The sequence below is a fragment of the Centroberyx affinis genome, unplaced genomic scaffold (genome assembly GCF_046629955.1).
Source record: "Centroberyx affinis isolate AG114_WGS23_722 - 3 ecotype Tasmania unplaced genomic scaffold, CSIRO-AGI_Caff_v1 ptg000178l_1, whole genome shotgun sequence".
NCBI lineage: Eukaryota > Metazoa > Chordata > Actinopteri > Beryciformes > Berycidae > Centroberyx > Centroberyx affinis.
Window position 1 is genome coordinate 162,566 of NW_027278875.1, and position 72,089 is coordinate 234,654.

The 72,089-nt window shown below is 40.3% G+C and overlaps 1 protein-coding gene across 1 annotated transcript; it reads right to left on the minus strand.

Annotated features, from left to right (window-relative positions):
* Nucleotides 1–23,320: 23,320 nt before the first annotated feature.
* Nucleotides 23,321–55,409, minus strand: LOC139657699 (uncharacterized). The gene is made up of 8 exons (XM_071535626.1): nt 55,375–55,409; nt 53,760–53,833; nt 47,108–47,134; nt 42,589–42,691; nt 39,463–39,589; nt 35,270–35,379; nt 30,068–30,238; nt 23,321–24,074 (listed from the first exon to the last, which is right to left on the minus strand). The coding sequence occupies exons 1-8, from the start codon at nt 55,407–55,409 to the stop codon at nt 23,321–23,323; spliced, it is 1,401 nt and encodes a 466-aa protein (XP_071391727.1).
* Nucleotides 55,410–72,089: the final 16,680 nt, after the last annotated feature.

The following is a 72,089-nucleotide window of genomic DNA, read 5'->3' on the forward strand; positions in this document are numbered from 1 at the left end:
GCCTCCTTACCCTACAGCTCCCTCCAGCCACGTTTCTTCCTCTCTACGCTTTCCTAATTCATCATTGACCCTGTTTTGCCTCAGACAGCCTTACCACACCTTGCTGCTTCCTCCTGCTGATGTACTTGCTCCACAACCATCTCTCTTTGCCCTGACAGAGCTGCCTTACTCTGTAAAGGCTAGCCGTAACCCCGTGCATGCTTGTCACTCTAATTACCTCCTGTCTTATCTCCTGAATTTGCTCCTTGTCATTTAGGGTCACATCATACCACCTTCCTAAGCTTTTGACAGGCTTCTCTAAAACTAGTCTAATTTGTTCCTCCTCTACATCCCACATGTAGAAACTTTTGTTTGCCAGTTTACCATTAACAATGGAGAGCCCAATTTATATTATTATTCCTAAACCTTCTCTGCATTATTATTCCAGCCTTCTCTGCATGCTTTCCCCACCTACCACTCACTTTGATGCCCTAATGATTAACTCCACTGCCAAAGTGAAAGCCAGAAGGGAAACGCTGCACCCTGCCATGCCTCCATGCTGCCATGCTGTAGTAAACCGTTGTTGTGAAGTATATCTGAATATCTTGAAATTCGCCTGACAGGATTTTTTATGATGATTGGAACAAAAATCGAAAATCCCACAATAGGCTGATTGAATTTTGTGCCAAATCATACTTGTGTGCTCCAAGCAACCTGAAAAGTCTTTTTGCACTGCTGTGTGAATTAACATATTCCTTTCTAAGTGACTTGACAACCCCTGCATCACAACACTAAAGAAAACCTTTCTTCTACATTCAGGAGCCAAAGAGGTCAGAACTGAATAACCTCTCCTGATTTATATGTGGTTGTTGGGAATGAAAATCCTTCCTGGTCTATGCCATGACGTAGGAATAAACTGTGTCTTTAATGCTAACTTCATAAGCTTCCACAAAAATCTCAATGTCAGGTGAGTCTAGTTAGAATTCCTTGTGCAAACGTATAAATTAAACCAATCAATAAAGCTAATTAATATTCTGATCTATTTGAACCTTGGGAGATCTATGCTTTTTACTTTTCCACATTTTTTTTCCACTTTTGGGAAATTATTTTTTTTCATTGCTAATCAGAGTGTCAGCATCTTTAGGTGAATTCACTGTAGCAGGTGCTACAATATGAAAAACATTAATCAGTGCACACTAGAAGACTGACTAGATAGGCTTCCTTTATATTATTCAATCAATTAGTTGTTTTTGAGGATTGTTTGTATAATGCTTATACTTAGGTATATTCCACTAAAATATTTTATTGAAGTCAGTACCTATTTGTGCACTACTCTACTCTGACATACAATACTTTATACCAGGACTTCCATTCAATTAAAATGTATAATGTATATTAATATATTTTTAAATAATCTGATTTTATAATAGGAATATGATGTTTCATTTAAAAGCCCAAGAGTAAGGAAAAGTAAGGTTTCTAACTTCTAAGTTTTTGATGAACGCAGATTCCAGCAGTGCGCCGTGTTTGTGCTCCAACTAAGTGCAACCTTTGACACAAATGCTTTCCTAATTGACAGATTCAGGAACTGGGTTGATATCTTTGTAAATGCCCTGGGTTGTTTCTTACCCGTCAATAAGATTTTCCGTTTTTCTTGGTGATGATGTCTCTTCTGCTTCATTGATTATGTGTGTTGAGCCTCAAGGCGCAATTCTTGGTCCAGTACTGTCTTCTCTATATTAGTTATCCCTTGGCCATTTTACCTGTTGGTGCAGCATCTCTTTTTGTTGCTCTGTCAGCCATGCTTAACTGTGTCTTTCAGTTAAACAAACAATCCCAGTATGTATTACATGACTTTCTAGCTGATGTCAAGGACTGGATGTCCCAGAATTTCTTTCAGCTCAGACAAAACTGATGTCCTTGTTGTTGGCTGTGAACACATCTTTAGACAAAATCAGTTTTCTTTTGGTTATTTAATTCCATACATCAAGATTAATCTATAAATGTAGGAGTTATCTTCATGATTCATGTTTAAACCTTCAGCAACATAAGATTAGATTGGTTTTGTCTTTCAATGACACGGAGAGACTCAGACACACTTTTATATAATTTCCCTTTAACTTCTGTAATGCCCTGTCCGGTCATCTCAATTAACAAGCTCTACCATGGCTCCACTTTGCACGTAACTGTGCTGCCAGGATATCTATGAATATGAAGCATACATCACGTCATCACCCCTTTTCTTGACAACTTTATTTCAGAATACAGTTCTACCATTTTACCACCAAGAGGCACTATCCCAATGCAGCCTTTAATCCTCAGTACCCACATGTGGTCACCAGTGGCCACGTTAAAATCCATACGCTCACCAGCAGCCAAGTCCAAATAGAGGCAGACGTGTCAGCTCCTTTAAATAAGGGATTCACACCACCACCTCTCCTCTCATCGTCTCATCACTCCTGCCCAGATTGCTGCCCTACCTTGGCTGGCACTCTCCAAGCCTGAAGAAAATTCTCTGGTGAATAATGACCAGAAAGAGGAAATAAAAGAGAAAAAGAAATGACAGAAAGAGGTGAGACAAGTGCCTGAGGGGAGCAGATTCATTTGAATTGAAGATTAGGCTGACCAAAGAGTGAGCGAGCAAGACAGACCTGCAATAGCGAGTTAGATGCGCAAGCATGTACGCACGCACACGCACATGACCCGCGCGCACACACATACACACACACACACACATACACACACACAAACACACACACCACACCACCACCCTCTCAGTCTTTGCTGCCAATCTTCTCCTAAAGTACATTCCCATCTGAACATTCCCTCCCTTTATATCGAAGATGAAAAGATCTCCACATTCCTTAAGGCCCTTTGAACATCCTCATAAACCATTCAATCATGCAATGGAATAATTCCTGTGAGCCCTGTTAAAGGAACATTGAGTGAACATTACAAAAAAACACATTGGATTCCTGAAAGGAAAAGTGCTACATCTCTAAATTTTTATGATGAGCGTCTATGAAGTTGCAAAGCAGTGTGCTTTACCCCGATTCCTCTCTGCTCTCCTGACACTTGGAGCCCAGCAGAGTTCCTGTGTTGCCCTTCAAGACGTATTCTCTCATCTGTCCCTTCCACAGGTGACTTTCTCATATGAGCCCCCAACCGACTTGACAGGAAGCAGACACTGTCATTAAAAACACACATCTGCCGAGGGGGCTGGGAGGAATGTTAAGCGTCCTGAGCTCTGCCATTTGATGTGACAAGGGCATTTCAACACCTGACATCCTGTAGAAAAGGGACTTTAGCTTAAACAGAGATGCCGTGAGCTTTACTTCTAAATGTTCTTCAATCATATTTTAATGTATTTACTTTTAAGTTAAGTTAATAGCACAAGGCAAGGCATGAGGCAAAATGTCAATGTAGGAATAGAGGTGATACAAAGTAAACCGCAACATCACAACCTTATTTATCAAGTCTCACTTGTGTTCTATAATTGGAGCAATCACTCTTTTGCAGCGTCTTCAATAATATCCATTTGATATAATGTAATACAACACAAGCAGAGATGTTAACCATATGACATTCATCTCTTTTTTGTTTTTCAACAGCTTTGTCACTAGCGTACAACATTACATCTTAGAAGGATCCATATCCTTCAACTTCCTGCGATGACAATCTGTTACATCTAAAGGCATTTATATATAACACTTACAAGTATGCATTTTAGAGAGAACAAGTAGAGCCAGTGTGTGCACTGTGATGTATAGCCTAGTATGCAGCTGCAGGCTATTTTGAAGTCAAGTTGTTATGTTTTGTAAAAATCTTAGAACACATGCTTTTCTGGTTCTAAAAAACAAATAACGTGAAAATACAAAAATGAAAAACAAATCTGTTTCATATAAAAAGCATTATGCATGCATTAGCTGTTCTTACCAGGCTACCTAGTAGTTTTGAACATCTGATTTTTGCAATATTACATGATTATTATCATTATAAGGACTAAAACAGACTGACTATTTATCCATTACAACCTTTTACTGTTCCATTTGAATATCATTTGGGAAAGATACACTAGAGCAGATGAAAATAGCATATAGGCAATTGAGATTAAATGTTTGGAATCTTACTTTGTATTGTGTCATACAACTTACAACCTACAGCAAAGTAACCACACAGCATTGCATGTCCATACACATTACAAAAATAAGCAGGGGATTTGCAGTAATACAAACAATATTACATTTTGGACTTGAAAATTGGTCTTGGTCATATTTCTATTGATTAGTATCCACCTATTGTTTCATATGGGACTCATTACTCATCAGTGAAATACACATCAAATTTACCACCAAAATGCCAATGTTTTTGAGACTATATCCAGAGGTGAAACTTAGCTGGTACTGTCTTGTTGCACTAAAAGAATTAGTGCCAGCATAATGGGAGAGGTTCTTCAAGTTGACTAAATAGGCTTTAAGTTGCAATCCCGGCTCTTATAAACCGGGAATTGATTCTATGGGAATATCTTTAAAAGGTTTTTGTTTCCCAGTGTTCTCCATTCATTTATTTCAAAGTTTGAGCCAGTAGTCAGAATACTTCAAAGGCAGCAGTAGGTCTCTTGTGCATTCACTGTAGCCAGAACATAAAATGTGATTCTTACTAGGGCGCATTTACTGCTGCATCATCGGTTTAGCTAGAATAAAATAAAAAACCCTGTTTCTAATTATTGATTGCTATGAATAATCTACATTTTGTAAAGTATTACTGTTAGTGGAAAAGCCAGTGTGTGAGTGGCTGCGAGAGAAAAAGAAGCTTTCTTGCTTTCCTGCTTGTACCAGTTTAGTGCAGTTTCATGCTTGTCAGCTGTGAGTGTCTTGCAAGTAAATGCAAGCATGTAATAACTGCAGTGTAAGAGTACAGACAACACCTCTAATCTTTTAGCAACATGTTTTATTGAGATGACAAAGGGTTGTTGTCTCAAGGTGTGACATTTCAAAATCCTTAGAAAAAACTAAGCTGAAATATGAAAACACACAAGAGTACGTTTTAAAGTCTACAGATTCTTGCCAATCTTTATAAAACTCTATCATGCAGATCTAATTTGTGAAAATTATAATTGATGTGCTGGCACAGTGGTGACATTTTGTACATGCCAACAGTTTTTATGGCAGTAAACTTGAAAAGCTGGCCTTAACCTGATTTTGTGTTTTTGCATGCACAATGTGCCAAAACGTAGTGGGAAATGTGTTTTCACAATAATAATGACAACTAAATTTGTGTAGTTCTATTCTTACACTTGCAGTGCGGACTTCCTTAAGACCCTCTCATCAGACCACAAATTGCACCAGTGAACGACCAGTCGTGGAGCAGCAGATAGACTGGGCAGAGAACCGGCTATGGCAGAAGAGACCAGGAGCAACCAGAGGAGCAGGAGAATGGGGCAGAGAGAAAGGGGAGGTGGCTGGCTTTCACTGGGCCTTGCTGCAGTACCATGTGTACCTCCAAACTGTGTTGTTTTTTTTTAACTCCAGGAAAAGGAAAGCTGAACGATGGCAAAAAAAGCACATGGTATAATAATACATTGGAAGTCTGACTTAATGTCCTAAGGATAAAAAGCAGCAGAAACAGATATTCAGTCAAATATTCATCATTGCCGAATTCATTGCAGGTCGCAGAGATCTGCACCGGCTCAAGTATTAGAGAGGAAGAGAGGTTGAGGGGTCATGACCCGAGGCGGTGAGGTTGCAGCTGCAGACGTGGGCCTCTAAAGACACACAGATAAAAACATGGAATTAAACAGTAGTGTACATATTCAGAATTTCACAAAATGCAGTGTGAAGTTAAGAATATCTTCTGAGGGCGGAACCCACAGCTACAGGTCTGTGGCTACACAAGCTGGGAGGTCTGACCTCTGACCTGAACCGGGCGTTTCTCAATCTGTAACGTTTCAAGAATAACAATCACTTTAATTGTGAAGTGCAATAAATGTACAGGAAATTTTCTTCACTACATTGATGCAGAGACACCTTAACAAATTGCAGTACCTTGATGAAGTTCTATACAATGGTAATACATAGTGACCATAGTAATGTTAGGTTTGGTTTGGTTAGGTTAGGTTAAGTTAGTAAAGAAAGATGGCTCAATAGTTCCTTGGTTACCACAAGAGTTATCATAGCAACAATTCCAACTCTCTAGTCGTGCTTTATGGCCGTGTTTTATGAACATGTCAATAACAAAATGCTAAAACAATTTGATCGCCAATTAATCTAATATAATCACATGTATTAATCAAATTAATTGCCCTGCTTCATACACAATTACACTTAAGAGTTTACCTTGACACAGGAAGTTTCCTGACTACTACTGCAGCAAATAACAGTAATGCTGTTGTAGTTTACTTCTCCCTGAATAACCCTGATCGGAATGTTGACTAGAGAGAACGATTTTGAAAGGAAAGGTTTGTTAAAACCTTTAACAACAAGCTCAAGATGAAGCCTGAGCAAAATCAGATATGAACATTGTTAAAGGATTGCAATTAAACTGCAATAACTTGCAGGCAACAATTAGCCAGCAAATTGCACCATTTCAAATCAGAATTGGAATAGTTTCAGGAACAAATGGTTGCAGGGGTTGGCTGGGTTGGTGGCAATTCTTCATTCTCTTTTCTTCGCTTTGGTGTCAAGCAGTTCCTTGATGGAGTGCAGCTCACAGCCAATAACCCACTGAGTAGTGCAGACAACCTTCTGGAGAATGTCCTTGAAACAGGAGGAGACAGATATGCTACACTGTAATGGAGGGTGTAATTATGCTTACAGTTATTGATTTGTAAAAATGGACCAGGATTGGTTGTGAGATGTTCTTGTCCCATTTAAGGGTGTTGGATGTTGAGGGTGCATAGTCCCTAGGAACTTGAATGACTCAGCTGGATTGACAGCTGAGCCAATCCAAGTGGTAGATGAGATGACTTTTACAGGTAAAGATTGACTTCCTTTGGAATTTAATCCTCATCTCAATAATTTTGACTGTTCGACCTTAGGACACATCATAATGTGAGGCAGGCTACGTTTGTCCTGGATTTGTTGGTGATGAGGCAAACCACAGTGTTGTCATCTATGAACTTAATCAGTTTGATGGATAGGTGGCTGCAGGCACAATTATTGGTATAAAGGGAGCAGAGGAGAGGGGAGAGCACACATCACTGTGGTGCACCTATGCTTACACAGCAGGGGTCTGATAAGCAGAGTCCCAGCCATGCACATTGCCTTCAATCTGTCAGGATGTCGGATATCCACCAGCAGATTGACGGGGTGATGTTACACTGACAGGTTGCCACAGTTCTGAGATGATGGTGTTGAACATGCAGTTGAAGTCAACAAAGTGGATGCTGGTGTAGGAGTCAGGAGTAGACACTAGACATTCAATACAACAGAAGAAGGAGCTGAAGCCATTGTTCAATGACCGGGAGGATCTTTTCCTCCAGCTTCTGAGTATATTGAGTTTCTGCCACGCTGAGCTATTGTTGGTAAACTGATTCACTGATCTGTTTTTTTTTACACACTAGTGTGGTCTTGGCAATCCTAATGGCCTTGCTGAGTTGATACAGAACATGGGTCCCAGTGTTTGTGTGGGTGTCAAAACTGTCATTTGCACCTCTGAAGGATTACCAGAATATATGTGGGAACTGTCTGCACCATTGCATGATCTGAATTGCCAAGAGGGGCTTAGGAGAGTTGAGTGCACCTTTTAAAAGTGGAGTGAAAGTGATGAGTTTGTATTTAGGGAGTTGATTCTTCAGATTCTGGTTGTCAAAATTGGCCCGAAAAAAAGATTGCAGAATTTGGATGTCCTTCTACTAGAAGGTTCAGTAACTACATTGTGCCTGCTTGGCAATTCAGGAACCATGTTGTATCCCACCCTATGGTCTTTCCCATAAACAAATAAGGGAAAGGCTCCAACTTGTCTGTTGAGTCACTGGGACAGTAATTCAGGCAGTTTGGTTCATCAGGCAGGTGATCATTAGGTGAACAGATGTCCCCGTTTTCTGGGGACGGTCCCCAGATTTGGTGCTTTGTCCCTGGCTGGCACTGTCCCCAGAAATGTCCCCAAATTTCCCCATATCTGGACAGAATTAGTATTACCAGGGGAGGCCTGGTGATTGTTCATTTTTACCTCAGGACCACAGGAATTCTATCCTGTCGGGAACAAACATGTAATTGATTTTCTCCGGCAACCCCAGTAAAAAGGCTGAATGGCTGAATTTACCTACTGTGAACTCTGCCATCCTGGGGTAATTTTAATCTCATCCAGATTGACATCTGGTGTTTCACACAATTTCTGACTTGCAAGAGTCATATAACCAGTGGTGGGGTAGAGCAGCTTCTCTTTAGATTAGATAAAATGAAATTTTAATGATCCCCTTGGGGAAATTAGGTTGTTGCAACAGCAAAAGTAAAATGATTCAGAGACAAATGGAATATAAGTACACAAATATAAAATAAGTGAGGATATAGCATATTTAAGCACAGTTTGATGGCAAGAAAATTAGATAAATAGTGGAAAAGAGTGTAGGCAGCTGCATCTGGCGTTATGAAGATATGAAGCCAGTAGAAGAGATTTTTGCTTGTTATGCTGTGTGTCGTGACCACAAATGTCCATGGATTTGCTCCAAAAGATCTGGTCAACTTAGTTTATGAGTCTATATTGAAATTGTTAAGAAATATAGATGCATTCAAAATGTGAATGTAACGATTCTATAGTCAAGATCCTCTCTCCCTTATTTTGTAATTTGAACTGCATGAGGTACAAGCACATGGGCATGGAGACCTGACCTGAGCGCAACTGCTCACAGGAAAAATAAAAGAAAAGGAACTACATAAAGCAAATCCATTCCAACCTGCCTCACAATTCAGCCCACTTGGTAGAGTCCAATGAGGTTAATCAGCAGCAGCATGCTCACATTAGGCTCGTTTGAGATGAGCAAGTCCTGTGCAGTTTTGACCAGCAACTTGCTTGGTCCATTGCATGATGTTTAGAAAAGTTGTCCGACTTGGTCCGCCGCCACGACTGCGTGAGCCACAGGAATCTCGCGGGACCGAGGCGGGCGCAATTTTTGGAGCGAGGCGCTGCAGCTGCTCTCCACCGACTGCACAGCTCCGAGGATGATGGGAAACGCCTCGAGCTGAGCGCTCATTGGTTCATCACAGTTGTATCACACACCCACAGTGAAATGAAGATAGATCTATTCCAAGATGTCACTCCATGAGCAGTCAGTATACCAGTTTATTAGAACGCTACAGACATGTAATATTTTCCGTAAATGCCACCTTACGCCTACATCAAAATAAAAATAAATTACGTGAAGGTCTGGGTCGTTTGAGTAGTGAGTGTGGGTGGTGGTAATGCACATTTTAAATTGTTTATCAACCGCCGTTAAACAAAACTAAAAAAAGAAGAAAAAGAGCAGTGAGTGTGCTGTCGGGAGTGTTCGGCTTGTTGATTCCTTGCCTGACTGCACTCGGCTACTCTCGTCTATTTTCCAGACATGCAGGATGTCATCTCAAATGAGCCTATTGTCCTCTAGGGTGATTACACTGCCACTCAGCTTGGCCTCAACCAGGAAGTGGAATTCAAAGGAAAACAAGATTAGAAACAAACCAAAACCATATACACTACTACTACTACTACTAAAATAAGTGAATTGTTCAACTGAAATGGGCCCCTGTCCAGTAGAGAAACACTTAAATGAGAATGTCAAATGATTATTAAACTATACACTGTAAGAAAATAAAGTAGGGCCGTTCACCTGACAGTTGAGGGAGCAGATTCTTCTCCCTCACAATGCTCCAGGAGGAAGACATTGCATCACATCCCATTCTTGACCAGCCACTTTTTGCATGGTAGGCCTATGTAGTCAAGATTTCCTCCTAGGATTTGTATGGGTCACATTTGGACTCAAGATGCAAGTATATTCATGGCAGCAACATCTAGATGGATACTTACCATGAAAGTGCAATTCTAAATTTCTTCAACCTCCCAAATACCTCAAAACTCCCAGTGGTGCTTGGAGAGGAGGAGCAAACATCAGTTGAATTGAAGTGAATTGAAGTGGAATGGCCAAAGTCAACATTGGGTAAGTGGTAGATAAAATGACTGTTTGAGATGGGATGAATACAGACCATTATGCTGTTCAACTAACACAGCCTAGCCAGCCATTACATGCTACCCACCATCATTTATGGTGTTAGCAAAGAGCTAACACCTTATGACTCTGCTGTTTCTGCAAATGATAGTCATGGCTCGTGCCTTGCTCATGAATCTCACATCTATAAGTGATAGAGCAAAGCCATCCTACACCTATACTTTAATGTAAGGCCTATTATTAATACATTTACAAATTAAAATTAAATTAAACAGGCAGTTACATTACAGGAGCAAATGCTCTAGGCCAAAGCATTTTCATTAAGAAATCAACCTGTCCTCCTCCCATCATTGTAACACTCAAACACTTGCTTAATATGTTATAGAACTTGTAGTGGTGTTGTATTACACATACTAAATAAAAGAAGTTAGCAGTTTGCACCTCATATATTTTTAAGTGAAATACTCACACAGAGAGCTGCATGCCATACTTATTTGACTTCTTTGTGGTGTGCGGATTTCGCATGTCAGAGCCATAAATCAATTTTCCCCACCGTAATCTACAGTGTGACCCAAGTTTGTGTGTTCAAGTTAAGGTAAATCATAGTTAGTGCGGTTGCTGGTAACGCTGTCACCCCAGCTTTGGGCGTTGTCGCTATGGCAACAGTGCAGAGTTCCGAGTTCAGGCTGAGGCAGTGACAAGCCCTAGGATTTTACAGATAACGGACTGAGAAGCACTGAAATTTCTATGACACCTTCATTAAATTTTGGTGTATATCTATGCATGGGCTGCCCAAACTTCCTCACCAACTTGGCCTTGGGAAAGCAGGTGAGCCAAATTGTATGCCCTGCTCTTGAGTGAAGTTTAAATGTAGCACTTCCCCTGCAAAACAATGCTAACTTGAGCCAAGGCACACTGCAATGGCACAATTCAAAATCCTTTCCACAACAACACTTTTTTTTTTTTTTTTAACTCAGCAAGCTTGATCAATGGGATTACCCAGAGAAGAACTGAGAGGAGCAGGGAGCATGGAGGTAAAGAGAAGGAAAACATGAAATTGAAATGACAAAATAGGTTATCAGGACACACTTATGGACAACAAATCAACACAATTCTTTGGAAATGTATTCGCATAAGCATATTCTCATAATTTAGCTTACATATAAAAAAAGAAAAACAATATGGACTACTTCCGTCACCCCTCTATATTCACAGTTTTGGCTGTAATGTGTAGGTTTTAGTTAAAAGCATTTAAAGTAGTTTCAATGGAGAAGAGTGGGTGGATGTGGTTGCACTAGAAGACTTTTTATTCAGCTTCAGCAGACACCATGTTTACATGACATTGCCTTGCCAAACAAACAGACTGTCAGTTACATGAAAACTGCAAAGCCTGAGATGTAACAATCCCTTTTACTGTTAAATTAGGGTGAGTGTCTGTGTATAAACCAGGCTTGAATGATAGAGGACAGGCTCTACTTCACTTGAGAAACTGCTATGGCGCATTTTGCTCCTCCTAGTGACGTACACGGCCTCCAGAGCCGTGTTATACTAGCCCCAACATATTCCAGTGCAAATAGTCAAAATTTCCATACAGTTACTGGGGTAGGTTACTGGATATTATCTAGAATGGAAGGTGGAATACTTTCTATGTAAGATTGTCCTCTGAGTGAAGATACTATCTCTCCAGTGCAACACTGATTGGAGATACAGTCCAATTACGTTTGTCCTTGTATGGGTTATCATAAATATGGGGTGCGGATCAATACAGGGCTTGAGTTTTTTGAATTATTCACATCTTAACCACCTTGGGTCCAAGTTCCCATACGTACATGTGGAAGACAGGTACATAACTCCCAGAATAAAAGAAACACCAGCATAATGTTTTAGTGTCTGGAACCTATTGGAGGGGTGCTATCGCAAGAAATTTCCAGGATAGAAATGCTTCACCACAGGTGAATATGATGACTCAGAATGGCTTTGTATTTATTTGCATTTACCTTGCCCTCTAAGGGATTCAGAAGACCTAAACCACGCTAGGAAAAGGCACCCGACATCATAGCAAATCCACCAGAAATATACCCCATGGGAAACAAGCATTTGGACTTGTCGACTTCATTTGACATGCACCACACATGCACACGTCTGCTTGTTGCGAACAGGGAGAAGGATTTCAGTGTTCATTTTTTCACTGTTCAGTAGAGCACCGCCTGTGTTCTCTCCACCACTTCACTCACAATGCATTTTTCGGTGTGAACAGGGGTTTATGCACAGTAACTCAACCATAGTTTCCCTCTCGATGGGCTGTTCTTGATGAAACTGCCTGCTCAAAACTTAGATTGACATTTGCAGTCAACTGATTCAGACTTGCTTATAGGTATTGCGCCTCGAACGAATGCGTGGACATCACGGTTCGAGGGGTATGCGCTTCCTTCCACTGTTGCCTCTAGTTGATGGTTCCTCAGACTTCAGTGCCAACATCACCTTAGCAGCTACACTGCATAAATGTGTAATCCAAAAGAAAATATGTACAGCAATATGTACAGCATACAAGATTTAGTGTGCTTTAGTGACAACCCAGTCACAGCACAGCAAGGCAGACCCACTTAGGTGTCCAGAGGTGTGGTCTGCATGCAGAAAAGAAAATATAAATGCACACATTAACAAGGCAATATGATGAACTCTAAAAGAGTAGCCTAATAATAAAGGAATGGCCTATTCATGCAGCAAATGGGCAGGTAATACAACAGAGTGAGAACATTTCTTAGAGTGCTTGGTCTACTTACCAATTCGCTCAGTTAAGTTAAAATGACATATCTAATACTGCCATATATAAGCAAGTTTAAGGCAATGGATAATCGGAAAATCAGATGTAGGCAGGTGCCATTGTAGTGTGAATGTTATTGTGTTGAAAAGATGTGTTCGCTTTTTGGGTTCACAATGACACAGTCAATCGTCATGATGGCAAAAACTAGGAAAATAAGGCCTTGGTTGAAAATAACCAGAATTATAACAGAGAGACATTGTCAGTATAAGCTGTAAATCAATTAACAAGTGAACTGCATAATAGGCAATAACAGAGCTGTCTCACAAAGGGCAGTTGTAGCCCAAGTAAACAACACATATCAATATAATAAATGTAGCTGTATGGATGGACTTAACAGTGGCACGGCCAAATAATGAGGGCAGCAAACAAGCATGCCACAGTCACAGCGCCAAACATTCCCAGAAATGTGCTACCAATTAACACATATAAATGTCCATACTCCAAAGTCAGTGAAAACTCCATTGGCAGTCTATTTCTTGTAATAAGAATGTACACAACTTACTGTGTAATCCTGAAAGCTTACAGGAAAGCAACACACAGTAGGATTGTGATTATGCTCAACGTCGGGGTTTTCTGACCGCTGCAATCTCCGAGCATTGCTGTCAGTTCCTGATTAAATATTTGTTCTTCTTTTGCACAATGCTGTTACACATTTTCTTCCACCTTTATTAATTTACCGTCAGAACAAATCATCTGATTAAACATTTATCAGCTACTAACCCACCACCACTACAGATAAATCCTCCTACGCTTTAACATTGCTGCTTATTACTTACCATGCTGTGGTCACAGCAAATCCAGCACAAAGATGAATCCGCACGTCAGCGATGGCCACTGCTCCAGATATGTATAAATTTTTAATTTGGCTCATTCCATTAATGATTACTGCATAATTAAGTAGCCAGCCAAGTGGCTAGCTGACTCTCAGCATGTTATTCAATGCGGTCAGTCGGTAGTGCTGTTGTAAATCTGTCATCAGGAATTATTCCTTTCAGTGAGACTCTCTTGTCTAGTAGCACTATTCAGCAAAGATCGATAGATATATAGATAGATAGATAGATAGATAGATAGATAGATAGATAGATAGATAGAGTCTTGCTAATGTAATATACATGCGGGCATTTTTCGCATTCACAAAATCAACATAGTATGTAGTGGAAACACTACATTCTCATTTTACATCACACACAGCGCTGTTCTTCGTGAGCGAGCAGTGCTCCTGACATGTGTAGGTGTAGCATCAATAAGGTGACTGATTCAGACTGATCCTTTATAACACAACACAATCTAATTCTCCTGGGATTATTAAGGTATTGGTGTCGACAGACAATGATATTGGTGGAGTGATCCCTTGTTTCAACATATTGCTACTTAAAAAAAATATTTAAGTGAAACTGAATTGAAATGCAATGAAATAACTGTGTGTATTCCTGGAAAACGGTTTCTAAATAATGTGCATAAATCTCCCTTTTGTATTTTTAGCTTGTAGCATAGCATGACCATAAGGTAAAAAGACGCGGCAGGCAGGTAAACAATTCATCACAGAAAGAAAAGTGCTGCACAAGACATTACAATTATCTCATATCAAATTAAAGCTATAAAAAGGAGAAAATGTTCATTAATAAAAGATTGCGAAAAATATGTATACAACGTTCATTTAGAGTGGTGCTTGAGCATGTATACAACTCATTTGGTCCTACACTTACAGTATTCCTGTTCTATGTGTGTGGACTGACACATTTGCTGTCTATATTTTTTCATTTTCACTCCCTGTTCATACCTACATTAAATATTTGGAGTGTGAAGTCTACCTCCTGACTCATATGTGAAGGGATTTTGGCTGGCTGTCTAATTGTGGTTACAACAACATCTCAAGGTGGGCAGCAGCTGTAAACACTGCATCTTGACTATATAATAATACTGTAGATCTAAACTACTAGAGAATATCTGGTTGTGTTTTCATGCCTCAAGAAGGGTTTCTTTGTATGAAGTGGATAATATATCAACTGTGCAAGTTAAATTTCACCTTACTCATAAAAGGAGGTTGCATTTAGATTAGATGGCTTCTTGTCTTGTGTATTCTTTTAATCTTTTAATGTCAGTCATGTCTTATCATCCACTAACCTTTATTCATGGACTCGGGATTCAGGATCAGGCCAACCATGAAGCTTCTGATGCAGATGAGGAAAATTTGTCTCTAGCTGAAGAGAAAGGACACTAGTTTGCACCCAATGTATGGAAATCCATCTCACAGCTAAAATTGGACTTTATGTATTATATGATGGCATGGCTGTGGGAGCAGAAGTGGGTAATTGGAGCAGCGCTATGACAGCAGGGTGACTTTATGATTAGAGAGGCAATCTTTCAACTGGAGGACCTGGTTTCAAGCTCACTCGTTGACAAGCATCTGCCCCGCTGTTTCACACCAGCGGGGTCTGCCATCCCATATTGTTATTAAGAGCGAGGTTGGAATTATCGGGTGAGATGTTGTTAGCAAACTATAAGGCTAGGTGTAAGTGCAATCTATGTCAGGGTGCTGCAGGTAAGTATAGTGCTGACCAGTTGTGCAGGATTGTCGTTCTGGGATGCCAGAATTGGTTGTTAAGTCTTCTGGAGGTGTCATGGGCCTAATTCAATGAAATATCAGTGATTGGAGGTGTCCACTTGATTACCCCAATGAGACTCTCGCCCACCTCCCTTTCCTCCAGCATCCGTAGCAGGCTTCATACAGAGGTGCTTACCCTTAACAGCACATGGGATAATTAAATCTGATCTGTATTGGTTAATGTCAGATATCAGTCACATACATAAAAATGTTTGAGTTGTGCAGATACAGTTAAATATAATGGTATAGTTTTTATTATGTATTGCACTGTCCTAGACTATAATAATAAATAATATTTGAATTCTTTAATTAAGTGGCATTGCCCTTAAATTGATTGCTAAAAACATCTAGGATTCTGAAGAAGCTGTTCTTCTCTTTTCTCCCTTTAGGTATGTGAACTCAGGCCTGGATCTCATTAAAACAGAACAGAGTGTGCGAGTGTTTTCTTTGACAGACTGTGCATAGGGAATGTCCTTATTGTAAGCGTAAGCAGAGACCAAAAGAGAGTCTGAGGTCAAGACCACAATCTGTCTTGCAGGCTGACTTGGGAATTCCAGGAGATCAGGAGGGCCGTGGCCTGTGGATGCCCCAACAATCATAACCATCCTTAGGGAGTATATGCATTGCGGGAGATCCTTGTAAAAACAGGCAGCATGCCTGTCATTCTTGCCTGTCAGTAGAGAGTCTTGTAGGATTTGAGGAGACAGTTTTATGCTTCAGCATTTGGGAGCTCTAGTGGTGCAGATAATACAGACAATGTCAGTTTTTATGTGTGTTGATTGATTCCACTGCTAACAATAAAATATAAAACCTACTACAGTAAGCTAAGACTAAGAGCCCCAGCAACAACAGGAAAACCATGTATGTAGAACAGCAGAACCTCTTAGACCAAGCTGAGAGTAAACATGTTGTCCCCTGTGAATGATGCAGTACTCTCTTTGGGCCAATTACGCTACCTAATTATAATAAATAATAACCTTTTGCTATGGTATGACAAACTAGGCAGAATGTATATTTACACATTAAATAAAACAGCTAACTAGGCTACATGTAAAACTAAACTCGCCCTAGCCACAGCAGAGGAACAGGAAAATTGATTGCCTCTTCTACAGAAAGAGGCATTGCCAAAATGGAAAATCTTTGCTAACACAATGTTATTGATCAAACAAGATATGAATCAGATTTTGGTCAATGAAATAAAAATAAAATGCCTCCTTGCAGGTGGATCTCAAATGCAAAATGTCCAGATGAATGGCCTAATAGCCTGATAGCTATACAAGCACAACAAGATACCATGTCCATACAAAAACAAATACCAATACCACGCACACCACATATAGCAGGACTACAGCTGAATCAGGTTTAGTCAAACCACCTTCTATATCTTGGAATGTAAAAATGTAATCATTTGATGCAGAATAAAGGCTCTGTTAATTTGGTGAGCCAGTGCTAAATAGAAACTCATGATAAAATGAATTTAGCAGTGTAAATTTCCTAAGCTGCTTTATGGTTGGGATCAGATCAGTGAATAACTTATTCAAAAAGACAAGTCTGCATCTTTCTCACAACTGTCCCAAACCTTGCCTAAGAATGATTTTTGTTACCTAAAGGATAAGGCACTACATGCAAAAGGGATTTCAATCTTTCCCAGATACACCTGAGATTGCTTGTTCACAATATCCTTAAAATGAATAGTTAGTACTTAAAATATCCCAACTATGTTGTTAAAAACATCAGACTCCAACCTACTAAAAACAAAAAAGTATTCAGATCCTGTTAGATGCATATATGATATTTGAAACACATTTTCTCATGAGGTAAACTCAAACTCATGCAACTCAAAGTAGTACACTGGTCTAACTGATGCTAAGCAGGCAAAGATTTATCTGAGTATTGATTCATCCTGTCCTCGATGTCAGGGTCGACCTGCAGATCGAATGTACACGTTCTGGCATTGCCCAAGTCTTTCTACTTTCTGTCTTCTGTCTTTCTGCCTTGCTACTTTCTACATCATCATTGCTTTTTGTGACACGGTTGCAGTTTAGACAGCCCCTGACCCAATCTATACCCTCTTTGGTCTACCAGCTGAGGATACCAGCATTGTTACACCAGGCAGAGCACATGTGACTACACTCCTTTGCAAGGTGCCTTATCCTCATTATGTTGCAAACAGTAATCTCCTCCATCTTTTTCCCATTGGGTCAAAGATGTTATGTAACTCATGCATGTCATTAAAGCTAGAAAAAACAACATTAAGATGATCCTCTTGAGCCTTTATTAAAACATAGATGCTCCTTGATTTTTACAAACCCTTACAGGTACCTCTTCACAATGATGGGTAGAGAGGAGCCTATCAATAAGATTACTCAGATACTGCAGTGAGCATGTTTTCCCTTTCCCCTTTTTGTTTTATTGTATTTTTCTGACTGATACCTGTAACCCTTTGGGAGTCGGGGGAGGGAGATGTGGGGGTCTTGTAATATATGACTGAAAAAAAAAAAAAGCATTATAATACAGACATACCTATCTAGACAATTATAAAGTCGAGAATATCGGCCTCTAAAAAATTGCATTACCTTTTTCTTTTTGCACTGCGGCTCCACAAACCTCATGAAAAACAGCCACGCTGGTTCAAAAATGAAACCATGTTGGGAGCAGACGGTTCAAGGCAGTTTGATGCACCGCTGGACACCTGAGCAAGTGTTTGGCTATCGAAAACAATTGGTGCGTTTGAAAAAGTGCACGGCTGACACTTCCGGTGCAGAAAATAGCACAAATAGTCTAGGGCCAAGGAAATTATCCAGCACTTTACCAATGCTGTACAAAAGATCAATTAATTACATTTAGACCAAAAAATTCATATTGTAGACTGTGTGAATGTTACCAATGATGCCAGCACCAGTTCACCATGGGAAATTAAACAACTAACCCTTATTGCTTATTAATAAAGATTTTTTTCTGAACAGGTGAACATCCAAGGATGTTACGGAGGTAAGTTGTAGGCTAAGTGTGTAGTTTTAACCTTTTGTTTTTGAAGATGATGGTGTTGTACAGTTGCAGCAGCATTGTACTGTTGTCATAGAAGTTGAACTAGTTCTGATCTAATTAGTTTAGATGTTGTTGTTCTTTCAGCTCACACCATCCATGAACTCTAAGGACCCTTGTTTTCATTTGCATGATTGGAGCCAACGACACTGTTCTGTTAATCACTCTAAATAAAAAGCTACAAGAGGTGATACATTTCAAGTATTAAGGTGCACTCACATTATTCCACTTTTGTAGAAAAAGCGCTTCCTCAACTGCATTTTGTGCTGATTTGAAAACGCAGGTCACAAAATGTGCACTTTGCAATCTGTAGCGACCAGCTACAGTAGTTGCTAGTTTTGGCAAAAAGCACTTAAGTCCAACTCTGAAACATTTACTAGAAACTCAACATAGCCGGTACTTTATCCACTTTTGTTCTGGTTGTTATTGTTGTCATAAAATGTCAGCTTCATTGCGATTAGTCAGCTCACAAAAACACAATCGATGTCTTGTACACTCTCAAAGTTGAGATTTACTTAACTTTATAAATTGCTCCACTGTGCCTAAAAAGTGCAGTTTTCAATTCCTTAATGTGATGTATTTCCTGTTGAAATAGGATGTTGGGGCGGGACATAACAGGGGAAGGGATCATTCAAAAGTGTAAACCAATGGGATATCAGTTAGAGAGAGAATGGCAGTTTTATTTGATGGGCGCGGTGGAGGGGCGGGACTGTTAAAAAAATCTGTGATGGTTTTATTGGCTGGAATTTTTATGAATCACCACTCAAGATTTTACTACGGAGCCCCTTCGCACAGTTTACAAATCCGTTCGCACTGATTTACACATCGAGTTTTCTTTTTCTACCATGTGACCCCAGAGGGGCTCCGTATTTTCCATTTCCTAGGAAGTAACAGCAATGACATTTTGATTAAAACTTTTGTCATTTTTTTGGCATAAATTGTCAAACTACACTTCTCTGCTCACAGGCAGTGAGAAATTGAAACTTAAGAGTGAAATACAAACTCCACAAACAGCAGCGAACATTCCATCCAGAGAAAGCTGTAACCACCAATGTTAGATCTTCTCCTCTGTCATTCTTTTGGTATATATAGAACTCACAGAGCAGCCAGGTTGGTAAACATGAGCATGCTGTGCGCAGTTTGCTGACATCATGTACATGATTTCTGAGTATTGAAGTTCAAGTTCTTCTTGCTGCCATGTGGAGCTGCCAATGTGCAAACTTGCCTTGTGCAGCTTTAAGTGTGCTCATCACACTCAAGCCCCATCACAAGTGTGTAATCGGTACACAATAGACCTACTGGGATTGTATGAAAGAGCTACGACAAATGTTTATGTTCATGGAAGTTCCTCTCTCCTCCCACACTGGGCAACACATCTGGTAGAGAAGACACACTCTTCCATTTTGAGGAAATATTTTTTTTGTTTGAGATGAGACGTATTGAGCACAAGGCAGATGGTAAGTAAAACAAAATAACAAACTTAATTACTTTCACTGCATAAAACATTTACCAGCGCTACACAGAAGCTTCACACCAAGCAGCAGCAGCAGCACCATGTGTACAGGCCGGGGTGCTGTTTGATTTTGCTGTGTTAGCTGGATTAGTTGACAGCCATGCAGTGATGAGATCCTGCTTGAATTACTGCACACCTCTATTAGTATTGCATAATGTGCAGTACTAACATGCCATTTTATAAGAGTAGGTGCTACTTTTTTAAACCTGCAATAAGCGATATCCGACCTACTAGCAAACGAATGTGTGCTATTTGGAGATTTCAGTGAGACATAACGATATAAACCAATACACACGGGGGCCAGCTGTGTTGCTGTTTTCCCCTCTTTTCTAAAGCTTGTTGTGAAATTCTGCTGTGCATGGTGCTGGTGAGAGATGCTAGCAGATATCCACAGTGGTTGTGCTATATTACACTGATACTGGCCTGGCGTCCTCATAACCTCATAGCATCTGCCACTAAGCCAGTTGGAGGGGAACCTTGTTATCCCCGCAACTCTGTCATATTAGTATTCCACTCACACTGAGCAGTGGAGACCAATGTGTGTGAGACAACAGGCACATCCTCAGAAACATAAAGGGGTCATCCCACTGAACATTAATTTAACTTGTAGGGCCACAGGGCCCGCCTCCGACAAAGCTGGCTCATTTCAGGTAATTGGGAACATGTCACTTTTGTAATCTTCCTCAGTGTTGTCCTTGATTGTCTGCAGTGCAGCCGCCTACTGAAGTCAACATCCTCTCATATTATTCACCAATGAACCCAGCATTTATGAATAATCTCATGTCTTCAGTAAGTGGAGGCTAAGATGTGCTATTCCTTTGTAAGCACTGACATACAAGCATCATTTCTTTGATGTTTTTGGAAATATTTTATCTTTTGGAAAATGTCTAATAAAATTCATAATATGAGCCCTAAACTATGTGAAAGTATGTGATGGTGCAATCATGCACTTCAAGATTTGCCCTGTGTGTGATGTCATCAGTGTAACTTAGATGTGTGAATTCTTGGATATTTGAGTCTGAGTTTGAGTTACACTGTTAAATTGGACCACTTCACAGAAAACAGGCAGTGAGCTTGACACTAACACTAGGCTAAGTTTCACTTCTTCACGTGTTTCCTCTCCGTTCATATTTAATTTTCAGCTGATGCAGATGTTGCATGTGACACCATACATTTAATCATCACAAAATTACAAACTACAGCACTTTCATGGCAATATCTGGTGATTTCTGTGCCTCACTGTCCCCCACCCTGACCAACTTATGTACAAATTTCTGGACATATAGTATATTATTTACATCTGTAAATCTGGAATAGCTAATGATGCACATTTGCACACCCTCCATTGCTGCTCTTATACTGAACTGCAAATTTGTAAATCCTTAAACTGCAAGCATCTGAAAGTCTTTAAATCTGTCAATGGTCAACACAGGGTGAATTCTATCCATCAGGAACTCTGTATTAGCAAGCAAGCGTACTTTGAATATTTTTTTATTTATGGTAATTTTATCTATTCTTTGTTGCTGCCTTGGCCCAATTTCTCCTCAGGGATGAATTAAGTTCATTTTAATCTTAAAAACCTTCCTATAGACTCAAGATATTTGTATTCTGCAGGATGACGAGAGTGATGAAGAAATCACACTAATACCCATCTGTGAGTCCTGTAGAACTTACCTGATATTGCCTGCTGAGATAGGAATTGGTAATGGAAGAAGACTCCAAAATATATTGAATTTGATGTGAATAAGTTGGTAAGAAAATATCTTACTAGACTTGTATGCTATGCTTCATTTCCATCCATGAAATATCACAACCATTGCTGTATTATTTGGTTAAAGGGGATTTTCTCTTGTGTTTTTTTGGTCTATGCATTTGAAATGAATGATGAAATATAGAGCGTGTTGCTGCACACAGTGACAAAACATGCAAATACAGAAACACTCTCTAATCACTCCGAATGTGTGAAACCCCCTTGTGTGAAACCTCCTGTTTGAAACCCTGCAAACACATACCTTAGGCTATATCATTGAACTTGCAACTATTGTCCTTCGCTCATTTTGTACCATAATTTTGCTCTGCTTGTAGAACTGAATAAGAAAACTCAGTAACTCCCTTCTCATTTGCTCCTTCCCTCAGCAACTTTAATCTTTACCCTGATTAATTCCAGTGAACCCCTCGTCTCTCCCCCCAACACATACACACACACAAGACCCACACCTGAAGATCAGCTACCTAAAAACCTTTCTTTCAGCAGCCTGTAAATAGCTGAGGCAAAAATAATGAGCTGGACTTAATTAGTGTGGCTGTTTTTAGAAAGGTGGGGGTGGGGTGGGGTGGAGGGTAGATAAACAAGTGAATGATTAAATCCACCCGGGACTATATCACATGGACCTCATATGCGAAAAAGGAACAAATACATGCCACAGGTCTCTGTTGCTATGGAGACACAGACCGTAACTCATGACAATGTTTGTCCTCGCCTCAGCAAATTTTGAAGATACAGCAACATGACATATTGACAAATCCAAGAGGAGAGCATGTATGGAGAGCCTTGTGTGTGATTTGTGATGTGATCCTCTTCTCAGGATTTTCTCGTATATTTGTATTGATTATCTTGTTTATTTCCGCCGTTGAAAGACAAAAATATTTCAAGCATTGTAATCTGCTGCATTCTTAATACTGGGATCATGTTCATGCAGTGACGCTAGAAGTTGGATTGAAATGAACAAAACCCCTAAACACTGTAATCTTACTCTTTATTTTGTCACAATTGTATGTCAAATATATATACGTCTATATGACATATATTATATGACATATATAATTTCATTTCTTTACAATAGAGAAACAACATAGAGATGACACACTATTTTGGTTTCTAAGTAGAAGCTCTGTTTAAATAGTGGCATTTATTTTTTTCAATACACTTTTTAAATCAAGCTCCCACTCAAATCACTTCATTTTGTTTTCCTTGTTGAGTCACATTTATTCACAATGTGTGTTTGTCTCTTTTCGTTATAATTTGATGTCTTTAGTTGTATCAATATTTTTTTTCCGCTGCAGTTCAATCTGTTCATGTTCCTTCCAAAAACTGGCCATCTGTGATTGGTCCGTATGATCACTCAGATGGTCCCACCTGCTAACCATCCTGTGCCACTAACAAAGGTATGCAGTTATTGGAAACAGTGTCTTTGAAGCTCTGCGGATATAATCCAATCAGCTTGCAGGAGGTTTGGCACAAGCATTTCCAGTTCCTCTGCTGCTGGGTCCCTTGGCGGTCAAGGAGCAGTTTGCGCCTCCGTACACTAGGGACGTCTGACCTTGGTATTGTCCCTGGGTTTCTTTTTGGCCTGCTGCCTTCAAACCCCTGGCCCCATTAGCTGTGTGGAGAAGTCTGGGTGAATATTGGATACTTTTCCCTTCTGACTCCAGCATAGTCACAGCCACAAGAGTGTTTGTACCCCCGCAGAGGAGCTCGGTGTGTGAACCGGACACTGTCATTGGGCTGGAAAGGCTTTTGTGTTTCAACCCCTGCGCCAGTTCCACTGTAATTTCAACAGAGCGGGGTGTTTGTGTGGAACCGGGACTCTTCTCTGACCCCAGTGTAGCGGTGTTTGTGGCAGGAGGGCTAACACTACTGGGCATAACGCCAGTCGCCAGCACAACAGTCTCGCAGGGGGCGTTGGGAGGACTGCTAATGGGCACCATGGTCTTTCTAGCCAGCATGGGGTGCCACTTGAGGAGTCCCTCTTGGTTCTGATCACTCATGTCCGCATGCCCCGCCTCTAGGTCACACGCTTGGAGAGAAGGGATGATGGGCACGGAACGAGTGCGTAGAGAGGGCGGAAGGAAGGCTGTTCCCTTGTCCAGGCGGGTGCAGGGGACTTCGGTCCATCCTTTCCTGGCTGCGAAGTGAGAGAGTGATGTCCTGCTGAGTAGGGCGCCGACTCTTCCACTGGCAGACTCACACCTAAAGGAATAGAAGGAATAGAAATGGCAGGGTGAGAATGGAGAGAGCACGTCATAGCAATTGTGACCTTTTGTCCTAAGAACTTATTGCATGTTTCTCGTTTTCTAAGAGGAATGAGAGTGAGAGAGTCAGAGAGAGACGGAGAGAGAGAGAGAGAGAGAGAGACAGACAGAGAGAGCAATATGGGATGTGGAGGTAAGGCTCTCATTCTCTTGAAATTTTTTTTTTTACCAGTCCATCTCCCTCTCCACTCATATACCCATTCCACAAAAGATCATCTGGCAACAGCAAAATTATTATTATTTTTTAGGTACTGTACATTCATAATCTTTGTGTAATTATTCATAATCCTCAGCATGAGCACCCTGTATTCTAGCTGCATAAATGTTTAACTGAAAAATCCCTTCTCTCATGGCTGCCTTATCAGAGATTTAAGGCTTTAGCATCAAAGCTGCTGGATTCCTGACCCTGGCCTGTGTGGGTATGTGAAAAGCTACTGACTAAATGCTTCATTGGATTGGTTTATATGTGCATCTGTATGTGAATTTTGGCCTTTGAAATGAAACTCCTTATTAGTTAAACAGAACACACTTTGTTTGATGAAAGCGTGAAACCCCTATGATGTGAAAGATGAAGAGAGAGAGATAGGGAGAGAGAGAGAGAGAGAGAGAGAGAGATAGAGAGAGAGAGAGTCTGTGTGGATGCGAGCGTGTGTGAATGATAATGTTCATCATGCAAATCAAAACAGTGTTAACAAGCTTAAAACTTGTCACATAATCTATGAAAATAATCAAGCAGAATAGAGCAGGAAAACTTATCCAAGGTGAAGTGGTTACTACATTTATTTAATGCATAGAATGTACACAAGATTTAAAGGATAATTACAGTTATTTTCAACCATGGGCCTTCTATCCCTAGTTTTTCCCATCATGATTTGACTGATTGTGCTTTGATTTCATCACTTACTTCACTATAGAGCTTGACGCAGCTTCAGTTAGCCAGGAGCGCTGCTGTCCAATACACACATACAGGACCAACGGTTGATTAAAGCACGTTCTTTCAACACAATAACACTCACAGTGCAGTTAAACATGTCTTTCAATAGCTGTGATTGAACACTTATAACGACATTTCAGTTATAAAAGCCTGTTTGATACTTTTTTTAGTGTTGCTCACACACTTCCTTATTAATTTCACTGCCTGCAGGTTTTCTGCTGTGTTCAAGTCACACTGGAAAAAGCGTAAGAATGGGCTTTTGTTGCTTCGGCTCAGAAGTGTTCTTGATATGTTTTACTTGTTGGAATGCACAAATCATGTGTAGGCCTGTTTATGAATTTAAAATCAACCATAAACAAACTACAGCAGATATTTATTGCGTTTCTTAGGTACGGTTCATTGTACTAGTGTAAATAAAGCTGATGATTTTGATATTTATTACCTCGGACTGCCAACTTTGGTGGATCCCCTGCTATGTTTGCTGCTTGTGTTGACACACTTTCTAAATTTGTGATGCCAGGTGGGAGATAAGGGAGCCTTCAAAAACGTTCCACATAACCTTCCTGTAATTATCACTAGGAAGTTGATGTGAACCGTTTTTCCCAGTTGGCAAATCATATTTACAGACCATCCGATTTGCATTGAATGCAGCAACAGAATATTTGAGTACTTGAGCTCATGCTAGTTAAAATAACATATCTAATACCGCAGCATACGCAAGTGTCAGTCAGTGGATAATCAGAACTTGGATGTAGGCAGGTCCCATTGCAGTGTGAGTGTTATTGCGTTGAAAGGACATGCTTTAATTGCTTCTTGGGTTCAACGGCTGGCCCACAGCAGCGCTCCCAGCTAACTGAAGCTACGTCAAGCTCCACACTGAAGTAAGTGATGAAATTTTGCACACAATCAATCGTCATGATGGCAAAAAACTAGGAAAATAAGGTCCAGGTTGCAAATAACTGGAATTATCCTTTAATATTGTTACTGAAGACTAAACTCATATTCAGAATCATCCCGGCACGGCCTTAGGAGACAGCCAGAGTTATTGTCAGTCTTCAGAGACTGTTTGTAGCATAACCAAGTTTAAATAATTGAATTACTTTCCCACTCCTCCCTCGGTATTAGAGGGGGAATGCGTGCTGGAGGTAAATCCGGCAGATCAAAACATATCTAAAAATAACTTCCATGGCAAATTTGCCTTCAATTCTTTCCTCATCTGTGATGGGTAAATATGTATTTTTGACAGTGGATAATGACACTGACAATACTCTGCGGGGATTTGCTGTCACAAAATTGAAAACATGGAAGGCTGTTCTCATGCTTGTCTGCTATTTTCCCTTCTTTACTCATACCCGCTTACTTTTTTTTTTTTTACCACTTACGACCCCACCTCTCTCTGTCTCTCTCTCCATCTTTCCTTTGCTGCACTCTCATCCTCTTTGTACATGTACCATCTCTCTCCTTCCCTCACTTTCTCTCCTTTTTTCTCTCGCTCTCTTATCCGCCTCCCATTTCTCATTTCTAGAGACTAGAGGGTGTCTCCATGGCAACAAGGGAGAGGTGGGGGCTGGAGGAGGAGGGGGCTGTATTGCTGGTGTTGTATGGCTGTTAAGTCTAGAAATAGGTCATTTCAACCTCCGGAAGGCCAGCCCAAGCCATGCTCGACTGATGGATCTGCAAAGGAATTATCAATAGCTAATAAGCTCCAAATTGTTTAACTATACAAATACAATCTTATCCACGCAAAAATGAGAAGCCCCTCTCATTGCTGCTCTCCCCCTGAACACTTGAAAAAGCTTTTTTAATTGCTTATAGCTACAGATTTTGCCTTTGTGTTTTTAAAAAGGAATTTTCATTAGTTTCTCTGCTAGTTTGTTTGTTTGTTTGTCTCTCTCTGCCTGTGTGTGTGTGTGTGCATGTGTGTGTGCATGTACGTGTGTGTGTGTGTGTCTGTGCGTGCGTGTGTGTGTGTGTGTGTGCATGCATGCGTGTGAAAGGGAGAGATTGTTATGCTCCAGGAGGATCTCTCTGCACAACCATTTGAAAGAACTGCTGAGCTCCACGGAGCTCTGTTTAAAAATGTAAATTATGGAAATAGGTCACATAAAGAGTTTGGCAGCTTGCAGTGTATCTTACAAGTCACTGTAATACTCAATCAGGTTGGCATGCTAATAGGAACATTGCAAGGGACTTTTAAGTGTATGGAATGCACGAGGGACACTGCTGCTTTAATGACAGGCATCTTTGATAACGGCGCCGTCGCTCAAGTTGCACATTCTGACAGCAAATTAGGCTGTTCCTGAGTCATATGCTAAATAGGAGGGCCTCCTCAAGCTTAAAGATGCATGATGCTGCATCTGTTAATAAAACCCAATATCATAATTCTGTGGTACATTTTAAATATGTTTTCATTTTCTTTTAAAATTTTCTTTGACTTGTTTAAAGGGAAACACTGCTGGTACTATTTGACATTATGCGTCATTCTACTTAAGAAAGCAAGCACATCAACAAATATTGTGACAATGACAATGTAAGATAAAAGCTTTCCAGCTTCAGTTTTCTTGGGAGTTGTGCAACAATCAATGGATCTTATTTATATGCTGTACATTTTACCCATTTGAGGCAAAAGAAAAGCTTTTGCTGCACTGACGTGAAAGGATGCTCGGCTTTGTCCTCAAATGCATACTCCTCCCTCCTTCAGGACATTTGACGGACATTCCTCTTTGATAATGTGTCAGGGAGGATTTCACATCGGACGGCTTTTCTGAACACATGCCAGCGAGGATCATTAGAATGTAGTTTAAAATTGTGGAAGTTATTTTAAGCACGCAGATAGCCAACTGGTGAGAGGTGGCTCTGCCAACAGTCCTTCCTGCTTTTAATGCCTCCTGAAACAGGGCCAGTAGCTCTACTTTACTTATGATGGCCATGAAAATAGGGCAATTCCACTGTCCTCACTTGCCACCAAGATGAACATGGGGGGAATTCAAGATGTTACAATAATGCCTGAAATGAATCCTTTGCAATTTGTAGTCTTGTTCTAAAAGGTTTCAGTTCCACAATACTGCCCTATAGTCAACTTGTAAATGACAAAAAATAAAGCTATTACTTTGATATGTTTGGACCATGAAGCTTTTACATAATGCTTGAGCTTTAGACAAATAAAATCAAACCATCTTGGAATGTGAAAGCACAGATCATCATTAACTTTGGCCTTGTATTTTCATATTTTTCAATAATTTTTCACCCTGATAAAACCAGGCAGATAAAAACAGATTTTCTTTTACCGCAACAGCCTAGTGGAGTAGTTGCAGTGGGAGGATTACAGACATATACAGACTCATATCCAGGACCTCCCCGGTATCACCACATTCCGCAGCATTATTAGAGCAATTGGGATCAAGTGTGTTCCTCAAATTCATTGTGACGGTAGCAGTTGCGGGAGGGCACAGCAGATCTCATTTCCCAGGACCAGATTTCATAAGCGAGTTCATAGGATTTGAACTGAGAACTTTTGCGTTTAAAATTCATTTCTCTAACAATTATGCTACTGCCACTCCATCTTAACCTCAGTCATCGGAACACTTTACTTGTCCAAACAACCTCCATTCCCGAGGGATTCTGCAAGGTAATATGAGGTAAAGTTTTCCCACTGAGCAAAAGACGTGATTTCAACATCGCGTCTATGCTTTAGCTCTCATATAGCCCAGGATCATTACGGCTATGTATAGACCTATTTTAGACCAAGCAGTAAATACATTATTACAATGAATACACATCTGTAAATACCAAAAATATGCACCAGAGAAGTCCTGTAGACTAGCCTACAAGATAATTATCTGAGCACAAGAAGTAATTTCAACATTGCGTCTATACGTAGCTCTCATATAGCCTAGGATAATTTTGTCTATGTATAGACATCTAATAAACTTTCACTTTTCAACCCCATTTAAACTTAATTTAGCCTAGACGGCTATGGGCCATTTAGACGTGTTTTAAACGTCTAATCAACGTAAAATTGCTCAGTGGGTTGTTTGAGTATACTAGGATTTAGGGATGTAGCGATACATGCAGCCAACAGTTTGGTTTGCTAATGCACGGCTCAATAATGTCACCATATTTTCAACAAAATCTGAATGAAGAAAATCCCTAATTTCTGAGGCAAAACAAAACAAAAGTGCAAATCATACAGGGTGACTACAGGTTTCTGCAAGTTAGAATTAAAACTTTTTAAGACCTTTCTAATACCAGCGACTGGAGTTTTTCATGGTGATGGTGGTGCAGCATATTGCTGGTGTTCCCTGTAAGGCAAGGCTCTCTTATAATACTTGCAAACAGTCTTTGTCTTGTCAGTGGTCTTGCTGCTGTTTCCTTAATTGGAAACCCAAAATGCTGCCACACAACAGACTTCAGATTTACAAAATGAGTCCATTTTGTTGCCTATTACGTCTACACAGTATTTACTTCAGCTGGGCTCACAGGAAGTGTGATGACCCGAGCTTAAACTCTGCTAGCCTTGCACTCTCTTGCACTCTGGTCAAATAATGCAAAAGAGAAAAGACCATTCTGAATGTAATTTCTTAGACATGCTTGTATATCGTCGTTTGTACTGTGAAATGTCATGAACAACAAACAAACTTTTGTTACATCCCTACCAGGATTCCTTTTCTAATGCAAAGGAATATTATTATTTTATACTCTATGAACTAAATTAATGATTGACTTCTGTATTGATTAGGAGTGCATGCTAATCTCAAGATCGTTGTGAGCAAATGTAATTCTCCTTGAGTATAATACATTCAGTTTACAATATTACAGAAACATCCCTGCAGCAAGCTCTGCTCATGTGTCCTTGAGGAAGATGCTCAGTTCCAGCTCCAGAGTTTTGTTCAGTACAGCTGATCCTTCTCTTTGACCTCCATGTGGAGGGGGCAAGCAAAAAGAATTTCCTCTTCGGGGATCAAGACAGTATCACAGAAAAACAGAAAAAGCCTCACCTTCTTATGGACTCCACATCTGTTGACTCAACTTCTTGCAAGTGCTTGTAGACATGGCCAGCGACTCTGGATCCATCAATGAGATTGTGTTTCCCTCTGGAAATAGGTGGGGTCCTGAAGTAATTGGCCTCCCTCCGTTGTTGGGCAGGACTGAGTGAAAGGGAACTACTCCTGTAACCAGATTGGGAAGATTCCAGTAAGAAGGATGAATACTATAATTTGAGGCACTTCCAAGTGAACACCCCATTTTAACAATAAACTAATCGCTGCATAAATCTAAACTGCACTCACTAATTCATTGTCTCGTCTCTATCTCACCTCATGCATTGTTGATGTGAAACGTTGTGGCTGTGTCAGTGGATTCACCTATTTGTTTCCCGTTGATATTTGAGCGAAATAGGACATCTTATTCCCCATTCTGTTTTCTCTGTACATAAATGACCTTGCTCTCGCAGTCAAAGCAATACACTGGGGTATCCAGGTACATGTGAAAGGAATAATAATTCTGCAGTAAGCGGATAGCTCTGACATTAAAGGCAAGTTTCAGACACTGCTAGCGCTGGTCCATAAATGGTGTCATGAACAGAAACTAAACTACAGATATTAATAGAAGCTGCCCTATGTGATGTATTCTTGTTTATTAATTGTATTGCTTTAGTGTTTTCCTGCACAGGGACCACAGATGTAAATTAACTAAACTAATAAATTAATTGAAGAAATTAATAAACTAAACTAAACTAAACTATTTTGCACTTCAGAAATAATTCTTTACCAAAATACAGATTCCTCTGGTGCAGGTGAATATAGCTAACACAAAGGGGTGAAAAGGTAAAATAGGGTGGACTTATATTGAACTGTAATAGGAAATCTATTTGCATATATTCCTATGTTTCTAACACAATGCAGTGTATTTACTGTAAGATCAGACAACAACAGAGATCATTTTTAAGTTGAATTTTTGGCACTCATCACTCGTCACCCACCGCCCATTGAAAGGACACATGTAAGTTTCATACAACGTGCTTGTCGTTACAAAAGATTTTTTTTTTTTTTGGTGAGGGAATTAATGTGTTTTTGGACTGGGGCCAGCTGGATGGGACTGGGCTGTCAAAAAGGTCAGAATGTAAAACGTCTAGCAGAGTACAGATTCAGAGCTAATTAGTCATCAGAAACATAGTGCTTCCTGTCCTGTCGTACTGTTTTTATATTCTTCAGTGGGCAGTAGGTAGTCTATTTCAAAGAAAGTCCTGGCACATCCACTGCAGTAAAGCAATGGTGTGAAATGTAAATCTCAGCAAAGCACAGTTATGCCGCACTATGAAAAAAACAAAGTACTGCTCACAATTGTCAGCCTTCTGATGGATCTTGGCCCAACTTTCTTGCTGTGAGTAGACCTAATGAATGTTAAATAGGCCAATAACTGGAGGCTTCTCGCAAGCCTGTGTGTGAGCATATTATTCAAGAACAAGTACAGCTTTGGTATTGTCCCGGAGCGCATTTGTGACAATGATGTACACCCCTAAATAATTATCAGTTTATTTGAATATGATTTCAGCTCTCTGGCTCCCTAGTTCATCAGCTGCTTCTGTCTCTTCTATGTAACATATCAATTTTAGACAGCTTGATTTCAGTTAACAACTGAACTGAACTGCAAAAATAGTTTATAGCATATTACATGTACAACAATGTGCTTCATTAGAAAATGCTGGATATACAGTATATGCAGTATATATATATATATATATTGTATATCTCCGTACATCATTGTACTGCAGTAGTATGTTTTCCTGTTGTGTAATGTTAGCAAAACGTATTTGCACAGACAGAGAATTACGAGAGTTGTGTGAAAATCACAGCTAAGATGTGAAGATTCATAGTTTTAATGTTTACCTTCTTTTATTGTTTAGATACTACTGAATAAAGAAGCTTGATTTGTATAAAACAATTTGACAAAGTGTCATAGTTTTCAGGTATTGAGCAGTGCCATGCTGTGGCAACCTCACCATGGTGAAAATAGTGCATGTATGTTGTGGTGGGCTGTTCGATCATTTTTGTTGTATCAGCTGGAGCCAGCATGCCTAAATTATTTGAACTTTAGAGCTTTTCAAGTTTTTTCTTAGATCAAGCCAGTAGAGGTCTTACGCGCTTGCTCCATCTCTGTTACAGTGACTGAATTGTTATTCATTGATAGCTTACTGAAATGCTGTGGAAAAATATTCAGCAATAATAATATCAAAACATTTGTAGATTGTACAACCATAAGCACAGCTAATGGGCTTTGGCCCACACCCACATTAGCTGTTAATTGTATTGCTTGATGTTGTAAAAAGTTGACAAGAGTAAAGCTGTTAGACGAATTATGTGTTTTGTTGAATAAATACTTTTAGCATGCTGTGTCTTTTTTATTAAGATCAGTTGGATATGACAATATGTAAAATATGATTTTGTGGACAAAATCATCAGGCTGATGTGACTTGAATGTGATTAAAGGTCCGATAAAGAAAGGCAGCAGCATATTTCCACAATTTGCCAAAAATTTGCTATTTATTGATTTTAGGTAGATAAGCGTGGCTTGACCAAGAACAGGCAGGAAGGAGTGAGCGAGGCTGGTCAGGTCATTCAGTATATTCACATATCAAACTAAAAAAAAAATCGTTGTTTGTTTTTGCTCACTGCTACATGTGTATAGCAAGCACTATGCAATGTAGAGAGAAAGCATGAGTACCTACAGATATGACTCAGAATGTAAATTCATAAACAGAAAATATTGATTTTTGCTTCTGTTTTTCTGTTTTCTATGGCCTCTTCATATTTCTTTCAGTGATTTATTTGATGTGTCTCTTAAGGTCTATACTGTTCTAGAGAGTGATAAACAGGTTTTAACAAAATCCAACTTCAGCAGATATGCATTCAAGCAAGTGAATCAGTCTGCACATATCCAAGCCCAGTGATAAAACCAATGATGCACAGGCAACATTTTGAGGCAATATTGATGGCCCATATTGGCAGCAGTATATTTTCATGGCACATTTTTCTTGATAGTTCACAATTTCCCTGGCCAATAACTGAAAGCATCCTAACATTGTCCATCACGGTCTAGTTCTCCTCTGCCTCCTCCTACTCCAAGAACAAGCTGAATGGATGATTGGCTGTCTGCCGTCCTCCATGAAGGAGCTGCATGACACTGTGGTGAAGAAAAGGCCAGGAAGTGTTGCCACTGACTCCGCAGCCTCAGGCAACAACCTTCTGAAAAACGTCCCTTTGTGAGATGGTACAGGTCCGTTAAGACCAAGACCACCGGAATACCTCAACAGCATTTTCACTTGTCAACCTTACTCTACCAGACATCCAAAGACTCCCTATTTCTGTATTCCCACACAACCTCTGAATTCCCTGATCCCCCTGATGTTACTGCTAAATAAATTGTGAATTAAAGTGAATTTTGAAGCCACTAAAGAAGGCTGGCTCCAAAAAGACTCCAAACCCGGTCCAACTCAGTGCAAGTCAATAGGACCACAACCGAACTTCTCACTCAAAATATAAAGTCAATACATTTTTTCAACAAGAGGTTATGGTCTCAGTAGCTAATTTCTGAATAATTTCTAATGTGGGTCCTTATGGCGATTTTCAAAATAATTGTGTCATTAACGGGATTAACGGGATATTCCTAGCGATTGACAGGTCGCCTGTCCAGTGATTGACAGGTTACCGATTATAGGCCAATAGGCGGTGCTGCAGCTCTGTGGACAACCCTCTGCCTTGCTTTGGCTGCACTGGCTCCAAAAAATTTCAACATGGTGGCGAATGTAAACCCAATCTCCAGGGTTTTAGAACGGCCCTTCAGAAACCTATGGGTGATGTCACACTCACTACGTAGATATTTTTTTTTTACAGTTTATACCTAAAATGCTTGCACAAATCTTTATGCTCTATGCTACTTTAACCTCAGGAATTACGCCCATGCTCCATAATGCTGAGAATTTTCATCCTAATCATTTTAACTATCTCATGCAACACCGGTCCAACGTACTGCTGGACTCTCACCATCCCCTTCTACAGCTGTAATCACACTCTAAGCCATGCTACTTTAATGCACATAATGACATAATGCTGAAAGTACATACAGTATGTGGAGCCTACAGTACAGTCTGCTCTCTTTTGGATGTCTTGTACGTATACTGTTCCCTTGCAATGAATGTGAGTTCCTGTACAACGTGTGCCAGTCTGTGTTTATATTACTACATTAATCGTCAATATGTCCCTGCTCCAAATTCATCAAAGCAAATGAAGTGATTCTGATGCTGAAAACATCATAGTTAGGGCTATGTTTTGCACTCATTGAATTTCATGAAGTTATTTATGGTGGTTGGGTGTAGTGGAGGGCTAGGGGTAAAACATTATACCCACACTCCCTTGTCCCTCTGAGGATTTGAAATGGCAGCATTTAATCACATACTGACTTTTCTCAGCTCAAAGCTACAACCGCTCCTAAAACAAACTACCTGTTGTGAGTTTCCTTGCACCATACTTTTGTTAATTTTGCTGTTGATTTCCTCTCATTTGAAGCATAAAATTCAATATTTTGTCAACTGCCATCATCTACATTGATGCGGATAATATTCAGACTATCTATCTATCTATCTATCTATCTATCTATCTATCTATATATATATATATATATATATATATATATATATATATGTATAACAATAAAATCAAAGAAAGTTGAATGACCATTGAAATCTACACATCAAAACTCCCCTCTCTCCAAAGGATCACTCTCAAACATAATTTATCTACTCAGTGCTCTACCATCATATAAGTAGCCCATAAGTGATCTATTTTGAGGCAGTCTAATTTTCATTCTATTTTCCATATCCATTCCATTTTTCATATCAGCAAACAAAGTAAACCAATAAGCCTGTAAAACTCCTGATTCTGATGAAGGATATGCACACAGATAAAGGCTTATGGTGTTGACAGTGGCTCCTAAATACATATTAACACCTTTACTATCAATTACAATCACCATAAATCCTCTCTAACCATTCTACAAAAGAGCTGTTTATTTTGAGGTCTATATATTCTACCATATTGCAGGATGATTAAATTTCTTACTTGGCTGCCTCTTCTCTCTGCATCTAGGCTGAAAAAAAAAGACATAAAAATAGGGCTGGAAATAAGAGGATGTCACATTTTCACCTGAAGCGTTTCCCTTTAGACAGTGCTCTGCTGAGAATAGGAGGGGCCACTGCTGATGTGCCTGGTGCCATGCTGCCACCCTTAACAGAGGATCCATGAGAACTGCAGCTCTGCAAAAGGGGGAAAAGAGTAGTGCATGAGTGGTACAAAACACACATGGTCGAATGTGGCTCCAGAGTGACAAGATACGATACACAGTGGTGTCATAGATAACCTCACACAGTCAGTATCTTCATTACTACTCTCATGCTATGCAAAAGACCCTGACAATTAGGATTCCTTAGCCTGTGCTTCCCAATAACAATGAAATATCACTTGAGATTTTTTGTCCCCCACTTCATTAAAAGGGCAAAGAGTTACTTGGCTTCCCTCTCTGGCCAGAGAATGTGTGTTTGACAAGAAAAATGCAAAACTGAACACTGAGATATTTAGGACCAAGTGTTATGACCAAGTCAATAGCCAAAAACAAGGGGGGTCCAAAACCTCTGTGCTGTAATAAATTGTAAGTCAACAAAGGAAAACAAGCTTCCCACAGTGTGCCATACATAAAGCTAGGGACTTGGCAGCATCAGTCCCCAGTCAGGTTGGAGATGTTCTCTCAGTGATGTACAGAGCCACCTTACTTGTGCAGAATGTCTTTAATTACACTTTATATTTAAAACTGCAGATTAGGGGAAGACGCTTTGTGAATAAACTCCCTGCTGGCCTTCACAGCACTCCAGCTGCACTCAAGAATTAATCCCACACAAGATTACATTAATGGTTTCCTAAAGAATTTTCCCCACTCGATTCTCTCCCTTTTTCCTTATCAAAATTAACACCATTATCTTACAACAGGCCCCAGACAGAGATTTGGCATACAGCGCAGGGCGACCATGAATGCCATTAAAACCCCCTGTGAAATACTAAGTCACGAGATAATGCTGTTATTCCAGTTACAGTAGCTCCTATGCTGCCCTTTCTCTCTGTCTGATTGTACATCATTAAAGCAATTGGATGTGACTTAGAGCTGGTTCAGGGCTCTCATGCCTGATAAGCCTCTTTCTCTCCCTTACACCCCTGACTCCCGGAGGGAGCTGTTACTGCTGTTCACTAGTCGTGCAGGAAAATAGGATCATTTTGGCCACCCTCTCATGTACCCTGTGGGGGGAGAACGCCTCACTTTCTGGAACAATTGCCATGGCAAACTTTCTCTGCAAAACCTGGAGGATGATATCTATGTCAGGGGATAAAATAAATAGGTTGTTGTAGCGGATGGCAGACCTGCATAGCCTAACATCTACACACAACCAACCTAACCCATTTCACTTGTTCTCTCCTATCTCCTTTTTGTCTTGTTTTATGCCACTTGTGAAAAGTCTTGGATAAACAGAATGCAAATTGGATTTATAGCAAGCGGAGAGGAAGGGGAAATACAGGCTGGCCAAAATAGCAGAAAAACCTAACTATATGTTGACTATCAAGTACCAAAGGAGGAGTAGAGAAACTTTGCCTTCAGAACAGCTTCACTTGGATTGCTATCATACAAGTCCTGAACTGTGTAGTGGGATATTGGACCATTCTTCAAGAGGGACAGTCCTTGAATCGATAACACTAACCGCCAAAATGGAAATCAATTGTTTTATAATTATGCATTGACATGTAAATTAGCATAAAATTTGTAACTGCTGACAACATCAACTAGTCTGATGCTACGAGGTTTTACTTTTACAAGGTTAGGTATTCATATTATCAGAACAGATGGAGGGAACATAGTGTATGTACAGAAATGTATCTAGAACGGCAAATGTGCACTGTAAGGTGTTCACATTATAAGATTGACAGGTGGATGATATGTACAGAAATATGTACAGGTCATGTGCATACATGTAGATCGGATTGGGCCAGGCAGGGCAGATGTAGAAACAACAGTTCAGAGTTGTGTTGCGGAAATTTTTTTTTATGATTCTAGTTTTCCAGATCTGTGATGTCTAATACCATATAGCTACCTGACCTGGTAATCTAACAGATAGGTTACAGATGAATTATACTAGAGACAATATCATATTAACACCTGTGACAAATCAGTTGTGGCAGACCCGAAAACCTACATATGGTCGCTTCTAATGACATACAGGCCTGCCTGGTCAGTATTGCAGATCTGAGAAAATGGCATCATCGCATTTCTTTGTATCTGTCACTATATGAAGAAAGCCGAAGATACAAGAAAATGCATTGATGCCGTTTTTCCAGATCTGTAATGTTTGTGATATATGAATTTGGCATTCTAAAGGATATGTTACAGAAAACATATCTGGACAATATCCTATATAAGCATCTGTGACAGATCCCTGTATCTTCTCCATAAGCGTTACGGATATGTGACAAATCCAAAAACTTGTATACCGTTGGATCTTTCTGGATACAGGCCCCTTTTGTCCAGTGTAAAGTGTAGAGAGTGGAACAGAGACAGCACAGGTGCCCAGGTGCCCAATTCGGTATAGAAATGGCGCAGATGCCCAGATGCTTCACCACCCTCCTATTTGGCTGAGACTTGGGGCGTTGTGTCAGAAAGCATTGTGTAGCAATGATGTCAGCATGCATAAGTGCTTGCAGCACTACCCGGTACAACTTGGGGGGGAAATGCCTTGGCCTGTAGTACTGCCTTGGTCCAGAGAGCTGACATATTTTTGAGGAGCTTACAGGCGCTCCAGCGCTGCAGCAGCTCATCATAGAGATGGTGGAGGGCATTCAGTTTAGTGCTCATCCTCCCCTCTGCCACTACCTCGAGGGCATCCAGGCTCAACTCTATGACAGAGTCAGCTTTTTTTCCACTTCATTGAGCACCCTGGTATTCCCTGTCTTACTGTTGCCCCCACAGCACACAACGAGACAGAACGGTGCGCTGGCCACTACACATTGGTAGATGAGGCTGAGTAGAATGCTGCATACATTAAATTACTTGAGCCTCTTCAAGAACAGCCTACTCTGTCCCTCCTTGTGCTGTCCTCCTCCACACCTAACACTCCCTAGATGGTGGCATGCTGAGGGAGTGGGTGGGCAGAAGCAAGTGGGGTCACATTAGAACTGCCTGCCTGCCAGGGGATTTTGGGATAGCTGGTCTGGGGTCTCCGTGTCAAACCTGTTGAAAAACAGATTTAGCTCGTTGCTCTCTCCATGGTCCCCTCTGCCCACGGCCCCCTTGCTGCTTATAACCAGTGATCCTCCTCATCCCACTCTGCACAACCTTGTTCTGTTGCTGCTTGTGTTCCATCTTCTGTCTAGGTGTTCTTACTTTTCTTTATTTTCCTTATTGGCTCCCTCTGAGCACACTTGACTTCCTCCCTGACCCGAGCCCTGAAAGCATTTTGCAGCTGAATACAGAGCATCAATACATACAGAGCCTTCCATACATTCCTGTCACCGCATCCTCACATTCTCTGTGTTAATAGGCTACTGCTAGACAATAGGCCTGTGCCTGGGTAAGAAAAATTTGTGCTCTGATCTGCTGAGGTGGGTGGCGGGGGGTGTGAGTGGAACTGTGTGCAGCCTTTACACTTGCGTTACACAGGTGCAAGTGTAAAGGCTTTTTTGTCTTATATATTGGAGTTAGTTAGGGTGGAGGAGATGGAAGCATGGTGGAAATCACCAGAGATCGCCATGAAGGGACTGGGGTGTTGCGCTTGTGATCTCGCAATGGCTGAGCGTATGATGTCACACGCAGCGCCCACATCACCTGAAGGGGAATGTAAACAACGAGAGAAATGTTCTCAGGGCAATCAGCGGTTCCCGAGAGTAAAAGAACATATGATCCAGAAAAAAAAACAAGAAGTTGAAGAAAACAGAGAACAGAAAGTGCTAGGGTGTTCGCCCCCCTCCTGAGTGCTGAAATAACAGAAGAATAAAAAAAAAAAAAATGTGAGAGTTTCTGCAACAGGCAGCCACTATCACAGCACCATCTTGGCAAATTTGTCTACTATACAGTATTGATGCTGTGTTTGCCTGCTGCATTCAGGATTCCAATCTACCGTGTGTCACAGGAATCTGTCATTGTGAGCATGACAAGTACATTACAAAACATGATTCATTTATACTCAACAATTCTCTGCTCTCTCTCCATTCATGTCAGATTTCAATGTGAACAAAAGCTTTCAGCCAGTAGAGAGATGATTAAGGTATGACTGGAAATAAATCAATGATAGGTGAAGAGTTACCTTTTGGAGTTGGAGGCTGTATTGAGGCCGAGGAGTAGATTTGGACATGAGGCCCGAGGCGTTGACACTGCAGTCCCTCAAGCTGCGGCTCTCTGAGAAGTGGGCCCGCAGTTTCTCCCTGTGTCTCCTGAAAAAGAGAGAGAGAGAGAGTGAGAGAGAGAGAGTTAAAAATACTGACTGTAAATAGGATATATTATATTATATATTATAAAATATATAGGATATAAATTGGATATAGTATTCACTTAATGTACCCCTTTATTCTTATTTTATTTATTCTTATTAGTGTTATATAAGCAAACTGTATTATTGTAACGATAATTCTAGCATTACTTCTTTGAAATAAGTCTAATTATGAAGGAAGCTGTACTGTCTTGAGCTGCTGTCAATGTACCTTCCTATTGTCAGGTAGGAGCAATAAATCTTCCTGCAGAAATGTTTGTGTTCCCTCTTATAGTGATTCACCCTTAAAACTGATTGAGTGGATTTTGGGTTACATTTAAAAGTTAAGTCCAGTCATTGCTTACTAGAATTCTATTGGCCAGCTCTCTAGCAACAAGGTAGGTAATCATATTCATTGACCTGTTATACTTTGTTTCTGACACGTTTTACGTACAAACAGGGTGCATACGTCACATAGCAATGGCACACAGGTCTCTTAGTCTTTTAGATAAGCCTTGTCCATAAACTGTCACAGTCGCCTATTCAGGGAAGGTTTTACATTTAAAACTGATCATTGTGGACAGGCATGTATATCAAACTGTCATAAGAGATAAATATTTCACCACCTCTTTTCACAGAGTCCTTTGTTGTATCAACTATACACAATGGACAGTTGGGGGCTTTTGATTTATATTGACATCAAACTGCAAGGGCTGACAACATTTGTCAAACATGTTCAATGCAGGAGCCACTTGAAAGGTCAAAATGACACGATGAGCAACAGTCAATTCACAAAAGATGTTTTTCAGGGCTGTAACTGAAAGTTTGGATAGTGGTAGTGGTGGTGAAAAGCGCCCCAAGCTGCTGCAAAAATAGCATTACGAGAGAAACTGTCTTTCACAAGTGAAAATTTAATCAAGGCAATGTACCGTGAAACGTCCATTACATGCTCCTGCGATAATATTCTGAAAAAAAAAAAGAAAAAAAAAATGTTCTGGCAGTGCGATCATAGACTAGTTTTAGAGTCAGGAGTTTGGATCCTTGCTTCACAGGGGAAACTATAAAGAGAATTCCTGGTCCACCTTTTAAGAGCCACTATGGAGTTTGGGGAAGGATGACAGAACAATTAGAGCCATTAGACTGCAGCTTAGACATTTTGTTAGCTGCATTTAAAACATTTAGTTTTAGCTGCAGTCTGTTAGTTCTTACCAGCACTTAAATGGTACATATATGTATTTGTAGAAAATATAGAAAATATGTATACTGTATGTATGTATGTATGTATGTATGAGACAAGCACTATTTTTTGATGGAGCCATACTCATACTGTAAGTTTTTACATTAAGGCACTGGGTGGGTGTCAGTTTATCATGTGTACATGGTAATATGACTGAAATCAGGCTTCACTGCTTACCTTTTCCCTTAACCATAAAAACGGTTCACATGATCAAGCAAAAAGCGAGAAAGAAAAGTAAAATGGCGTCTTTTAGCTATGCTAAATATAAAATATGAGAGCGTTACTTAATTTTGGATTAAATTTTGATTGGATTAAAAATTAATTGATGCTTAAGACTTTTGGATTAAATGTTAATTCACCATTAAATGTTCATTTTTAAATACTAGGTTGCTTAACTCTCTCTGCAGCTGAGGGCTATGAAGTGTATCCAAAGTAAAGGACCTGACAAGCAATCACCATTTAGGAAGCATTAGACTGAACTGGTTCAAAAGAACAAAAAACTAAATTGTGAGTGATGGTTTTGAAGGACTGGCGCCTGGTGATGGGAACTACTCTGAGACCATTTACCAAATTACAAACTACTTAAAGTACACAACTGTGAAAGAAGTTAAGTTTGAAAGAAGACTGTTTTTAGGGCTATTGTGCCTGTTTTTATTGCAAGGCTGCTCAACAATTATGTAGGCTTACTCCTGTAATATAATTCATACCCTAGGCAATTTGGATGTGGATAATCAGTTGCTGATGTTGGACACTTGGCAAGCATTGCCACTAGTGTGATGTGTACTCCTACTTTCATATCCTGTTTAATTCCAAATTTTTAGAGCCACATATCATTAACTCGGCTTTGATTTCCATTTCATGGGGTCTTTAAAGCATGTAGAAGTAGTTTTCATATCTCTAACTCTTGTGTATAGCCCTAAAACAATATCAAAAATGCAACTGTGCTAATGATTGATCTCCTTTGTACTGAGTAAAATTGAAGTTTTCCGCTTTAGTTGATGAGCAGAATGGACTTAAGAGGTAGCGAGAGAGACAACTGTCTGAGCTACACTGCCAACCATTGTTTTGGGAAAAGAGATTATATTTCACCAAGTTTTAGATGCAAGATTCTGGACACTATATTTTCCCGTAGATTCATTCTAAGTCTAATGGAGAGCCTTTGCAGGATTCTCTCGTCATGCTGAACCACATGCGTAGGTGCTACCTTCCATTGAAATGCTCAATTTTTGTTTTTCAAGACCCATTCAATCAGCACAACCTACAACCCACGTTAACTCCCACCTTGATAGCCACTACTTCTCTTTGTCTGCACTCCTTTCTCTTTCTACTTCCTTGCAGTCTGTTATTGACTTCTCCTGCGGACTGCTTTTGTGTTGCCCGATTCCCTCTTATCCACTCACACACACACACACACACACACACACATGCACAAGGTCTATCCCTTTTTGAATTTGCTCTAGCTCTATCTGTATTTGTGTCCTTTGTTTTGAGTAAAGCACTTTGTGACAAACCTGCTTGTTAGAAGCACTTTATAAATAAATCTTACTTGAATATCTGTCCGAAATGCACTTTCATTCTACACAATTTAGAGTTGATGCCTTGCTAAAACACCCTCTAGCTGACTCACACTTTGGATTTCATTGGGCCCTGTGCCATGATAGTAAAGTGCTCCTTGTGCATAGCCGGGGGCATTCTCTATTAACGTGGCGTTGGCTCGCTTCACTCACTTGTTGCGGCGGTAGAGAGCCATGCATGCCACTCCGAGAAGACAGATCCCCGAGGCAATGCTGAAGATGGACAGCACCTGCCTCTGGTAGGTCTCCCCGCTCTCTGTGGAGGCCGAAGAGAGAATACAGTTCAGGTCATTGAATTTCCACTCTGACACAAAGGATATGGGCCGTGTCTGTGATTGAGCAGGAAGAAATGTACCATGAATTAACATACTGAACACACTGGATGTACACACACACACACACACACACACACACACACACACACACACAGATGCAGACACATACACACACAATGTCCATTAGCATAAAGGGACCAATGACGCTGTCAGTAAATGTCAGTGTTTGAGCATGTGATGGGGATGTGGCAGACACAGGCAGGGCTCAGTGACACGTGCTAACTGAAGTGTGATAATCATTTCCTTCAGACAAACCCAGCAGCCAACACCGATGGACGGTCTGCAGGGGCCACTCTGTGTGTGTATGTATGTGTGTTAGCATTCAAAGACTGATGGCGACAGGGAATTAGCAGCAAATGAATGCTCTAGGAGCTCCTTGTCAGACCCTCGCACATCAGCAGGCTGAGGGTCATCAGCAGCTAGGACAAGCAGCAGTTGTTCCCAGCAGAAATCTGTGCGACTGAGTGGCTGTATATAGATGCTGCACTACGCACCGTAGTCTATAATGAGGGGCCTAGTTTAGTTTAGTTTAGTTTATTTTGTTTGCACAAAACAAACAAACAAATTAACAAACAAAAACTACATTAAGATAATTACCAAAGAAAGAAAGGGAAATAAATGTACATGTGCAGCTGAGGTAAAAAGCCCAAGATGAGCTTATATCAAAACCTCACCAAGGTTATACTAATTAAGTTACAATCATTGAAAGTTCATTTCAAGTAGTTACAATAATGAAAACACATGAATATTACTGAAATGTAGTTACATAATAGTGATTATTAAACTGGTTCAACAATATTAATCAATCTTATAAATCTCCAGGATATTAGGTAAGCGAATGTATAACTGAACTCAAATAGGTAACTCAACTGTATAACTGAGAGCATTAGCAGCTGTCAGAAATCAAAACCTCTTTTATAGAAAACAGAAAACCAGAAAACGTTACCCGCTCAAAACAACTCTCACTCTAAAACATTTAGTGGTCTAAGAAGCGCAGCCTGGTATGTAAGAATGTTACACTACAGCTGAAGAAAGCAATCCTCGCTCATCACCAGCCTGTGCGAGGCAACAGCTCAAAACATTGGCTACAGCAGTATAAATCACCAGTACTGGTTCGATTATAACAGTCAATACACACTTTGAGTTAGGCGGCGCACTTTGAAACCATGCTCCTCTGACATTAGTCAAGCCCTCAAATCACCATCTGACAACTGCAGGAAAAGTGCAGAGAACGTTGCCACAACCTGCTCATGACCTTCAAGGGCTTTCAATGCCGTCAACAGAGAACTGCTGTGGCAAGTCTTTTGTAAATGTGGTTGTCTGCCCAAGTTTGTCAACATCCTGCATGATGACTTCACTGACTGTTGAAGAACATGAATCTGGGCCTCGTAAGATCTGCACAGGGACACAACCAGGCATTCTGCTTGTACCATTTTTTTCCTCTGTGTTACATCAACACATCACGGGATAATGCGGTGTAATTGAGTTCAAACTGGAAGGAAACCTTTTTAATATCAGAATGCTTCTGGCAGAAACCAAGATAACATCTGAACACATCCTGGCGTTACAATATGTGGATACATACATCAGAGGTCCACCAAACTGGCCACTCAGCTCCTGTGAAGGGGAGCCAGGGAGAGGGTGTGACTTTGAAGTCCAATACAGACAGACTGAGGGAGTGTTGTAGTAGTGGCCAGTTGCTACACAGAATTATGCAAATTTAATGCTGGTAAAAGCTGAAATTGGTGAGTTAATTATACATTCTAGTAGTTCTAATTAATTGTGATATGATATATAGTTTTGATCCTGTTTTGGGTTTTACATTTCATTGTCTCAATTAAATAATGGTATAAAATTATGATGCAGACTATAATCCATGTTGAATAGAGCCAGCTGACCCATTATTAACTCGTGTTAATGCATTACTTATGCATGGTGGGCCTGACTACACTTTGACACTAGTGTTAAAATACTTCTGAGTGGTGGAGCTGACTACAGTCTCTTGACTCGCATCCCCAAAATGCCAACAATGTGGCAGGAACACAAAAGTGACAACTGTCTTCAAGCTGCACTTAAGGAACAAACAGCAGAGGCTGCCTCTATTTCCTATGTATATCGGTGGAAGACTAAAGTAATTTGTCAGTTTGTATACTAGTGCTGATGCTAACCCTCCAGCTGTTATCATCAGTGGAAGTGACCTCTCAACAGCTGCATCTTTTAAATACCTTGGAACTATATTCCCCCCTCTGCCACATCATCAGTGCTGAAGTGGAGTACCACCTGAGACAAGCCTTAGCCTCTTTGGCTGGATAAGAAAGAGGGTTTTTCAAAACAAAGACCTGCATATGAACATAAAAAACAGCTGTTGACAAGGCAGCGTGCCTTTCAACCCTGCTGTATGGCTGTAAGGCATAGACAACATACAGCCAGTATACTATTAAAGGCCTTTCATATCCAATGCAAGACAAACTGCCATCATCCAGCCTCAGCTATACTGGCTAAGACATGTCGCATTGACACCAGGACAGCACCCTCACACGTGGATACCATATGGCCAGCTATGCACTCTACAGAAGGCCAGAAAAAATGTTATGATGGCCAGATTTAAATATCCATGAAAAAAATTGAGCATCAAGCTGGCGAGCCTGAAAAACATCAGATCAAAACAGCATGATACACACAGCAACAGCTACTATAAAAAATGCAAGAAAAGCAAGAAAAAACTAGATCACATTTAGAGCACTCAATCCAACATCAAACCCAGCTTTTCTGTATTCTGACATTCTGTCTCAAACGCAGAATGTCACATATTGGACTTTCATAACAGTTATCAAAAGATTGATTGCTAGCGCGGAAGAGGGATTCATAATCAAACATACAGGACTACCATAAACAAGTAGGCAGATAAGCATGAATATGTAGCTAGTCTGGAGCCGAAAAACAATCTATCTGTATGTCTGGACGTCCATCCAACAAACAATCGATCAATCCCGTTCCCATTTCCTCTAATGCATCCACCCACCTGCAGTAGCATCTGCAACTGAACTAATTTAGTTCCCAGATTAAAACCACTGAACTGAGGAGGGTCGTGTATAGGCTTTGCATTCTCTTTTGCCATGTCTTCCCCTTCCCCCTATTTCCGAGAGCGAGTGTGTCAAGTGCAGACAATCAGTGAAGCCAGGTTATTGGAAAACTTCACACCATGCAATGTATGTGGTAAGTATGTTTGCATGTGTGCGAAAGAGAGAGACATAGAGCGATGGAAAGGTAGACAAGAAAATGTGGAAGATATGAAATGAGAGTGTGAGAGTGTGTATGCGTCCTTTTGTGTGTGTAGGCGGTAAAAGTATGGATCAGTGTGGGTGAGGTGGTATATTCCATCTGGACAGGGAACAGTGTGTCACTAGAGGGCCTGATGATTTTGTTACCAAAGATTTGTTAAAACAATAATCTGCCACATTTTCATATAAATATACAATGGCTGCTCATGACCAAAGGTGACACCAACACCAAGAAAATAAGAATCTCACTTCAAGATTATCAACAGAGGTTAAAATGATAATGTGGCACAACATCACTCAACTAACAAGGACATTTCCATTTCTATTGTCTCTCACTCCATTGGTTAACTTAAGCGTATTTCTTCGTATTTATATAGGCTTTTAGATGAATTGCTTTATAAACCCTGGTGAAGGCCACATGCCGGAACACATTGGTTGTACTAATAAATCTTTGTTCTCAGTACTGCAAGCGTTGCTGGAATTTCCTCAACTGGAGAGTCAACCAGCTGGAAGCAAAAATCACTGAGTGATGCTTGTGACCATGAAGCCAGACAAAAATGGGTTTGTTTTGTAAGTTGGATGCCACTTAAACATAACACAGTAATTACCCTGTAATTTGAGCACCATAAGTGCTACCATTAAAGAAATACTTTACATTCCTTTTCTGTATGGCATTTTCCATATCTTTCAGTTTCAGCACATAGAGTACTAAAAAGAACATGCATTGCTAATTGGGCTGCTAATATAACTGGCATCATAAACTAATACTCATATATACAGCATATACTGTATATATAGATATATATACGTGGCAGGCCACATCCTTCTTTATTGCTCTATCTTTCAGTCTGACAATACCGTTCTCCATGCAGATAGAATACACCTAATTCACCGCCACAGTGTTTCCATGGCGACTGGCCCGCATTAATTTTCCAAGGTGAGCAGCCTTGTTGTGCTGTGGATTGTTTGTATGTTTTGTATGTGGCATTTCACTGAGTTAAGACGCATGAAAGGCTGTGTAGGCTACTCCACATAGTCAATGGAAAGTTTTCTTACCCATGAACTCGATCCCAAGTTCGTCCGCTGTTCCATCCAAGGCCAGAGAGCATGGGAAAAGGAGAGAATGGACAGATACAGGGAGAGAGAGAGTGATTGAGAGAGAGAGAGACAGAAAGAGAGGTAGGGGAGGGGAGTATAAAAGAGAGAATGCGCAGTTAACACATGACACAGCTCTAACTCTTACTCAGAATTCACCCTAGGGAGAAACACATGCTGCAACTAGACCATGAACTTTGTTTGACAGCTTCCTCTGACATGCTTCTCTCTTGTGCGCCAGGCAATGAGCCGCCCAGCCCCAGATGCTTGGTATGCTTTACTGTGATATATCGTGAATTCACATAGCCTGCAAAGGCTTTGAACGAAGAAAGGGAAAACAACAAAGATATCGGGGGTTGAGAGGATTACATCTGGAGGACGTAAGTTGAACATGACATATCATATAGTTTCATGTGACGTCCGTTTCACAGGACTTTTGTATTCATCTGAGGTTAAGCCGTTACAGTAATTGTTCTCTTCTGTCTTCAAACATAGCTTTATCAATATTTACAAAGTTGCCGCTAAAGACATACCACACTAACACATGCACGCACACACGGACATACTGTACATGTACTCTTTCTTCTCTATTTCTCTTTCTCGCACTGTCTCTCTCTCTCACACACATACACACAGACACACACACACACACTTTGACATACACTATCTCATACACACAAAGTCTTTCTTCATGCAGTTAAGTCTTTCCCCCAATCCCAGAGCTGGGGAAACAGATAAAGAGGAGCACTCGTGTTCTTTTCATCCTGACAGCTCCCCTTTTTCACGCCACTGTAATGTAATCTCATTTAAATTAAAATGAAACTCTCACTCGTAATTGCTTTTCTGACAGAGGTGGTCTGAGTTTTAAATAGAATGCAGCTTGCCAAGCCCCTGACATGATTATGTGGTGGGCACTCTCAAAAAACTGGCTAACGAAAAAAAAAAAAAAACATCTGTTCCCGGATGCATTTTGATTGTGGGATGGGAAAATCTGTCAGTACCGTGGCTTTAGAAGTTGACGAAAAGTAAAAAAAACACCCCACTCAACTGGAGTGAAAACAAATGATCTGGTCTGGATAAATGAATGGATTAGTGTAATCGCACAGGGTTATCTGAGTCTAATGTGACATGATCAAATTTGAACTACGGTAAGCAAACTTATGACATTCTGACAAGTTTCAGAGACAGAGAGTGCTTAGGCCCACAAATGTTAAAATAACATATTACAGATGTTTGTCACTTACAAAAAGTTTGAGAAGCCAAGGTTGCCACTGCAAGCATGATTAGCCATTAGTAACAGAATAGTGCCTCTGTATTCCACATGAAGCAAAAGCCTTTTCAGGTCTTTTCATAGGGATAATAGGAACACAAATGCCTTCAAATCCTTTACCTCAAATAATGGGAAGAATTGAATCCAGCCTGTCCTGACCAATGTTGCATGTCCAAACCTTGCCAGAGGCTTTACACAGTTGTGGCCAATTACTGTCTTTTTGTGGGTATGTCCATCTTCAAGTTTGTTTCATGGGTTAGGAACCAACACACATTTGTTGATCCCACACACATTTGATTGAAAGTCATTGTTATATTTATATTTAACTCATTTGTGCAGATAAAAAAAAGTGAAAAAGGGGCACAAAGTAGACATGTCATCCCTACTTCAGTCTGATTTGGATGAGTAGCGCCTACTCACTTTGATTTATGCCTGCCTTTAGGTAGGGAGCAGGTGAAATGATGTTTTTATTGAACACAACCGAAGTTCATTATTCCCAAAGGTATGCATTGCAGCCTCAATGAATCTTTAACTACTCTGAGCACTTGTGGCACACTCTTATTAATGCATAGCAACTCACAAACTAGTGATAAGACAATTCAGAGCCAATCAATTCTTTCCTGCGGACATTATGTTTTTTGCCATGAGCAATCTTGAGGTAGAACTGCATTATTAAGATATGGCTGACACTCTTGTGACTAAGTGCATAGTGTCGCAGTGGCATAAATACTTGGCAAGGCCAAAGAAGTGGATGCAATATCTTATTGATGTTGCCTGATCTGTATTATCCATTGAAGCCTTTCCCTGTGATTGCCCATGGCAACAGCTAACACTTATCCACTCTAAATCGCCCTGACTGTCACAGCCTGCTCAGATGATGCCATTTCAACACTGATACACATCCCCTCCTCTGGCATTGCCTTGTCTGGAGACGTTCACCAATCATAATATGTGCAGGCTCCCCATCCTTCGCACTGGCATCTCAAAGCACCCTGGGGAATCATTTACGCCGTCTTGTGGGAGCCTTGAGCAAGCCTGGAGAATACCTGTGCATCATGTCAGTCGTTTTTGGGCCGATTAAGAGGTAGGAATTTGGCGGGTGGGAGAGACAATGGCAGGAGTGAATCAAATCCTTAATCCCCTCCTTTACTTGGGTGAGCAGAGAACACTGGGGAGCTGTGTGTGTTAGCGAGTGTGTGTGTGTGTGTGTGTGTGTTAGTGATCCCAGCATCCTTTGTGGCTATTTAACCAAGGCCTAATACCTACGGGAGAAGAATGGCTCAAATTAGAGGCTTGCTTTCTTCTTCTTGGTAAATCAGCCGGGAAAAACCAACAGCTGGCTCACCACTCCACCTCCCCACCTCCACCTACCCCCTCTTCAATCTTCCCCTGCCACCAAAGACATCCCCTCCATAGTCTCACAACTGCAATTGGCCCAGCTGGACACCATTAGTGGCACACCGTACGCGCTCTCCCACTCGAAGAAGCGAATCATTTCCGGTTCTTGACTAGGCATAAACAAAACCACACCTTTCCTCCACTCCCTCGCTCCCAATTAAAGACGCCACTTCCCCACTGTGCACCAATATCTCCGACCACAACACCCTCTCCCCACACCATTTCCAAAGCAGAGTTCACAGCGGTGCGGCAGGAATACCTGGCAGGGAGCCTCTTTTCCTTTTGGCCCTGGGCTTTTGAGATATGCTTTGCAGTCTCTCTCCCTTTTTCTTTCTCTCCCTGGATGTGTATATGAAGAAGTGGTGCTGTGTGCAAGCGAGTTCGGACTGCTCTCTTGAGTGGTTGCTTTGTGGCCAGTCAATACCAAGACAAAGGAAGAGGGGCGATGGATGATTTGTGATTGCAAGGTGCACAGAGATGGATTTTAAAAAAAGCTCAAAGGACAAAAGCTTGCATGGCAGATAAAGCTCTTTCTCACCCCAGGGGGGCGATTTGTGTCTAATGCTGTCATAAATAAACACAAATTTATATGTGTGCACATGTACACACACGCACAAACACACACAATGCATTGAATTTAATAGCAGCAAGTACCATTTGTAGTTGTTGTTAGTATGGTGGCTTGGTATGTTATCACATGATTTGGCTTTTGAAAGCAGGATAATCCCCCAAACCCTTGGTAATCTGGATAAATTTTACTCTGTATCAACAGAGATCAAAATAAGGCTTCACTCCATTCAGTTCTCTCTGGTGAAAAGGGTGGATGGGTGGGGTGACATGATATAATACAGTTATATCATACATTATCGTTTGTCGACATTTTTGCCATTAAAATATGCTAATGAAATATATGAAATAGTTTATATGCATTATAAAGTGGTAAATAACTAGAACTATTGGCAATTTTCTATAATTTTTACATTTTTGTTTTGCTGAAAACGTTGAATTCAAGTTATAAAATGAAAATGGCAAAAGATATAAAAACTCTCAAATGTGAGATTTGGTGGCTGTAACAAAAACATTTTGACATATGAGAACAGCTTCATTTCTTGAAAATGGCATTGAAGATTTCTTGAAAATGTTTTGACAAAGCTAAAATGAACTAGACTACAATAAACAAAAATATTATCAGGACTGTCATGTGACTGTCATTGGATTTTTCAAATGAGGACCACTAAATGAAGATCGCTTGACCTTATTAGCTATATCCCATTAATATACTTCATACAACTTATTTATATAATTTAGGGGAAGATGCAGTAGGAATTAGGAAATGTGAGCAGACGTAGGCCAGCAATTTACAGTCCCACCAGAGATAGTCAGCCTGACCTACAATTGTGGTTCAATACTCAACAGTTTACATTGTAGAACTCACTACATTAAGGAAAGATGCTGTAGATGAGGTATATGAAATGAAGAAGCTTAGATACACTGAGCTAGCAGCTGGGGCAGAACAAGGCTGGACAGCCAGGTAAGGGAGTTATGTGCTGTGGATTTATATTGCAGCCACATCCTCTGCTGTTTCACCCAGGGAGCGGTCAAGCAACTTCGAAAGCAGTCAGAAGAAAGCACACCAGTTCCTCCAAAGTATGGAAAGCTATTTCATAATTAAAAATGGGTTATATATCATATGATGGTGTAGCTATGGCAGCATGAGTGGGTGGTTATACACTGCTCCAAGTGTTATTGTCTAAGCTTACTGTTGAGCTGTTTCTGTCTGAACTGCTGAGTGGGTCATTTCAAGGTATAGCAGGATGAGCTGTCTCATCAGCCTATTTTTGTTTTGACCAATAGTGAGAGCAGAAATTACTAATGCTTCTTCTGGAGGTATCATGGGCCTAATTTAATGAAACATCTGTGATGGGAGGTGCCCAGTGATCAGTGACATACCAACTGTCACGCAGCAGGAGACTCCGTTCAAACTTTAAAATGTTCAGTAGGCTACTATAGGAGATGTGTGGATATATTCAACTTTTCACTAACTTTTTAAAATATTCAACTTTTATTTTTCCCATAGATAAGAAAGGTGGAATGCTCAGAAATGCTACTCTGCTACTTTTAAAGATACATTCCACCAAAACACAATTTTTACTATTCATGCTCTTAAAGGTAAACTAATCCATCGACAAAATCCTACTATTTTTACTTTTCTACTTCAATTCAAAGTTTTATGCTCCTATAGTTTTCTTTAAATGTTAGGTGTTCTTCTGTGTGTTGATAATCAAGTGATCCTTTCACTCAGACACTTTCAACTGCTTTCAGTTAGCCCACACATTTTCTCCAGGAAATGTACTTTTTCTATTTCCAACAATAACAAGCAAACAAACAAACATCTATTATATTACAGAGCACTTAAAGTACATAAAATGGCAAAAAAAAACTCAGTACTTCACCTTTTAAGACTTTTAGTCTTGTAAAATGGGGATGTGTTATAAATTATTCATTTGTTGAAAATACAGCTCAACAAAGTAAGATTTCTTGTGCAGAACACAAAAAAATTCAACCCATCTAAAAAAACAACTGTAAAATGTTTAAAAAGTTTGATTGGGCGCATAGAAAAATGGTCATAGAAGATACAATGAATCCCACTGTGAAAACTGGATACCATGAGGGAGCATGAAACATGCTTCGTGACACTAGCTTGTGACCCCATTAATGGAGTCTCACTGGGCTTGGTGGCATCAAACAGAAGGCCATGGGAGTCTCACTCTGACTCTTGGTACAGAAGAGCCAAGTCTCTCCATAAAACAGTGTGAATTTGTAAAGCCGCAGTCTCCAGGGAAAGGCTTGGGGCCTCCAACTTCTCTTCCCTGTCCCTCTGACTTTTGCTGTATTTTTTAACTAGACTACCGAGCTGTCATGGGGCTTCAAAGGCTCCAGGGGCCTTGTTTTTCATGAACAATAGAGAAGTCAGGACTTTTCCCTCCTTGAGCTACAGACAAAAGCAAAGCAATATTAAAGACTGTAATAAAAAAAATATTTGAAAGTTTATGCATGGTATCCATAGGATTTTATATTCAGGCCTTATCTGGCATGGCAGCACTTCTAAACGTAGGTCTGATGTGATATAGTTCAATCAACAAACACAATCCCACAATGCACAGTCTGACTACTGTCTCATGTTGTAATGGTTATTGTAACGTGTCACATTATGATATTACTGATTGATCTATGACCCCAGATTGTTAAGTTAAAGAGAAAAATGGATATTATATGATAATGGTAACATCTATTTTCTTCTAAATGACCTACTCTGCCGTGGGGATTGTAACATTACCTCTCAGACTATAATATACCGTAACTCTGCAATTGTAAAGCTATGATTATTATCTCTGTACTGATTATAGGTTAGAGAAATCTCATTTATTCTCTTTCTTCTTCAATCCATACAGACATCAGAGTGAGTCATGATGTGTAAAGGACATTTCATCTCTAAAATCAATAACTGACGTTTGTATAACGTCACAAGACCAATATAAAACTGTCTAAGGGACATATTAATCAAATGAATCAAAATCTTTTATCAGACGTAGGTACGTTTTTTTTTTACTGCATACTAAGAATGAGACATTTTAGCATATCATATCTGAGATTATATAAAATCAAGAGTATTCTGAGGATACAACAATGTCACCATCCCAGAAGAATAACTTCTCTATTATTAGATGTTAGTTCTTAAAACAGTATTAGGACTTTTGCCCAAAAATGCTAGAATGCTGTGCTGCAAAGGGTTAATTTGAAGCTGATCTCAATTAATTTATATTTATCTTGACGGATCCAGTTTCATTCAAGGGCACGTAGCACACACAGTTCTTATGGATTTGTTTTTACTTTGCAGATCAATACACCAATACTGTAGGAGGAAAAATAGAAAATGGAGCGTACTTGGGTCTGACAAGATTGCATCTGTCTTGGGTACAAACTGGTCACAGCGTAGTCCATGATAGCCCTCCTTACACCTGTGAGAGAGAGAGAGGGAGAGAGAGAGAGAGAGAGAGAGGGGGAAAGAGGAGAGATTTGAGATTTGAAGTAAGACAACCCAAGCAGAAAGTAATGAAGTACGGCATGAACTATCAGCAGAAAAGACCTTGAGATAAGGAGAAACTGAAAAGTACAGAACAAGAAACCTAGACGAGACAGAGGACTGAACGGACGGGAAAAGCTGAGTGCTCACTGAGGACTGAAGTGGCGGAGGGAGATACAGAGAAACTGTCGAGAAGGGTGGGGTGAGAAGAAAGAGAGCAAAGGGAAGATAGTTGGGCAGGCCTAAGCAGCGCCTGCAACCTCACTGATAGCACATGACTGACAGGAATGCCAGGTCCCACTGGAGGAAATGGGGGTACTGGGATGGAGAGTGCTTGGCACGGTGCAAACAACCTAAGATCTACAGTGGAAAAGAAGCATTTGGAACACTCATAAACAAAGTCCTGGCACCAAGCAGTAATTTCTGCAAATATTTGCCATTGTCGTCAAACAAATATCCATGCACAGTTGATGCCTGCAGATCCCTCAGCTATTGTCATTTATATCTACAAAGATTATGACATTTGAGCTCTTTTTTGCACAGTAAGATTTTTAGCTGCACCCTTCAAGCACCCTGTATGGTCTAAAGGCATTTTAACAAGGCAGGCAATTGACGCTCATTGTAATCTCATGTAATGATTTGGCATTTTCCACAGTCAACAATCCTGTGCTGATACTTTATATATTTATATTTCCGCCATTCTAAATTAATGAATCATCAAAGTGTGTTGTGACATGAGTGCTGACTGTGGCAAGGTGTCATTGGAAATTATCCACTTCTGATACCAATTCCAATACTTGGTATAATTTTGGAAGTTATGCATTTTTTCACCTTTCAGTGTTTAAGGAAAGCAGATTGCCATGAGGGATAGAGTAAATTATTTTCTTCATATCATTTATGCGTGCCATTTGCTTTTCTAAATTGGCCATGAGGCTATGCGGACTTTTCTCAATATAATCTAGTTGAAAATGTGACAATTCACTGTAAGAATCTAAAGAAATGCTACAAAATTTATTCAGTATTGATTATTGCATTGACTTTGATACTGATACCAAAGTTCAGGATAACATTTGGTGTTGTTATTCATTACTCAGCCCTAGTTGGGCATAACACTTTAGAATAGCAAATGGTATTCGATAAGCCTTTCTCGAAGAGGACTTAAGCATTTTTTATTATCTTCAGTAACCGCTATACTGTGAGAACATTTAGTGGGCTGATCCATCCCTCTGTTCTTTCAAGGCTTAAGAGAGACAATTGGGGGATTTGCTTTGATGCGTCTGTTTGTACACAAACTTGTACATGACTGACTTATATGTCAGAATTGTCTATATTTTCTCGACTCCGTCACTCGATGATCTATTGTAAGGCGGCCGGGGGATTTACACGCGCATTATCCATAAATATCTGTCCAGCACGTTTCCAGCACAGTGCCACAGTTCCTACACATACTGGATGAGTGACAGGCCAGCTGAGTACCGTTCAGGTTTACTCAGCTTGGCTTGACCTGGCATGATAAGCCAAAAAAACATAGTGAGCTGTGTAAACTGAACTGAGCAGTGGAGATCACAAGTTAGGTTAAGTTGGGGATCAGAGCGGCAAAACGGTGATAGAATTTCAGTGTTTGTTGTGTCTGCAGCTTTTTATGTTCAGTTCTCAGGCAATCATCTAGCCTGTGTCCTCTATGACCCAGCATGGAACTGCATGACTGGTGAAAATAAATAAGATGTATGCTCCTAAAGGCGATATAATAACTCTTGGGGACATTGTGCTCACTACATAGTAGAAGCATTTGTAACAACCTATTAGCTTTGCATCATAATGCATAAATGGGCAGACATAAACATTGATCACTCCCATTCTCCACTATCAAATATAGCAGAAATACCATAAAGATATTTTTTTCTTGAAATCATTATGATGCATGACATAAAGGGTGAAGTATATAATCCTATGATGGCTTATAATGGCTGCAAATTGTTTCCATCCATTGCATTTAATGGATCAGGTGCATCATGATGGTGGAAAGAAAAGACAAGTTCTACTGGCTCCAGTATGGGGTAACGGCCGCCCAAGCTTCGCTCTGCCTCTTCTCTAATGTAGGAAGATTTGGGCACTTAACAGAGTGAAAAAGGTACACGCTTATAACATTACATTTAAAGTTGTGACAGAAAGCAATCTTTTACATGTAGTTCTTCACACCCAGTGGCAATTTTAATGTGGGAGGGCCAAGGAGCCGAGACTAAAATGGGGGGTCCAATGAAAATCAGCATAAAAAAAGAGCATGCGAGTTAAAAATGAACTATGATGCAATACATTTAAGGAATCACATACTTCTTCTCAACAGTTTCCATTCAAGTTTCCATCCCTGCAGGGACTGTTTTGATTTGCATTATACAACAACTAAAATCTGTAAGCTATATACAGAAACCTCTTTCTTCTGTTTATCCATTCATTTAACAGCAAGTAACAAGGTATTTCAAATAGGAAAATTATTAGGGGGGAACGCATGTTGAAACTATGTAGCATAACAAATGACTTGAAGCTGGATTGCTGAATCAGAACCTTATTTACTTGCTCTTATTAACTCCAGCAATTTGCCCAACACTTCCTCAGAGCCACGGCTGAGTCCTTATTGGGATATACTGAAATGCAAAGAGGCTGGAATTTGGAATGGAAAGAATGGAACTTGGCAATAGAGTATTAAAATCTGGTGAGGTTTATTGATCAAGATTTCAGAAAACATTTCATGTTAAAAGAACTGTTAAACTGAAATATGAAAACTACAATTCCAATGCTTGAGTTTTTTGCTCCAAAACCAGTACAAGCACGGGCCAGAAAGTGAGTTTTGAGAGCCATGAATCTCAGTACCTGGCAAAGTAATCACTGATTCATTGGTATTGATCAACAAACCTATCAAACCCTTGCAGATATAGTGTGGTCATTTTGTGCTATGGGGCAGTAAAAATGTTAGTTATTGCACCTTTAAATATGGGGACTCATTAACTGTTCAGCCGATGTCTGAAAATACTCTCCAACTGAAGCCTGTGAATCTTTAACCTCAAACTCATTATGTCATTTCACATCCAAAGTAACAACCAAAATACGCACACATGCCCGCACACACACACAAACCTCTAATAGTTCTCTGCTCAACCAACCAAAAGAGGAGATAAAGGACTTGATTCTCTCCTGTCATTGTCTCTCTCACTGCTAGATGTCTACCGCTTAATCAACCTGGAAATGACTAAGGCAATGCACCGGTATCCTCCAAGCTCGCTCATACACACACACCCCCACACGTCCACACACACAGACACACAGGCAGCCAGACAGGTACACACACACATGCACATAAAAAGAATTCATGTAGTCCTACTCTTCATAGCAGCATGCAGAGCTACTTGTAGACTAGTGTGTATTGTGGCTGCACTGACTTTATTAATGTTTGGATCACATCTACACACATCACACCACTATTTTCTACGCTGAATATCCTCACTTGTTCCTCGTGGTCACGGTTTATAATATACAGTACACAGTTTGCATCTTAGAAAGCCCACCTTAAGTGATCAGACATATAAACACAGAGCAAAATGAGACAGAGAATAGCCTTTTAAAAGCTGTCCCTAGCATAAATTACCATGGAGATAGACCATTTAAGACTAAACCTGTCACATTGATAAGAAACACGCTAAGGAAAATGCCACACGATGCATAACTCACCAGTCCGAATGACGAATGCAAAGACATTAGATTCATTATCAAATGAGAATTGCTCTGCAATATGGGAGAAATGACACTCAGGGGGCCACAGTGGGAGAAAGGCTTAAAATAAAAGAATGCCAGGAGGAGCTGGAACATTGGCAGATGTGTAGATGCTGTAGATGAAAGTTAACATTGTGTGGTTACATCAATGTATACTGTTAAAAAAAGTTAGAATACATGTAATTGCATGCCTCAGTAAACAGGGCACCTTCAGTTCAGTTATGACGCAGACCACGAGCGTTTAGGGTTCGTGTTTAGTTAAATATTCTAACATGATAAGAAAACTAATAATTCCTAGGTGTCTGTGTGCTAGGAAATAAGCCTACCTTTCAGCATCCTTATGTTCAGGATCTCTGTTAAAAGGGCGCCTTGTTTAGGTATAAAACACATGCAGTCCCCCATTTGATGCAATGTCAATGTGTCAATTTGGGTAAAACAGCCAATGACGCACAAGAGAATTTAGGGCGGGATGCGGGCTGGCCAGTCAGATTTCAAGGGTAAGCAGTGTCACCCCCACTACCGCTTGGCTCCGCCCCGGATCACACCGTCTTTCCCTGGGTCTGCGCTGTGATGCCTTGTTAGTATTCTGAATCACAAACCCGAAGGCAAAATGTCTGTCTGGCTATCTGTTTACGTCTGGGCTTGCTTTCTGTTTGTCTATGTCTCCATCTCTCCCCTCCCACTGTCTCTGTAGCACTGTGAAACAAGCTCAGCCATCCTTCAATGAGATGCAGACAATGCTTTGTAAATGTGTTTGCGTGAATGTGGAGTCGAATGCCTGAATGCACGATAAACAATGTGAGATAATGATACGCTTGGAGTACGTGTCTGTGTGTGTGTATCTTGGATGAGGGAAATGTGAGAACAAGAGCTTGTACTTAAGTGTGTGTGTGTGTGTGTGTGTGTGTGTTGGTGTGCTTCAATAGAAAATATCTGACAGTGAACCCAGATGTGTGTGGGGATTGGGGCACATACGACAGCTATCTCAGATGTGCGTATTTATATCCTCCAGTCAGTGTGTGTATGAATATCAGCTATAGTCTCTGAGCCTGTTTTCCCCTACCGCGCCAGAACTGTTTGTGACTACCCAGCTGCTTTTAACACATGTTCCAGTCATAGAGAAAACACACCTCCGTGTCTGGAGAATGACGAAGGGGTGGGGAGCGCTGCTTCATAACTAATCACCATCCTGCTTGTTAATTAGTGTGAAGAAAAATGGAAGATAGTTTGAGTGCAAGGGGAGGGGAAAGAGGTGGAGGGAAGGGATCAAGGAGGAAAGAGGGGAAGGGAATGTGATCGTGTTTATATGCAGCCAAACCTTTCCCTTGCCCTCCGACGCCCATGCATGCTGGCTCGCACATCTCCAATATATTAACTGCAAGACCATAGATCTGTCTTGACCACCAGGCAGGTAGCTTACTGTAAATGAAAAATTCTCCCAGGATGCTGGGCACCGACTGCCCCGACTTATCTGCAAGATTAAACATCTCTTGGGCAGTTGTGCCTGATGTGTGGTCCCCACATACAGGCACGTCCTGACATGTTCCTAATTCAGACTTACCATGTCTTTTTGGATGCACAGTACATTGTGCAGTACACGACATTGATAGTTTAAATGAAGTGAACTGAATTAATTTTATCAACTTCTATCGGAGACAAAGGAATAGCAACAACAATCGATTTTCCTATACATTACTTTACTTACTGGCAAACATGAAATAGATTCATACATTTTCTCTCATCATTCATACTCTGATGGTAGTAGCAAATGGGCAGATAGAATAATATATATAATTTAATGCATGTAAGTAGCCTTATTGACTTTCTACATATGATTAAATTAAACAGGCAATTATTCTCTTTTATGAAGCCTACATTCTAGGCTAAATTCAGCTAAAACCAATTTCTTGGAATTAAAGGCAAGTGCTTTTTTTAAGGGGACGTGTGAGACGCATTGAAAATCCAATTCCCCTAAAACTTTGGATTAGAAAAAATTGGCATCCCAAAGGGCAAATGGCTGAGTTCAACCCTGAATTGGAGCCTAAGATTGTGTTGTGTGGTCTATGCTCCCTATTTGTTGCCAGTAGGGGTTTCCAAATCCACTTTTGGCGCCAACATGTCCCATTGAAGAGCACTGTGCACCTTAACAATGGGTTTTATCAGCTTAATCCACTAAGAGGAGGCAGTGTAGGTTTAGTGCCAGGTTTAACGTTATCACAGAATAGCAAAGTTTGCATAAATGTTGTGGTCCAGCTGCATCTATCATAGAATAACAGGTATTGTAATACATTGCCAACATTCCCCTGTTTGTGTAATATGACCTAAGACTGCCTTGCAAATGCAAAATAGTAATAGGACACCAAATAACCAACATGTGTCAGATTATATTTCTTCTGCAACAGCTTGTTGCTATGCTCCATGCTATTGCTTGGAGGTGTCAGCACAAGAATAAACTTTTTAACAACAAATACAAATGTAAATAGCCAGTTGACTCCATTGTGAGCCAAACCAGGACAGTTTTGGAGATGATCATCCATAGATCCCACTTGTCCCACATTTCAAAAAACTGTCTACCATCATAACGGGTATTTGGCGCTGATTTTAACCAGACCTCAAAGCACCTGTTCTCATCAGGAAGTGCATTACTCTTATGAACCATAACAAGTTGGCCACAAATTGAAAGTTGCCAAAATGAAATAAATAACTTACTGGAAATGTTCAAAGATGTATTTATGCTGTCTGCATTAATAAATGAGAAAATAAACTGTATCAAGACGGAAACTTTGCTTGCTGCAAAAACTTGGCACTTGATTTCACCTATATATGATGATTGGGTGGTAAACAGACAGTATCTACAAATAATGTCAGCTTCTGGAATTTGGAATGCAGCTTTTCTTGGACAGAATACACCTTTCCCTTAATTGCCTGACTTGTTGCAAATGACTTTCTTCAGTCTCACTACCAAAGCAAATCATTGTTTGGCAGAAGAGATTCCAGCCATGTGCAATAGCCAAACCTATCACTTTGCACACGTCTTTTGACTTACTGCCACCTCTCGAAAGACACACTGACTGAATTGGGCGTTACCCCTAATTTGCATGGCCTGACCTACAGTACAAGTCATTATTACATGCATAATAAAATCAAGATTTGCATATGCATGACCAACACAGATGCAATGTGGCATTATGTTAATTCCAATAAATTACTGAAATGAATTATTTAAATTCCATTCACTGTGTGTGGTTAATGAATAGTGTGGCATTTTAATTTAGTAATTTTGAAGGTATAGCACCTGCAGTAGTGAATGAAACATAACTATTTTATACCACATCACGTCCCTCTTCAGAGTGTATAAAGTAGAAGATAGCAGTAGATGGAGGACATGCAGTTGATTTAAGCTCAACTTGCTTTCTACCACCGCCTAATTTTCACTACTGGGAAGGTCGGGATGACTGACTGAAATCCATTTTTTATAAGGAAAAAAATAAGACCTCCGGTGGTCTAATTTCTTTTATAATAAGAAATGCACACATGCACACGCACACACACACACACACATGCACACACATACACACGCATGCACGCATGCACACACACACACACACACACACACACGCACACACACACATACACACACACACACACGCACACACGTACACATAGCCATCCCTGCCTCACTTTCAATATCAAAGCCTAATCAGTGGTTGACACTTCTCTCATTGTTATTGATGGGCTCAGAGGGAAGAATAGGCTGCGAGTTGGCAGCAATCTCCCAGATTGTTCCATGGGAAAAAAAATACAACAAGACCAAAATGCCTCGGATAAAGACAGTCCTCTGCCTTTATCGCATAAGCCATGCATATTCCTATCTGTCTTTTGCAGCAGTGCACGGGGGAAGGTAAGGTGGACGTGATTTATACCTTAAGTGACTTTGATGGATGTCTACGGCTACGTGTGAGCTGTTTACATACAAGACTGATATGCAGGTGCCAGGATTATTATTTAAAATTGTAATGCTGTACCAAGAAGAGGCCTTTAAAGTGAAACTATGAGAGCGAGGTTATCTTTGAGGGACTTTCCTCTCTGTTTAAATATATTGAAAATATGTGGCTATAAAACTAATGTGGTCATACAAATCAAATAATTGGCATGATAAATATATAGTAAGTAGAGAATTAATTAGTTTGAGGGTAGTTAGGGAAAATTGAACGTACTAATAAAGCAATTTTATTTGTCGAGGAGAAAAGTAGGACGTAATGCAACAGTAGAACACTGTGATTCAAATCCATATGGTCAGTCACACAGTGGTAGTCTCAGAAACAGTTCTTGCCAAAAACAACTACAGTTCATTACATCTCCATTCCTAAGGGTTCTGACTAATTGAGCCTCCAGCTTCTTATAGAAATGTACAGTGGGGAAAAGTCAAGATAATTGTAGAATTATAAGTAAGGTTATATAACCATCTGCATGCCTCTTGTAAGGTTTCACTTTATCTCATACTGCATATATTTGACATCCCTGTATATTTTTTTCGTCTTATTTATATTCCTTTTTCTTGTACTGTAACCTCTTATTATTGCTGCTGCAATGTTCCAATTTCACTAAGGACATCATTAATTTTTCATCTTATAAGTTAAATATAAAAGTAAAAAAGGGTGCTGTGCATTCATCAAGACAAACACACATGCAGTCATACAGTACTATCAAATGTCATCTTGATAACCAGCAAACTGAAATATTTCAATACGAACACAGCACAAAAGTAACATGGGACAAAATGCTCAGGTCTGGTGTGCCCTATCTACAATGCTCCAAGAAGTCATTAAGCTCTTGGAGGATGGAGATGTTTCAGCTTGTTTGCCTTGCGTATCAGCAGGGCCGAACGTGAAACTGGTAGCTGGCACTGTATCACGCAGGAGTGCACACTACATCATGACTGCGCTCCCAAGCTGTGAGTCTGTAACAGGTGCTGTTTCAAAGGGCCAGAGATAACACAGGGGAAGAAAAGGGTGAGGAGAGATGGACAGAGTAAGAGAGGGGGGTGCTGTTGAAGGGGATGTATTCCTCTTCATCTTCAGAGGATTCTTTTCGCCCTTTCTCTCTTTCTGTGTGTGTGCATGTGAGTGTGCATGGGTGCACGTGAACACAATGGCAAACACACCTGGCAGCCTGGAAAATTATGTTCAGTTTTTTTACATTCAAAGGTATACTCTGGGCTCGGTGTTACCAGGAGCCCATGTAGGTATGAGGGAAGATTTGCACTTCCAAATTGTAATAATACTAACCATCTGCATGTACCATAGCACCTGCAAGTGGCCTTCTATTGGTATATTTTATTACTTACTCTACCCACTGCTTTTGATTTATAATTTATAATCTTACGGGAAAAGATTTCCAAGATTCTGAGGCACATTGGACCAAATGAAAAATGCAGTAGATCACTGAGGCTGCTGTTTGTAACACAAGGCTATCACATTTTCCCAGTGTAGGAATACATCATCACAATAATTACAATTAAAGTCAGTCTATGTAAGATATTCAGTTTAATCTAGCCTACAATCCTCTCAACAAGTCAAAAAATATGAACGAGGGACGAATGTCTAATCTGTTTGTTGTTGTCCCCTGTATTCAGCTCAATATATTTTTTACGGGGCGTAAAACAGCTCCTCCGCTATAGCTAGAGCCCCTTCCGCCCCATTTAACAGTTCAGGCTCAACCAGCTCCACCTCCCACAACAGTGACTGAAAACCCCCAGTATGCCTCTCAAAATGCCTTTGATAGAACAAGATCAAAAACAAGAGTACACACTGGTATTGATAGATGGGGGAACTTGAGACAGACCAAAACTGATGCCAAGTTGCCAATTTTTCTCCTAGACAGGTAAAGACAATTTACATTATCTAACATTTGCTATTTGGACTATTGCTACCGGGAAACTATAGCCCTCCTAACTAGATCTAATACCTCATTTCCATTACTCAGAACAAGGCGGTGCAGAGCTATGCAGGGCCGAGTCTGATAAAGACAAAGCCCAGCTGCTTCGTAATATGTTGCTATTATATACAGAGCTAACTGCACTAATGTTTGTTGCTCTGCTGTGCTTTAGTGGCAGGATGCTACTAACGTTATAAGCTGTTTGTCTGTTATTCTCTGGGGGCTAGGATCCAGGTTTAAAGAGCAAATTAACACTAAATCATGTGTTGCCCTATGTGTCCTATGCGTTGCTTTTGACAGCTGATGGAAAGCACCTGCTTTGACGTCACTGATTGGGGTGAGAAGTGCACCATGCTTGAAAATTTCAACCCACAGAGAGCAGTGCAGCGGCAATTTTCTGTCCTATTTAGTGTTGATTTAGTCTTTAAACTAGAAGTCATATGGGCTCTGTTGCCCTCTACAGGCTGGTTTCAGTACAATTCTAAGCCCCACCTACTCCAGTGTAACTGAATGATAGTGCCAGCCAATCTAATATTTTTTCAACATGCCAACGCCCAAAATTGCCTGTCAGTGACTTCAAAATGCACCCGTTTGTGACAGTCATTGGCTATGCAAACCGAGGCTAAGTTTAGCTGCCCAATTTGCTCAGAAATTTTGACTCGAGGACGTGGATTAGGTGTTATTTATGTTGTCCTCTGTATTCTGCTTCTGTAAATATACGTACAGAGCAGCGTTACCTAACACAGCACATGGGAGAGTGAAAACATTATAGCCCATCAGCTCTATTTATGATCATCATCTGGCCCTTTGGCAAAAGACTTGCTTAAGAACATCAATATGGTTTTATAATATGGTATAATGGTTTTGATGTGCCATAGCAAAAGAATCTATAGCTCACAAGCCCTAGAGTGTAACCTACAGTACGCAGACCCCCAGCCATTACTGTGCTGCACTTTGCACCATGTTTCTAGTAACATTACTACAGAAGTCATGCCACCTGACCATGAGTAATTTCTGCAGGTCCTATATCGTAAAGACACTACTCCTAACTGACTTGTGTTGTTATCACAATCAGTGTTGAACTGTTTGAGAATTTATTACGTTTGTTTTGCTCGGTGCATGGAGCGCTGATTGGAAGGGCGGTGGAGAAAGGTTGACTTTCTTTTGATTTAGATTCGTTATTGATCTTTGTGCCTGCAGGGAGCGCTATTTTACATAAATCATACACAGTGCACCTTTAATGCTGGTGGAGTGGAGTGAGCCTCTGAGCCAGATGGTTGCAAGTTTGAATCTGAAGCTCATGAGACTGGACATGACATCTCCCTGCACATGATTTTCTGAGGAATGTTTTCTTATTCCACCTACTGGTTAAAAACATTCTTATTTATCAGCAAGAGTAACATGATTTGCCATGCTGTGGATATCATCAGGGAGCAGCACACCAAACTGCATGAGGATGAATCTATCGGCCATCTTGTTCTTCATTCGGTTTGGTGTGCTGCTCCCCGATGAAGGCCACAGCATGGCCGAAACACACTGGAGTATGTATACGAGTACGAGGGACAGACTGGGCTTGTATCCACCAGGTGAGTGATAAATGGTGAATTTATAGCTGAAACGAATACAATGCACTGTGAGAGAAGACTTCTATAGTGTAGTGGTTCTGTGATATGTAAATCGAATGATAACTAGTTGGCTATGACTGTATTTATGATTAATATAACTGACTGAGAACATTTTGATTATTTCCCAGATCCCCAAGTGCTTGAGTGAGCAACCAATCCAGTATCTTCCTGAATCACCAGAGACGTCTGTGACTGTATTAATCATTGGACTTCAGCTATGGTTGCAAGCTACTGCCAGTTTACCGCAACACAGCCTGTTGGCTGCTATCACTATCATCCTGTGCATTGCAAAATTAGCGGGGGTGTTCGAACCGTGCCTTGAGAGGACATAACTTGATTATTAAACTGTAATAAGAGAGAAAAAATCACACTAGAGGCTCTACTTGTCACTGAGGTGTTTAAAAGCTTATCTTCTTTTATATCATTTACATTTATTTATGAAAAAATAATTAAGCTCAACTGTGTTGTTTGGTACCATGACGATATATAGAAAGGCAGGCATAGAACATAACTCATTACTTGTGTGTGGTTTTCTTTTCTAACAGCCTTTTTGACTCATCTTTACCAGAGGTGCTGAGTATTTTAGTGTGTGCAGCAGATTGCATCAATGTAGCCCATGGCAGGAGCAAGTGCCACCTGGATAATTCTTCCTTCTGGCAATAGGTAAATGAGGATTTATATGTAAAGTTTACCTCTCCCATTTTCAGTCACTTTATCTGCCTGGGCTTTAACAGTTTACAGTTTATCTTAGACTCAGGTGTCCAGAGACACACAAAGCGGGACTTTGTTTGCTTGTGATCCTCTCAGAGTAGAGTTATGCAGATTATTTGCAAAGACATGACCTTATTTTTCCCTGTTTGTAAATCTTGCTTCAGATCAACTAGCAACTTTTGAGTGGATTTAAATCTTAAATGGATTTAAAACCTGTAATGCCCCGCTGAGCTGAGGGGGAACTGGAGCAGATAATAGTATTACCTTTGTATACCAAATGCCAAAATACTAATTATATAAAGCGATGGTTAAATATACTTAAATTAAATTTTACTTGCATGTCTTTTCTTTCAATTATATTTAAGGGAAAAATCAGTCAGCAGCAGTGACCCTGCACAATAACATTTATAATGGTCCATCAATATGCATTGGATCTTGTCCTAAGAGTAATTTTCATAAACCAAATGTAGACTGACTAGCCAAAGCCAGGGGAATACACCTGTTCTTTGCATAAGCATGTAATGGTGCTCATTTTGTGCTTATGAAATCCTTGCCACCATATCAACCTCTATTAATCTCTATTTCCCTGCGTGTTCTTTTAACCTGAGCTGTAATGGTGCTGTAGACGGATAGCTAAGAATAGAGACCTTTATCTACATTAGTGCCTCAGCTTTGTAAATAACCATATCATTACATTTAGACGTCATTTGAATATCACAGGGTGAGAGGGAGGGAGGCTTTCCTTTAGACTAGCAGCTCAGTCTCACAGGAAAACGCATTGCCATTAATAGATGTGATTGTAGGGTGAAAGACGGTGGGGTGAAAAATGCTGTTTACACCAATTCTGCAAAAGTTGTGGCAAAACTTGACAAACTGAGATAATTTCTTAAACGCTTTCACTATCTCTGTCTTCTCTGAAGCCAAAACTTCCATGAGTGATCTCACCTTATTCATGAGATATGCCTGTACCTTTGCTTTAAATGCAGTCATAATAACCTACATTTTCTCCACCTACTTTCTCCCTCTTCCCTGAAGTACATAAGAAGAAAATCACACATTAGCGTATTCCAAATGGCACAGATTCAAACCCCCTGGTGACTGAATCAGGTGAATGTTTTACAGTGAATTAAGGGGTTACCGACTCCACTGTATGAGAGCCACTCAGTGGGTTGGACTGTTGGATGAATGGTAACAGGAGCTTTGCTTCTTTTGAGGCTGTAAAAATGTTAGTGACCCTGGAGGGTTTATACAATTGCATATACCTGGGGGAGCACATTGGCTCCCAGAGACCAAAACTGAATTCTTAAATAATCTTGGTCTGTCCTTGATCAAACTGAGAGAAATTTATCAATTCTGTTTAATAAACCACCTCACATTACTCCTATTTATTCCTGTTTTTACTGAAAGCACACTCACCAAAACTGCAACTGACAAGCACCATCATTACACCATGTTATTAGAGGAAATGTGCTTGTTGGTGTTCAAATCCACTCTACTACATGGAATATGGTAATGTTCACAGTAATAGTTGTACTTTCTGTACACGTAAGTACAACCAGTGTTGGGCAAGTTACTGAAAATTAGTAATTAGTTACAGTTAAAAGTTACTTCTCTCAAAAAGTAATTGAATTACTTTACCAATTACTGCATAATAAAAGTAATTAGTTACTAGGGAAAGTAACTTTTGCGTTACTTTTAAATGTCTGCTTCAATTCTCTTATTACACATAGCTATAATATTTTAGTGTTGCTGTGGCACAGTGTGGGACAAGACAACTGTCAAATTTTATCTATCATTGTACCCATTATCACTATGATGAAAAGTAAGTAGTGGAACAATAAAATACAATAGATATGTTTTGATAGACGTATTTATTGTAGCCTCGACAGGCCTTCAAATCAAGCATTAGTACACTGTGTGGGCTAAGTTACCGCACGGTAGCAGTGTTGCCAACTCTTTTCCAAGGAAAGTAGCTATTGGCTGCTCAGAAAGTCGCTGGAAGTCGCCAGATGATGTCATACGATAATTTGCATATCAATATATAATGCTGCACTTGTTATGCACGCTGCGGAGTAGCCCGTTTTAATGTAAGTGCTGACTCCGCCCACCCAGGCCAGTTTCGGCGTACGCCGGTAACGATTACAAGTGGACCCTATCCTACGTACAGCCCCTGCTGTGGGAAGCGCTGTGATCATCAGACCTCTCTGGATTAGACAAGCAAGTAGAGAAAACCGGCATCAGCCGTACCAATTTATTGCCAAATGCTTTGGGATTCAACACATTAACATTGCTTCCCATGGTCAGAAAAAGTCGGCAGATTTGTCGCTAGTCGCTTTTGAGAAATAAAGTCTCCAGGGAGGTTGGTCGTCTTTTGATTCACTTGCGCCATCATAAAGTCAGATGATCATAAACCAGATAATCCAGTAACGAGTAACGAGCCCATTTAAATTTCAGTAACTGTAATTGCGTTATTAATTTGAAAAAGTAATTAGTTACATTTCTAGTTACTGCCAAAAGTAGTGTAATTACAGTAACGCTACTTTGTAACGCGTTATTACCAACACTGAGTACAACACACCAGGAATGTCCGATATATGACATGATGTCATTCGCTTGATGATGATTTTATATCAGAGATGGTTAGGAACCATGAATTGGGTCAGTCAGGTCGGGTCAATGTCTTCAAGACCTTACTGTGTAAACACTGCTATCATGTGCACAGGCTTAAATCTAATGTTGTGTTTTTCTCCATGAAGATCAACAACATTACTGTTGCCTATCTCCCTGCTTCTCCTCTTGCCCTGAAAACAAATCTGGCTCTTCTTTCTTCTTTATTTATCTGGGGGTTCGTTCTGTTCTGTGATGCGTAACAGAGTGCAAAAGCCATGACGCTGCGTGTCTCCAGGCGTTGGCACTGATCTGCATTCATATCAGGAGCTGATCAAAGAGGCAAAGTCAGGTTAACGTTCTCTCTGCCAATAGCTAAGCCTTTGGTCTTTTTCATGGGCCCTCCCACTGCCGAGTAGGGACATGGCTGTTGGCTTTTTGAAAATTGTTTTCTGTAAAGAAAGAGGACACTGCCTTTTGTGCCCAACATTTGGGATGCTGTTGACATCTGCCTCAACAACCTTAATCCTGTCAGCTACATTCAGGATGATTGAGCTCAAATCATTGAAAATGCTAATGGCTCCAAAGGACCTACATACACACACACACATAGAGAGAGAGGGAGTATACAACACACCCTATGCAGCGCTTTGTCTGTAGATGAGGAACTGTCTTGAAGCCAAACCCTCTGGCTCAGCCGTAGCATCAGCTGGAAAAGATGGATTAGGGTCCTCTATAACCACTGTTACACTGAGGCACAATGTAATAAGGTGTGTGTGTGTGTGTGTGAGTGAGAGAGAGAGAGAGAGAGAGAGAGAGAGAGAGAGAGAGAGAGAGAGAGAGAGAGAGAGAGAGAGGGGAGAGGACACATCTTGAAGTCACTGGCTGCACACAGATACTGTGCCTCCTGTGCTCTGTGTGGCATGTTTACTTTCACTAGCTGCCTACAAGTGCAAGAGGTTTAGAGGAGTGTGCTTTGATAGAGATGGCTGGAGCAGCTTACACCTCCCTCTAACAGAACCCAAACAAGCGTCTGGGGGAAAAAAGAGATTGCTCCCATTGTGATCAATCTGACTGTCCTGGCCAACCAGCATTGAATGGATGCTCATATTTCTCCACCCTGCAGGAAGACACTGACACTACAATGTGCAATAAGAGCCATCCTAGCTAGGCTATATGTCAATAAAGTCATATTTTACTCAAATTTACATATATATCTATATCTCATAAGATAATTCTGGCAGAATGAATCCTAAACATAAATGAGTGTGAGTGAAGTACGCACTATTCCTCATACCCGGACTTCATTATGGTTCACCTCCATTTTAAATCTCACTCTAGTTTATTACACCTGCAGTAACATGAATAACTTTTAAACTGCTGGGGGCAAATGGAAAACACTGTACTGTCAAATTCAAAAGATTAATTGTTGAAGCCATAGAGTCTGAACTGTGGTTATTGCAGACTTAGACCTTTCAGGCCCTTACAGTACATTAGGAGTTAGGAGCCTGGACTCCTCAGACATTAAATACTGACAGTGTGAAAAGTGTGTGCATGTGTGTCTATAAATATATGATATGTAATTAATTTCATGAAGGAATATAAATTATTGGTCAGAATTGGTTTTATGCAGGTCGTCAGCTTAAAAGGCTTCATAAGGCATTAGAATTTATACATGCACATCAGCTATTTAGGTCCACTCTTACATAAAGTCTCCAAGCAGGACACTGGTAAAGCCACACTGCACACAAAATACAGAAAAAAGATACATAAGACATACAATAATCGAGGGAACATACTCCCAACCCCCTACTTGAACAAATGATGCGATTTCTGAATCTGTAGGATGTTTTCAAAATCCCAGCGTGTGGCTGTGATACACGTAGCCACTTCTGGACCACATAATAAAACACACAGGCAGGCATGAGTACCCAACATCAGACCCACTTTCACCTGCGCCTTTTAACTTTTTATGTTGCCAAGCAGTAAATCATGCTGTGAGCTCTATTAACATTCAGATATCCCATTTGGAATATCAGGCCTCCTATAAATAGTTCATAGCAATGATATTAAGTGTCCCTAGACAACATCATAGGCAAGTCACTGCTTTGACAGAGCACAAATCTGAGCACTGAAATCCAAGTGGAACACAAAACAAATATAGTCCTTAGGCGGTGAGAAAACAAAATCCCCCCTAAAAGATTTAGGGAATGGATTTCACATTTAGAAATGAAAAATGAGGCAGCAGAGTAAAGTTATAGCTGGGACACTAATTGGAAGAGAATTGGGCTGGAGAAATAACCTCACAGTCTCGCTGCTGGTGTCAACCATATAGATTTATGTGTGCTCTGTGTGGACAGTGATCTATATTTACTATACACTCTGTAAATACACCGATATTTTCTGATTTACCTATTGCTGACTTTTTCACGTAAATAAAGGCTATTTTTTTATGTCAGGGACAGCTATGAATTGCTATTGATTCAATTCTAATTTAATTCCCCTCGTTTTGCTATTATTGCCTATCTTGTTTCTGCTAGCAGAAGCTGAGATGCACTCGCTCTCGAGGCAAATGTGGTTGGAGCACTGAAATAGATGACCTCAGATGCTTTAATTACCCTTGATACTATGTGATATGGTCCAGCTGTAATTTAGTGTGGTCTCTTTTTGACTTGTTGGACTACCTTATGCTCTCATTTAATACGACTCTATTCTAAGCTTTGGACACATAGCAGTGCACAATGGTGTTTCATTTTGGAAATAAACAGAAGTGGCTGTTTGGCACCATTAGAAGTCTCCCTATTGGTCTTCACTGGAAATGCTACAAATGCAATCCAGCACCTGGTGGACATTTCACAGCTGATTTGAACCAGTTTTCAGTGAAATGACAACAGTTTGGAGAAGCGTAAAATAGAAGTATCCATATGCTATTTGTTTCACTATCCAAAAGTGCTAACAGAATAAACCCAAATTATGCATCTGTCTGGGCAACTGTGACCCCATCTATGCAGTTGTCAGCGGATACGCTTCCGCTTTTAGCCTGTGGTTAAATTCAGTATAGCTATAGCTATCTGTCTCACACTTCAGAATCACCGTTAAGAGGATGAACATGAAAGTGGTGGATGAAAGAAATGAAAATGAAGGGTGGATGAGTCTGAGAATCATAAGAGGAAAAACGTCACCGTGGAGTGCATCAATGTCACTCAAGCTCCATCCCCAATGATGGCGGCTAATTAGATTTTCCCATGCTCACCAAATCATGCTGATAGGGAGAAACATTTTGCAACTCAATAACCAGCTGACATGTACTGATAGCATTGTCAACACAGTCAGTTGTGCTGCCTACTAACATGGTTTGAGTGGAGAATTACACTTGATATTACAGATGCATGTTCTGCTTATATGCAGTGACAGGTATTATGGAGGAGAGAATCGTCCGTAATTAGAAATAAACAAATACATAAATAAATGTTAATGAATTCAAAAATAAATGCCAAAAAATGTACAGAAATCTGGAAGCAAATATATAAATAAACAGTGAACATA

Excerpts from the sequence above, each read along its gene's own strand:
- LOC139657699 (XM_071535626.1), bottom strand. The coding sequence starts at position 55,409 with ATGCCAGGTCAAGCCAAGCTGAGTAAACCTGAACG. Across the intron at positions 53,834-55,374 it reads AAGCTGAGTAAACCTGAACG|GTGTAAGGAGGGCTATCATG; the intron begins GTACTCAGCTGG and ends TCTCTCTCACAG. Across the intron at positions 39,590-42,588 it reads GCTCTCTACCGCCGCAACAA|GAGACACAGGGAGAAACTGC; the intron begins GTGAGTGAAGCG and ends TCTCTTTTTCAG.